At 31.5% G+C, this 55,055-nt stretch overlaps 2 protein-coding genes across 2 annotated transcripts; both read right to left on the bottom strand.

Moving 5' to 3' along the window:
* Nucleotides 1-6,263: 6,263 nt before the first annotated feature.
* Nucleotides 6,264-19,987, bottom strand: LOC121126355 (hemocytin-like). The gene is given in 37 exon segments (XM_071893857.1): nt 6,264-6,760; nt 6,827-6,979; nt 7,058-7,172; nt 7,233-7,505; nt 7,568-7,827; nt 7,894-8,097; nt 8,171-9,257; nt 9,317-9,549; nt 9,603-9,794; nt 9,867-10,072; nt 10,141-10,291; nt 10,293-10,595; nt 10,656-10,939; nt 11,003-11,098; nt 11,168-11,487; nt 11,544-11,866; nt 11,924-12,074; nt 12,152-12,462; nt 12,521-12,866; nt 12,869-13,656; nt 13,715-13,818; nt 13,876-13,919; nt 13,991-14,313; nt 14,371-14,601; nt 14,673-14,871; nt 14,928-15,466; nt 15,532-15,872; nt 15,946-16,116; nt 16,171-16,301; nt 16,359-16,539; nt 16,602-16,879; nt 16,882-16,986; nt 17,050-18,157; nt 18,211-18,505; nt 18,564-19,157; nt 19,218-19,643; nt 19,710-19,987. Coding segments are annotated over 37 exon segments (11,388 nt in total). The 5' UTR covers nt 19,810-19,987; the 3' UTR covers nt 6,264-6,338.
* A 26,544-nt stretch (nt 19,988-46,531) lies between these two features.
* Nucleotides 46,532-47,737, bottom strand: LOC121126085 (cathepsin L). Its single transcript, XM_040721383.2, has 4 exons — nt 47,483-47,737; nt 47,254-47,433; nt 46,839-47,196; nt 46,532-46,772 (listed from the first exon to the last, which is right to left on the bottom strand). Exons 1-4 carry the CDS (start codon nt 47,708-47,710, stop codon nt 46,561-46,563), a joined length of 978 nt encoding a protein of 325 aa, XP_040577317.1. The 5' UTR covers nt 47,711-47,737; the 3' UTR covers nt 46,532-46,560.
* Nucleotides 47,738-55,055: the final 7,318 nt, after the last annotated feature.

Genomic DNA, 55,055 nt, shown 5'->3' with positions numbered 1-55,055 from the left:
TGTAATCCCACGTTGGTTGCTTCTCGAGTCTTCAGCTTTTGCTATTTAAACAAAAGAAAATATATACCAAACTCGTACATTGTCCAATGCGAAATTATGTATCTGTTAACCAAAAGCAAGTGAATATTTATATTTCCCAATTGTCTTTACATAATTATATTATCACAGCTGTTATAATATAATGGATATACCGGGTAATTTTTCTATGATTACTTTAAATAATTGTGTTTCTTTAAGTCCCCTCATATTCTATCTTACCAAAACTTCATCCAAGGAATTTGTTGACAGCTTTTGCATAACATTTCTTTAGACTTTGGTGACAAATACACCTTTGACTAAACTCAGGTTCGCGTATCTAATACAAACACACAACATACGACGTACAAATACATAATTCACAAATTATTTTTTTAATTTTTGTATTCTTCCTCCTTATTGACTAGTTCAAAGAAAGGCTCAATTCATTCGTCATAAGTTTTTTCATTTTAAATTTTGATGAGATGTATTGATTTGATAGCTGTATTATTTGAATCCTTTCTACTATTTTCTGTAGTGTATAAATTATGTGTATTGTAAAACTGCTTGTAACACAAAATTAAAGGAATAGTTTAAATCATGGAAAACTTTGACTTGATATGTTAGGGTAAGAAGAATTCAATACTGATACAAATATTACCCGGAAATCATAGAAAATTACATATTTAAAAATATATATCATTTATTACTAAAGAGACTTGAGGAGTTGCGTGTTTATTCATGTTACGTTTTATGATGTTGAAGATGTTTTTCCAAATAACGCAATCTATAGGCATTGGTTATTTTTTAACCATTTTGTTTACCTACTATTAAATATGGTCAATTTGTGTCAACGACATCGACTGTTTTTTATTGCAAATTTTGCTTAAATTAAATCAAATTTGCCCCGTATGTAATTTAAAACAAAAAAATTAAATTTTTTTTTTTACTATAGACAATGAAGACTTAAGTAATTACAATCCAAGTAAAAATATCAATAATTTTAAAGTAAAAGTGCCAAAATAATCGCTCAAATAAATAGAATCAAATTATATTTTCAATGATTGAAAAGCAAACAGTGAGATATTAATAATATACAACACCGAAGATCAATAAACGATAAGTCTTCAATCAAAATAGCATGATAAATCCAAAGTCTATCATAAGAACGTAACCACAAAAATTGTTGCCAAATTCCTTTACATATCCGATTTTCTTTGTTCAACTTACATGGATGATTTAAGTATGTATTTCTTAATAATTTTATCATAACAGGTTTTATTTGTTTGAATAAATATCTCCTTAAATGTAATACTTGATAATGAAATATTCTAGCATTATCTTGTATGTATCATATTTTTGATCTATCGTCAATGTAAACTCCTAATTTATCATTTACTTGCTGAATTGTTTCTTCTTTTTAGTGGCTGAGGGGGGGATAGTTCTTTATTAGCTTTTGAGTTACAAGCAAATTCTGAAATTAATTTCGAGGTTTTAATGAATATTTTTTATGCATTCTTATTATTCATCTGCTCCAACAATTATTGAAATACAAATCATTTTATTTGCATGTAACATAGCATCCATAAGAAAAATGAGTTAAATTGCGTAAAAACACAGAAAAAATACGGCTGCCAATTTGCAAACTGAGAGCTTAAACTATTTTTTGGTATTAGAGGAGTTCCTTGGATGCATTGGCGGTGGTTTTTAAGATCCAGGAGTACCCTCAAATACCCTGCGTAACCTGAGGGCTTGGAATTATTTTTTGATATTAGAGGTGTTCCTTGGATGAATGTGATGCTTTGAAGATGGTTTTTAACTAATCCACACTACCCCGGTAAATATCAGCTCTTTGAACTAGTTTTCGGGATCAGAAGGGTTCCTTGGATGAATTGGTGGTGTTTTTTAACAATCCCACAGTACCCCCGGGACACTGGCCAATCTGAGGGTGGATAGTATTCAACCATATTTTAAGAGGCCCTAAGTTATTTATTGCCCACCCCACCCTCCTCTTCCTATATGGTAATAATATTACTCACACTTTAAAGTACTTCCTTGGGGGATGGAACAAATGTTATGAATATGTTTAGAAATTTGTCATAAATAATATTTATAATGTGTTATTATTCTTCATGAAGCTTGGATAAAATACGGGCAGTTTTCTCTCTGGCAATTTTCCTAACTGAAATTTTTCTCCATGGCAATTTTCCTAACTGAAATTTTTCTCCATGGCAATTTTCTCCAGGGCAATTTTCCATGGTTAATTTTTCACATGACAGTTTTCATAGTATCACTGTGGCCATAGAGATAAAATACATAGAGTAATGATGTAAAAAGTGGTTGATACCGGAAAATAAAACGAAATAGTTGACAAAATCATTGGAGTTGTAATAGTTTGCCAGTTTAAGAATCAGGGATATCCACAAAATAGAGAAATTTAAAAAAAATTAGTTCTATGGAGAAAAAATTACCCCTCCCCCAAAAAAAAAAAAAAAAAAAAAAAAAATAAAGGATTTGTTTTCTAAAAAAATAAAAGTCGTCATGTAGTAGTAGTTGTTTTTAAGTAATGCACTCATTAGTACAGTACACTCAAAATTGAAGACTAATGAACTGTAATTGAAGGAGAAATGTATCAGTAACTGAATTAGATATGCAGACATCAAATAAAAGTTTTAAAATACTTTTTCTTTATAAATATTGTTTTTTTGTTCAGACATAATTGAGTTTACCCTGGACAAGATAGTGTCATTCAATATTAAATTGCCTTAATTCAAAATTGCATTGTGCTCAATTTATGTTTGTAGTACATATTTAAATATGATCTATTTCAAGACTACACTTAGAAATACCACTATTGTCTTAATAATGATTATTGCAATAATATTAAAAGAAAATGTATTGAAACAAAAGGCAATGCAGTAGATGCCAAGAATATTTACTTAATTATAACAAAATAGCTTCATCTGTACATATACATACATATTATATATCTTGTACAATATATTCACTCTATCTATCAATAGTTATCAAGCTCTGTCAAGTTGGTTTCTTCCTAACACAGGAGAACTACATCACAAATTAGAATCTGCACAGCCTCAAACTGTTATATAAAACGGGAACATTGCATCTACTCCCTCCCAGAGTCCTGTTACCCTAGTAGAAGTATAGTTAGTAAACGATAGAGGGCCAAAGTCATACATGAATATTATGGTTGTTAAGAGTGAGTTCGAATGAGAAAGTAATTAGTTTTTAAATGACGCAAAAGTGATCAATAAATATTTTCATGTAAAGGTGAATCAGTCGTCCCAGAGTCTGAGATACACCTTTTGTTAGAGAGGCTCAGGCAAAATATATAATCCTCGAGTCTTGGGGGACCACTTTTCTATTAAATTCTTTTGCTAAGAGAAGTAGTGAGCATTTCTATTTAATTAAGTCATGAACAATCAAGGTTTTGGGTATCAATCAAATCTACCTTGTCTCTTTACCTCTTATTTAAAAAAAATGAGATAATATATGAGGTATACTGAAATCTTTGAATACCTCTCAGGATAGCCTACACTCTGTCTGTTACAATTATCTCTACAAAGACGAGCTTTTCCATGCTCAAATAGTTTAAAACAAGAAGAAAAATGGGGTTTGAAAAATATCATTAAAAAATAATAATGATATTGCTTATAGGATGAATAGTTATTGGAAGCTTTACAGATCCTAGATAAAATAATAATAAAGTTTGAATAAATTGCAGTGTCAAGCTATGACATTAAGAGAAGTCACTAATACCCTACGTAATTAAGTTAAATTAATAATTACGTGTGTATGGTTGCTTTGAAAGATGGAACGTTTCGTTGTATATTTGCTATTTATTGTAATAGATAGTGAATTGTTGCAGGATCGATGGTTCAGGAGGTGGATGGCTCCGGGAGTTAAATCCTTGGAGGTAAAAGGACGGAGGTTACTCGCTTTGAGGTCAAATGATGGGGGAGGAGGTAGTCATCCAGAGGGAGAGGGTAAGAACCCTTGATCCTCATAAAATATGACCTGCCGGTATGCTAAAAAAGAAATCAAAGATCAACATGGTAATCTTGACAGTTTGAAGAATGTTATGGAGGATAGGAACTTAGCTGTCATTGCATTCATTAAAGCAGCAGCTAAAAGATAAAGCAAATAAACACAAAGTTTGTTTCAGTGGATGGGCTTTTCGTGGGATTTGGATGTATCCCTTAAGTGTAGGATGGGACAACAAAATTTTAGGAACCATACAACCCTATTACTTTATGAGTTAAATGTAATAGTAATTGCTTTATACGGATATCGCTAGAGGTGTTATGTATATCATCTGCCGTTATGTTAAAAAAATAAACATCGGCCACTAATGTACTTACCCTGTCAACGTGAAGAATATTTAAGATGAGGGCATCTAAGCTGTCATGATGTTTCTTTAGTTTCTCTGCAAGCAGTATGTGAGAATTCAAATAAATGAGGACCTTGGCAGGAATTATTCCGATGTCGATCCTTAATTCGACTCTGAGTCCAACAAGGGCTCCTTTTGTCATTTATAACTCTGCAACAAAAAAGAAAGAAAAAGAAGACTGTTCATGTTGGAATTAAAAAACGTCTCGCACTCATATAAGGTCATATTTTTTACAATTCTATGAATTGGTGAGCTGTGTTTTAAAATTTCGAAATATATTTGCAGCAAAAATGTCCAAAAGGAAAATTAATGTTATCAAACTTAAGAAAATATAAAAAAATCATTCAAAATTTTGCAGAATATTCTGTCAAAAAAGATTCGTCAAATGTTTTCGTCAGTTTTGTTAAAAAATGTTAAATTTTGAGAAATAAATACAAATTCTGAGCTATTCAAAGAAAAATTCTAACTCCAAAATTTCAAGTTTTTTTTCTTTTTCTTGAGGTAACATTTTATAATTATTTTGATTGCGGAGGAACTCAGACATTATGTATTTTTATAAAAACACTAACAATAGGTATACAGTTTCTTTTAAAGTATAAGATAAAATTTTAACATTTTAGAAGGTTTAAAAGATTAATAGCAATAATTTCAAAATATCAAAAGCTTAAAGAATATCTGAAAATTAATGGACCTATATAAAAACGAAGGTACAACTCTTATGACGAAAAATAAAACTATAGAGCTTAGGTTAGTCGAAATACAAGGTTAGACCATCATGTAATCAGGCTTGCTAGAATATTCAATCTGATGTATTGTACCGACTACTTGGCAAGACAGGCAGATTTTGACAAAACAAGCAACCACTCATAGTCTATTACGTCACTATTGCTATAATTTTCAATTTAATGTATCTTACCGAATGTTGGACAGGAAAAATAGATCTTGACAAAGCACACAACCACTCATCTACTATGACGTAAATATTAAAAGCGTGGTGGAGTCAAACATCAGTAGAACACGCGTTGTGGTATCATCTTGTAGCTCTATTAACCTTGTATACAGCGTTATCAATGATGTCATAAATTGCATTATAATTTATATACAGATATATATATATTTGCATGGATTTTGAAATCTTTCAGCAATATTGAATTATTTTTCAAAGAACATAAATATTTTATTTCTTCTCTAATGTTCATAAACATTTTCCATTATTATCCATTGTCCAACTATGTGTACATTTGTTTTTGGCACTCCAGTTAGCCGTAATTTCTATTACTTTAGCCACTTACAATAAAATTGAAGAATGATCTCTGATACTTATTTGATTTAATTTGGAGGGTAGTAAAGTAGTTTTCAAAATATAAATACTCATCTTACAAATTGCATATATTTATTTCGGAGATGTATTTAAACGATTTAAATTCGACAATGAACAGTAAAGGGATTCTAATGATTGCACCAGATATCTAAAAGACAGAGGAAATTCAAAAAAATATTTGTACATTCAATTCCAGCAAGGGATTTATCAGTTAGGGAAATTGGAGTTCAACTGTTCAACTAAACAATAATTGCTCCTAAAACCGCAACACTCTAATGTGGGACATCAAATTTTAAAAGACTTTAAATAAATATGTTCCACTCAAAAATGGCTGATTATATTTGATTATCTTTTGTACATTAATTAATATAAAACTTTATATGAATAAAAATAAGTTAGAACAAAAATATAGTAAATGTTTATGTATAATTACTATAATTTATTCCATAAGAGTACAAACAGCGCAGGTAACTATATGTATTAGTAATTCTGAATGTTGAATAAATAACAAAAAAGTGGATTGTGCATGTTAATTTATTGACATTACATTATGTCTATCTATTTGTGACTAACAAAGATCATTTATTTTATTTAGTTATCATTTCCAAAAATATGTTCGTTATTGCTCTCATATTTAGGATTCACCCCGGGATTTGCTTGAGTGTAATTTGTTGTGAGTGGCAAGTTCTTCAAATTTTTGAAGGCACTTATGGCATCATACGCTTCATTACTTTCTGGATTGTTTTGATAAACATAGGCGTTTTCATTGTAATTGTCCATATTTTCATCAAAGGATATCACATCAACATCATCATTAATTTCTTCATAATTGCTGTTTGAGTTTGCAATATGACTGAACTCTGCTTTTGCTCCACACTGTGTACAGCCGCAATTCTCAGGTACGTTGATGGTTTTAGTATAGGCTTGCCCATTTTCACACGTCAATGTTACATCAATGGCCTTTTGTTTTAAAGTCTGGCAACATTTACAATCACTACTATGAGATTCGAGTGCTGTAAGGAAAACAAAAGATAATTAATTTTGTTTAATTTGGCTTAAGTTTAAACAAATTCTATTACGTGACAAATAAACTGTTTTTGATTCACAATATCCAGAGCATTGACGGTATTCAGGAATTGAATTAAGGTTCTTACATGTACCCTTAATAAGATCAAATTCTTTTACCAGCCCAATTGTTTTCTTAGGGTCAAATGTAATTTCTTCACATGATCCTTAAAATAAGATAGCAATGATATATTTAGTATTATAATGAAAAGCTTTAATTAAGTTGAGGTATATTTCGTGCTTACCCTTCTCCATTGTTTGATTGCAAATTTTACAACAGTTGTATTCGTCATCAATTAAGAATTTTGCTGGACAATCCTCGATATTAGGACAATCCTTTGTCTTTTCTGATAAAATGAGCTAAAACAATCCTCATTATCATAATGAGTTAGAGAGTATTATGAACTATGTAATACTTACTTCCTCATGATCTTTGTAACATTTTCGAGTAAAGCATCCATCAACATAGTCTTTTCCAACTTCATATGTTTGATTACCTGCAGAACATGCATATGGAACACATTTTCCACAACATTGATCACTAACTGAAGTGGTATAATTAGACCCACGTGGACATTCAGTATTACATTTTTCAACAAGCTCCAATGATTTCTTGACACCTCCAAGTAATGTATTCTGACATTCATAAATCTTGCAACTATCACCTTTGAGTTCTTTTTTTAACTCTCCAGGCTATAGTTGATAATTATACATGTAAGTTGTATTGTATAAATATTTGCTTAGATTTTGTATACCTTCATTTTTTCACCTTGATGGAGACAAACAATGGGTTGACTGATTGGACAGCATTCTTTATCAACATTTACTTTCTTGTACAAGTAATTTTCATCCTCCAATGATAGAGAGGGACAAGATTCTACTGAACAAGTTGTAACTGGTTTGACACCCATATTTGCTTGAACACATGTACAGTTTTTGCAATGTCCTTCCTTCCATGATTCACCAATTTGGTGAAGATTTCCATGAAAGTCATCAATACAAGCATTTGGAGATTCTAAAAAGAAATAGTGCAATCAAATATATATTAATAAATATCCTAAATCATAGGTAACTGACTGACCACAAATATAATTGGGACAGCATTTCTCATCAATTTTTTTGAGCTCATGGAAAGTTGGACAAATTGGAGGTTCTGGACAAGCTTTTGGATCACAGACCTTTTTACGGTGCAAGCAACATCCTGTATCTTTCATTGTGGACTTCTCTCCTGGTTCTAGCTCTTCTTCAGGCTCTAATTCTGGACACTGTTCTCTAGGTATACATTCTATAAATATAAGAAAACCAATCTTATTGATATATGTGCGCCAATATAAAACAATAATGAGCTATAATCGTACCACAAACATAAGTTGGGCAGTCTGCATTGTCAAGTTGGATTTCTTTCACTTGATAATCGGATTCACACTCTGGAGGTTTGGTGAAGGTGCAGTTTTTAGTAGCAGGAACACAAGTTTGTTTGGGACAACATTCACCCTCCGTGTAATGTTCAATTACTTTTTGTCCAACTGGGCAAGGTAATTTAACACATTTATCAATGACACATGAAATTCCTAACTCTGTACAGCTGCATGTCTCACAAGAACTTGGATGCCATTCTTCGGTCAAGTGATACTCGGTTCCATTGGCTTCTTTGCAGGTATGACATAAATTTTCGCTTACACATTTCCGTTCCTTATTAAATACTTTTCCTTCTGGACAATAACAACCCTCTGGTTCTCCCATGTCACATCCATCATTACCGAATGTTTTCTGTGCATTGTAAGAGATATCCACGAGTGAACTAATGACATCTTCACACGTCTTTTCACATGCATCATTAGCACACTCCTTATATTCCAATCCTAGTGGACAAGTTAATGACCTTTGACAATGCTCTTTTTCTCTCCATGATATGCAAAGACCTCCTTTCTCGAAGCAAGTCTCAGAGTATTCTTCAAAAGCTTTACATGTAGTATAGTTCTCTCGCTTACAAAATGACTTTTTACAATGATTCACATATTGGTCAACGGGAATTATAGGATGACATGCTACAAAGGTTTCTCCTCTTAATTTCTCACATTGATCATTGTCTTCATTGATACAAGTTTCAACATCAGGTAAATCAATAATATTAGCACTGCTGCAGGATTTGGATGTCCAACTACTTATAAAGTCATCCATGTCCTCTGAGGGGGACTTATCGCGCTTGGCAAAATCATCATCAGGATTTTGGTTACAATTCCCACAAAGGCCATCTGTCTGGCTTCCATGTGAATATGAAGCATATTTAACGGTAAAACCGGAATTTTGAATTTTATACACGATTTCAATATCAAATTTGAAAAGAGTGAGGAAAACGTTTCCAGCAGCTGATAAACGAGATTTATACCAATCTGTTATATGATGTACTGTTTTAATCAGATTATTTCTTTCATACATGGAAACCTTAATTAAAGGGGATAATAATATTTCCAATTTCCTTCATATTAAAAAGGAGAACTTACCCCTTCTTTACTTTTAGGATCTTTCTCGATTCTTAGACTATTGTCTGCTGTGTTCACAATGACAGCCTTAACGCATGAAGAATGAATGTCATCTGGACATTGTTCGTTCTCAATTTGTATTTCAAAGTCTCCATGATCATGCCTCACTGCAACATAGCTACAATTACCAGGAACTTCATATTTTATGTCATCAAAGTTCTTAAATTGTGAATGACCAGATCCCTCACAGACGCCTAGATAAAAAAAATTAAATAGGAAATATTGAATATATTATTTTGTTATTCACAATCTTTGCATGACTTCTTGGGAATACAAGTAATCCCATCGGAACTCAGAACTTCATCATCAGAGCAAAAACATCCAGAAAAGCAAATTGCTTCAGAATCTCGACTACATTTCTCTTCCTTATCTCCACATTTAGTTTGACATGAGGGATCATAACAATCTCTCATTACCTTTCCTTCTGGACATTTGGCGGCTAGATAGAGAAAGGTATAAGAAAAAGAAGGTAAATAAAATTATTTTTTCAAAGAGTAAAGTCATCATTTACGGCAAAAATGGTCAACCCTCCATCTGCTCAAATCTAAATTTCTATCGACTTGTAAGCACTGGTTCACGAATTTAGTTTGGGCTTCACATCTGCAGGTCCTGATATCATCATCTGATTTTTCGAGACAAGTGCAAGTGTCTTCAACACAATGTTCTGTAACTGATTTCATATCTAAGACATCCTTACAGTTATTGAAAGGAGGATATCTAGATATAATCACAAATCATTTTTTTAAATTATTTTTATTTTATCCTCAATTAACCAATTTACTTACTTGAATGTTCGACAAAGTTCTAACGCTCTGCGTTGTCTATCGAGAGGACACTCTGTCTTCATACATGATTGATCTCCTGTTTCCCAAGATTCTATAAATTCCTCCACATTCTCCGTTACCTGTCCATTTGATTTCATCAAATCATCGCTTTTTTCCATTAAATTTTCCACAAAGACCCACAACCTTATTATGATTTGTGCTATCTGTTCGTACCTCAACTTTTCCAAATTTAGACCAGCTGACTCGAAGAGGATACTTTTTGGACTCAAATATAATGTTTGAATCTCCAAGAATTCGTATTTTGATATCTTGAAAATCAGACATCTTTGAAACTTGACTTGCTGCGTAATGAACGTCATGATAATCGATACTAAAGTCAAGATTCAAAGTTATAGACTCTTCTCCATGTTTGATTATGAGAGACTTTTGGCATCCTATTTTACACGTCTTGACCACTGAAACATGTCACAATATAATATCACAATTATAATGGATCTTGTTATGTATAGCACTACCTGAAATATTCCAACTATCATGTTCATTTGCAGCCAACACAAAATGGCAACTTGAGAGCTTATATTTGGATTTGTCAAAGGTTAGTACATTTGGTCCATCAACTATACATTCTGCTTTTGTAGGTGGAGGAATGCACTTAAACTTAGGACAAATTAAGGTTTCATGGATATTTAAATCTTCATTTTCTTTATTATCACTGGAATAGAATGGTTGTGCTCCGTATGAATCTTGAAATTCAAACTTCATAGGTTTAGAAGATTTTTCAAAGCTGTTGGTATTGTTCCTAAAAATTAATAATGTTGGTAGAGTTAAAATGGATTTTTCATGGAATTAGATAATTATTTACTCTTCAAATTGAATTAACAATCCATCTGCACAAACTGGTTCCAGGCATTCACATTTACTCAGAGGACATCCAATAGGACTCTCAATTTCAGTTTGTCTAAATTTAACAAAAAATTGAAATGATTAGTTTACAATGTATGAAAATAAGTTAAAACTATTGAGTTGCCTTAATCGAGCACCAGAGGGACATTGCGGCTCTGGAGGACAATATGAGATGGGAGAAGAATCTGTAGTTGTTGGTCTATCATATTGAGATTCTGTAGTTGTCGTTCTTTCATACTGAGACTTTGTAGTTGTTGTTTTGTCATATTTAGACCCAATATTATCTTCAGAACAGTCTGTTTCATCATCTGCACAATCGGTTACCCCGTCACACCATTTTTCAGCTTTGATGCATACCTTTGATGTTTTGCAATATCTTTCCTCTTTGGTACAAGTTTTACAAATGCATGCACAACGTGGGGTAATGTAAGAAAATTCATTTTCCTATAATATATAATGTTTATAGGTCTCTATTTACATTTGTTTGTTTCTATACTTACTCCATAGCATTTGGGACATGTTTTGGGTGAGCAATGAACAGTTCCATTTTTAAGGCAAAAGCAGCTTTCACAGTCTTGATTTAAGAATATGTCACCAGCTTTATGCTTTATGAATCCATCGTAGCATTCACACTGACTTTCATGGACACAATCTGTTCCATTCCATTTCTGATGATCCAAACAGATATGACATTCAGAACTATAACCATAGTTGGGTAAATTAGGACACGGATCAGCACATTTACCAGACTTTGTAGTCTTGCCAATACTAATCCCTGGTGTGGGTAAGGGCGTTGTGAATATTGATGAGTCTTTTCCGATAACTAAAAAATAAAAGTATTGAACACACAATTGAATACATTATGTATATTCATTATTACTGAATGGTTTGAAGCATCCAATAAGCTCCAACTTTAAAGCAGCTCCAAGTCTTGCCCATGACACAGGAATCAATTTAAAATATCTCATACGAATGACCTGTTTAAATTGTCTTTCAGAAATTGTTTGGTCATCATAGTTTCCATGAAATATCTACATAAATGTTTGAAAAAACGAGATTAAGTTAACTTTTTTTGTAACCTTTTGAAAAAAAAAAAATATCATCCTACAAATTCTTTTCCTTGCTCATCTCGAATGTTTTCCCATTTATGATTATCGTTAGAGTATACAACACGGAAAGACTTGATAAATTTTCTAGAGTCTCCTTTAAGAATCACACCACTGACCAACCTTTCATCTCCAAAATCAATAGTTACGAAAGGTTGTCTATCGTTCTTTTCGGGTTGCCACGAACCTCCATTTGAGAGTCTTAATCTTTCCTTTCCATAACTGTATTGATCTCCATTTTTGACTGATGAAACAAGGATTTGCTTTGTTGAGAGATTTCCATTTGTAATCCCCATTTCATCAATACAGTCCTCTGGAACAAATATATAAAGTATTGTATTAAGAGTATGATATTATATTTAGTTTCCTACGCTTGGGAGTTTTAGGGATATTTGTCACTTGTACTGGAATATATGGCTTAGATGTAGCTATTATATCTTCTTCCTCTATATCTCCGCAGCCAATAAGATCGACTTTCAAACAAATTTCCTTATTCCAAGATAAAGGAATAATGCGAACAACCTGAGCAGGAACTGCAGGATTCAAAAATGAAGTCTGAGGTTTGAGGCCATTCGAATTTCCTTTGAAAACCTTTTTGATTCCATAATTATCTTCAATATAGGATAAAGAGTCCTCAGAGTCCCCAATGAGTACATTATAACTAGTAACAAATTCATCCCCTTTTCCTCCTTGAGTTTTATTCCGTACACCTTTGTTTTCTCATCAAATTTGAATTCAACATAAGGTGTTCCATCATTTTCATGAGGTTTCCAACAATCATCGGTGCCCTTGGGAGCTTTTTCTGTGGGTGTACATGCAAAGCTTTGTTGATCGTTATTTGTTAAATAATTTTTGACGTCACACTTGTAAATAGGTTCATTTTTACTAATAAGCTCTACGTCCTCCAAGGTGTTAATTCCTGGGCCATTATACTCAACTTTTATCTCTGGAGCTACTTCATTCAGTTTGATATTTTTGCATTCTTCATTTGAAGTATCCAAAGTTTCTTTTTGATTTGCTAAGTCATGGATATACTCTAATTCACAGCAGTTACCATTATCACATATTTTAATAGTGTATTCTTCAGGTCGATATGAGCTGCTCTGATCACTAGGCTCTTCAGAATGTTTCAAAACAATTTTATCAAGAATAGAGTCCTTTTTTTCATCGTTTGTATCCTCACAACTATAATCACGGGTTACTTTACCATCAAAAACTTCTTGAACATTACAAAAAACAACGTTGTTTTTATTATCTGTTAGTTTGATTTGGTTTAATACTCCTAAACTGTCATCAAGATGAGTTAATTTGATGTGAGGATCTGTAGATCCTAAATCAAAGTTTTTGCATTCATGAAGCTCTTCACCTTCCAGTTTGTCGGCATTTGTCAATTTTTCAATGGAACAGCATTCCTTAGAATTACACAAATCTATTGAGAAAAGACTCTCTGAGGGCCTCTCTTCACTATTTCCTTCCTGAACTGCTTCCAATGATTTGACGACAAAGTCTATTTGAAAAGACGAATATTATCTTAGTTGTATACTAAAAATGCTGTCAATACTTACTTTCTTCTGGTTCAATCTTTACATTACTGATATCTGAATCGGGATCCACAGATGAAACTTTGATATTGATATTCCCCTCTGAATTATCCAACAATGAATGTGTACTATATTTATAAAATTTAAAATCAGAATCCAAAGTAAAAAATGATAAAACTACTTACTTATTCTTCAGACAAGCAGTCTTATCCTCAAGGATATCTGTAATCTATTAATATAGGGGAAAAGAACATAGTAAATACTAAATAACTTCTATGATTCTTATGCATATATACTAACCAAAGGAATAATACTACTTGTTGTTGAATAACTTTGTGTAGGAATAGGTGTGTCCCTTGTTTTGCATTCTGGTCGATGTGGATAAACGTTGTATGGGGAGTCACAAATATGGGTCTCCGTATTAAATATAGAATTATGTCCGCATGATTTAAGCTCAGCCTTCCTATGAATTGTTGCTTGATTCGATTCATACTGAAGTTTTTGATTATCCTCGAAGCAGTGATAAAATAATGAACAATCTGTTTCATGGGCTACATTTTGCTCATAAGGGAATGAGTCACAAATCGTTGTGTTAGAAGAAGCACTAGGACTTGGTTCACCCACTAGATCATAAGCAAAGGATAAACGGTCTCAAACGTATGTTCTATTCAAAAAATTACCTTGACAATCTGATCGAATATGAATAACATTATCGGGCCAATCACATGTTATATCCCTTGGATTATAAAATAGACCATTGTCACACGATTTAATTTGAAATTTTGGTAAAGGATCTGAGGAATCTTGAACACACTCCTTATATAGATTACATTGTTCCTTAATCAACAGAGGTGGTGTGTCAGGATCACAGGTCTCAACATCAACTGTACCTTTAATCTCTGATGAAACACCTATTTATGGATAATTTTTTAGAATCAAAAACGAAGTAGGTATTTAAAACGCTCATTAATGTGTAACTCACATTCACAGTTTATTCTATATTCAAAGTCATCACATAAGCTTGTAGAATATTCAGGATTATTGACTTGACAAGTCAATCCTTTTTTAGTGTCACATTCGATGGTGTAATCATTGGTTGAGTAAGCTGGTCCACTGGAACCCACTGCCCGACATTCGATATCCACTATATGATAAGGACTACAATATCCTTGACTCACATCCTAGAGATAATCTCAGTATAACAACTATACGTACATGGCAAATATCAAATACTCACATAAGAGTTATTTAAAAATTTATGGATATCTTCTACATCATTGGGTTCAAGAATAGTTGGAGTATTCGTGTTCATCCAATTTGACCAACCATGATTACAAGACAGATATGTCAGATTTGTGTTATTAATAATAGTGATGGGTGAAGATGTCGAAAGATCAAGTTTTGGAAATATTGTGGTGCCCAAATAATCGGATTCACATTCAGGTAAACTGGAGTAATAGCACAACTTTTGGCCTCTTGAACAAGTGCAGTTATGACATTCGTCACTTTCCATAACATCTCCTTCATAAAAAAGTTTATTGTTTTCCACAATACATTTGGGTTTTTCACACTGATCGGGGTCAATACAAGTATAGTCGTTGTCAGATAGGTATACTAAATGTTCTTTAGGACAAGAGTCTGGACGACAACCTTCAACACAATATTCGTCAGCACATGATAAAGAGCTAGCTTTTTCGACAATGAGAGCTTTGCATGTTTTCACTGGACATGTATTTACACAAGATTCGTAGCTGCTGTGATGTGGACATTGCATGGCTGTAGAAAAATGATACCATATTTTGAATTTTCAGTTTAATTGTTGGACCTAAATATGTACTTACGACAAAGATTCTGTTTTCTCCATGATATAGGTACACCTGCACGAGTGCATTCATGGGCATACGCAGAAATAGCAGTGCATAGACACTCACAATCTCCACCCACATTACAACCGCAAGCATCTGATAGACACTTTTTGTACCAAGGTTCCCAATCTATTTCAGAATGGCAGGGCTCAAAAACTTCAGAATGTAAAACTGAACATTTATTTGTGGACCAGGTTCTGCGCTCAGGATTCAATTCACATTCATCTTCAACTTCAGTTGCAACAGGGCAATACTTGTGAACCCTCCAACTATCTCCAAAAGTGGTTGGAAAGGTCTCCGTTATTCCAGATGGACCTCTGAAAGTATCAAAGTTGTTTCCGTATTATACATTTTTTCATATCCCTTTATAATCATTATCAGAATGTATACCTAAAATCGTCTTCCTCATCTTCATTTGCATTTCCACACAATCCCTGAACCAATCCTTTCAAGAAGGGTTTGATTTTCAAGTAGACTCTATTGCTTCCATCCCATTGTATAGTAAAGCCTAAATCATAGACATCCACAAATGTAAAAAGTCCAGCTTTTCGAATGTTAATCCTAAAATCGCCAAATGATTGTTAGTTGTTATAAATACTAGATATCCCAACTTACCGTTTGTGAAAGTCATTGGAAAGGTCTTCTAAATTCTGATTCAAAATGATTTTTTCTTGGAATTGTTTACTTCCAATTTTGATTGTTATTCTTTTTGAGCATGTAACATTGGATGTTCCACAAGGTATATTCTATTAATGTTTTAAATAAAAATATAAGTATTTAAATTGTCAAAAGATACTCCTTACTTGGATCAAGATTGAAAAAGAGTCTTTACTCGACCCTTTGTATTGTGCCATAACATATTCACATTTTCCCTTAAAGTCAAACATTTTTCCATCAAAGGATATATAGTGAGAGTCACCCCAAGCAGTACAAATGGCTGGACAAACTCTTTTTGTACATGTCCATTTCCCAGAATTACATATACTAAAGATATAAAAAGTTATAGGTACAAAACTGTTGAGGTCATTTCAAATCCAATGGCTTACCATGTATTACAATCTTGCTTTATCCGGTTTCCTTCTTCATAGGACTTTCCTCCATGATGGCAGGGACATTTTTTCTCTGGAATACATGATTTCGAATCCTTTGTTAGAAGAATAAAACCTTCTTTACAGACACATCCACCAAAGTCACAAGATGTTGAGTTGGAAACAGGTATATTTTTATCAAGATTTTTGCATGTTGCCTGTGGTTTATCTAAACTGACACATTCCTTGTATACGAGATTATCTTTCTTATCACACGTAACCAGGGATTTCTTCATGTTTTCCTTTCTTCCTCATTCTTTAATTCACGGCAGTTCCATATTCCATTTTTGCATGTGCAATGTTCTTTCCCTCTTGCCTTTGCATTATATCTTACTTCGCCAGCCTAATTACATTGATACATTATAGTTTAAAAAAGTCAAAAATATTAGAGAATGAGTGTACGTACATTGACATTATCTCCCGTTAAGAAATGAGTACAGGGACACTGTGAGATTAGAACACAAATGTTTTGATCGTTCAAGACTTGTCCTTCAGGACATGCACAACCTTCCACACAAATATGATTGCTTTCACATGTTTTGTTTCGTCTTGTGACATCTGAGCACGTTCTATAACAGTCCTTGTGGCAGACTGAGAATTTCTGACCACTACTGCAGCTTATTGAGCAGGGTTTGACGGATTGTCTCCACGATTCTAAGTAGATTCCTTTTGAGGAACAAACTTGTGCATAATGACTAAGAATGGGACAAAGGCAATTAAATGCCTCATTTTGATCATTGCAATGACAGATATCTACCAGACAGTCTTTGTAAAACGCATCAGGATCGACAGCCCAATGACATTTTTCGAAAATACTTGTTTTGAGGAGTGCACAGTAATTTGAATATTCCTTCTTTTTCTCGCTGGATAAACTGCATGAAGTCAGTCTTGAGAGGCTATCAGGTTTTGTGGAAGATTTTTGACAGGACTTTGTTTGCCAACTCAAGACAAATGCTTCATTGACAGACTCAATTTCTCCTTCGGGCGTTACAAAGTCATCCCTTTGAATCTTATTGTAGTTTCCACAAAGACCTTTTACCTGTCCAAATGCCGAAGGAGGAACATGTACATAGATTCGACTATGCCCATTCCATTTTATATTGAATCCGTTTGAAAAGGAGAGACCAATGAAAAGGGATGTGTCCTTTGTGATGAAAATTATATTTCCATTTGATGTTGTAAATGTGTAAGGTAATTCAGGAATAAAGGCTCCATTGAAGGATAGTTGAAAATTGTCATTTAATAAAATCTCTTGTCCAAAGGCCTTGATGGTTATAAAGGAAACGTGATAATTGTCTTGGAGGTAAGTAGAAGAGCTTGAAGATATACTCTGAGGATTTTTGCACGTATTGACTGAAACAGATATGTCCTCATCTTTAACTAATAAAAAAGATCCAAGCGACCGGAAAGAAAAATCTTTTCCATCAAATGTTGTGATGTGATTATGTCCATAGTAAGAACATGAGCGTCCACACAGTTTTTCGGAACAGAGCCAGTTTCCAGCTTCACATTGACTATATCAATTTTTTGTTTTAATCTATGTCAATGTATATTTATATGTACGTACCATTGATTACATTCCTGATAAATTGTCTTTCCCGAGGGGAATTCAATTCCATTGAAAGTACAAGGGCACTCTTTCCTCTGAATACATTGTCCATTATGCATAAACATTCCTTTTGGGCAATAACAACCTTCAATACAGTATTCATTATCGCTTGGAAAACCTGAGTAGGTTACAATGTTTGTAGGAGGAACTGTCGGCTTAAATTCTTCCTGCTTTATATTGGCTGCATCTTCGCACGATAAACTGTCTCCAGATCCACAAATTGAATACTCTAATCCAACATCACATTCAAATGCTTTAAAATAAATTTAAACTTGTTATGTATTCAAGTAAATTTTCTTAATGTTACTCACGACAAAAGTCTGGGGATCTCCATCCCTCCGAAAAGTCAATGCTTCCATAGTCTTGGCACCAAGAGACGAAAAGTTCGACAGACTGGCAGGCTCTATCTATATTTCCAGCACAATAGTCCCATCTGCATGTTTGATAAAACGAGTATCCATTAATTACATGATGACAACGCTCTAATTGAGGTGATGTCAATATCTTTCCACAAAATTGAATTGCCTTATCATTATTTTCAGCTGCGGTAGAACATGGATTGGCAATAAAACCACCTGAACCAAATCGAGGAGACATTCCATCCAGAGACCAACTATCAAAAAGTTCATCAACTTTTGTAGCAATATTTCCATCCTGTAGTTGAAAGTCTGTTAAAGGATTTCCATCAAAATTTCCACAGATACCACTCAGTGTTTTATTCCAGAGATTTTCATTGGCTTCAATAATGAATTGATCATTCGTGTTCCATTTAATTTTAATACCAATTCCAGGTATGTTGATAAAAACTATTTTGTCTCCTACATGCTCCAAAATCATTCCATTTATGACTCCTGGTATAGGATGTGTTTCGTTCCCTTGTCTTAATATTGGCTCATTTGTATTCCCTTTAAATAGATTAATTTCATATTTGATTGTAAGAAAATAACTTTTTATAATTATCTTACTGTTGAATGTCAAGACAAAAGGCTCTTCAATTGAACTTTTTTCAGTAAAGGATAGTTGATCATCTTCATTCATCCAGAGTTTGAATCCATTGACATTGTTGGTTTGCATCAAAATATGATTCGTTAAACGTAATGTGAAGGTTATCCCGTCAAATGTCCTTAAATGAGAACCACTCCAAATGATGCATGAAGACTTTTTTGGAGAGTTATATAATGACACTTGTGTGCTCCCTTTGGCGATTTCTTCTTCCAAAAATGACAAATCCCCATTTTCGATGGAGAAGTATCCGGTTATATTCTTACTTATTTCATGTTTTTCTCCAAGTAACTTAATTCGATTTAATTGGACATCAGACTGTAATAAATTTCCTGTATCAAAATCAGAGTCACTTTGTGCTGATCTGCGCACAATTCTTGGTAGAGACTCTGTTGTATACATAGACACATAAATTATTCAAAAGTAATAAATAAATATATGCATTTGTGCCTTACCTTCCCCGTGTGATTTGATATTGTATCCAAAAATGTTATTTGAATTCAATAATAGTAATATTAATATACTACGCGGTACACACATTAGCTGTTGTACCATTGTTGTTGAATATTTTGACTTTATTTTCATGCAAATAATAATTATAAACTGTTAACGTCCTCTTTTTCTAATAATATGAAATACTGTATAAACAAAGGAAGGAATATACCGAGCTGTTTGCTTTTGAAACAGCCAGCTAACACTGATTCAATTTTTTCGAATCCTGTCATATATAAACATTTCAAAGGTCTTATCAAGTTAAGTTCATTTTTTTGGGGAATTTTAAGTTTTTGCAATTAATTATCTCTGAATTGGTGTCATATATATTTGTAGGGGGAAAAAATATGTCAGTGGTTGTTCTCTCATAATATAACAATTTGGCTTTTTTTTTGCAAGGGTATCATCAGAAATAAGATTGAGTAATTTACTGAAGAGAACTGGAGCAAAATAAAGGCCTTAATTACTAAATACAATAAATACATTCTTAATCCTAATTAAAGAACGTATGTTAACATAAAAAAATATTGAACAAAAATCAAGAAGTTGGCGAAAATCACAATATATGTATATTTTAATTCACCTACCAATATATTGTTGTGTCCATCCTTGTTTAAGACTCTCAACTACATTCCTTTCAAGTTAAGTGCTAGATATTAATCCTGCAATTTATAGAGTTGGATGTTTCACACAACTTTATTTCTTCTTTTTTATTCAGGTCTAGTACTGATAGTCCGAAGGAATGAAGCTCCTAAGGACAGGTACCAAGGGCTTATAGGACCTGTCTTAAGACTGGACTCGACCAAATAAATAAGGACTGAGATAAAACTACACTTATAATTGGAGGAAAATATTTCAAAGACATATTTGAGCCAAAATAAGCTTTTTATTCAAATATTTGGAATAAGATCAGATACCAAATAATTTATGCTATAGTTTAGAATCTTTATTTTATTTCAGATACTTATATTGTCCCTGTCATACCCTTTTAAATCAAATCTATGAATTTATCATTCTTCTTTTATTCTAACGAGTCATTTTGACTACTTGGAGTGCAATTTCTAGCACTTTCAAATGTTTATACTAATTTGTTGATGGAAATATTCGATATTTTGTTGTAGAATACAAAAGTAATCAAACTTAATTTGGAGAAAATTCCTTATAAATAAGTTTTTGTGTTAATGGGACACATTTGTATCATTTATGATGTCATTTCATATAGAAATTTGCATGCCATGCAATGCCGACTTCAGATAATAAACTTTATATCTATTTTTAGTTATTTTTTCCCAAAAACTGATTTCATAAGGGTGAATGAACATAGATATTGACGAGTTTCGTACATGTTCTTTATCAAACGTTTCACGTCACTCTTTCTATGAAAGTAAATCAATTTTACCAAAATTGTTTCACACTAAAAAATGTTCCCTTTTCAATGAACATTTTAATATTGCATTGACTACCCAATAAAAAAATTACTCTAGTCTTCAATTTTTCAATTTGAGACTCACTCATAATATTTAAATGATTGCTCTTATGAGATTTTATAATACCTGTACTATTTGTACTAGATGCAGAGTAATAAGGCATGAGGATTGAATATTTCCTTTCCAAAGTTGCATTATGCAATTGATTAGAAATTTTGTATAACCATTTCTTTCTGAAACTGTGAAAAAAAAAAAAAATTTAATAATTGTTAGTTCTTTTAAAACATTTGATAAATTCTTTAATTCACAAGTTAAATATGTCATAATTTAAATACCAAGGTGCGGTTTTACAATTAAGATTTTTTTTAAACCAAGGTTTCTTGAGAACCCTTAGTCGTACAGCTATAAAAACCAGTTTATCAGATTCAACAGACAATTCAGCATAAGTTAGGTTTACAATGCGTTGAAAATGTCCTACGAGTACGACCGTTGTGTAGCGATCATTGTTACCTTCCGTGCAGCCCGTGCGCCCAAAGAGATCATCGACTTTCTCAAGTTGTCCTGTACCACCGTGTACAAAGCCGCAAAGGAGTTCAATGAGTCTGGAGGGATAGGAAGAAGGAAGATCGATCTACTTACAAAATTTACTTTCGGACAATTCGGAGATATTGCGATCTAAGAAAATGTGGCCCCCTAGCTTCCTGGAATGCAATTCTGAGGACTATTTCGTGTGGAGTGTCTGGAAAGGGAGTCCAACAAGCGTGCTGGCATTAATTTGGCTTCTCTGAGAGCCTCCATTATTGAGGCTGAGAACAATATGAATAAATATTACCTAATCAAGGCGTGCAGTAGGTTCTGCGCCAGGTTGGAGGCCGTGGTTAAGGCTGAGGGTGGTTGGATTGAATGATTAGGTTCATGGAGGGGCCCTACATTGTATATCAATAGATTTGTAAACATATCTACTACTTTAAGAAATAAAAAGGTTTATGTCCTGGTCTCCGGATTAGATTGAAATAAGTTGATTCGTTCATATGTTAAATATCAGTCATCATTTTTTGGCCTGCTATATGCCCAGATGTTAATAACTTATTTTGGTTCCATTGGAATTTTTTTTATCTTAAGTGTAAGCAAGGCAGTGAATAAGGCTTTGATGTTTAATGCATTTGGCAAGGGCATAGGAAGGTAGGAAAACTAGTCGCTTAATTTTGTTATCAATTTGTTGTAGTCCGAAATACTAGACCATTTGTTTATGAAACCTAATACTTCTTTTATATTTACAAAATAAATCACTGTTTAGATATACCTAATATTAATACATCCCTCAAATATTTATATTAAATGCACCAAAGTAAAAACTTTAAAATACAATTGTTTGTACACAGTGGCGGTTTAAAGGCTATATTCGGAATACCTCTGAAAAAATCATAGGACACCTTGTACTACGTAGTGCATAGTCGTTTATAGTCGTACTGCATAGAGAATGCATGTTGCAAATTGTCAAACAATACTTTGGACCTCTGCAGTGAATTTGAAATTGAATTCATCTTCCTCATGTTCTACTTCCCTAGGCATATGGTCATAAATATAGACAAACCGGTGAGTAAATTCAATGCTCGTTGAAATTCAATAAAGGTTTACAGAATCAATATCCTCTAGATTTTAATGATTTTATTAGTTTTATAAGCACATGATAGACTGATATTATTACACTTCACTGATTTATCAACTCAAGCCAGTAAACTATAAAGTTATAAATAGTACAAAGATAACTTTAAAAATTTCTAATCAGATGAGCACCTCTAAAACAAAACAAAAAAAAAACACAGATGTTACCAAGCTTCAACTATATTATTATATACAATTATATTAAATGTAGTGCGTCAACATCAAAAAAATCTCGTAAAAAATGAAGAATAGTAGAAAATCCCAATTTATTTTCTAAAGTTTAAGTATATTTACAGCCTAATAATTTAATAGATACATGAGTCAAACATAGGGTTTTTATTCCATGTTGTGAGAACAGTTAGGATAATTAAGAATGTTAGTTATAGTAGAAAACCTTTTTTTGATTAAGGAACTTTGATACCTCCAAAGGGTAAATAAGAATAATTTATTCATAACAATTGACGATAATTCGTCACAAAGTACAAAAGTAATCCACACTCAATTTTGAGAAAAATCATTCTAAATTGTTTTTGTGTTGATGGGCTCCATATTTCTCATATTATTATAAGATATTATAATTTATTCAATAAATGAGCAGAATTATAGTATTACACGTAACATCTATTGTGTGTCTCAGTCCTTATTTAGGACAAAAGACTACAATCCCGTCAGTTTAGTCTCAGGGCAGTCTAGTTCAGTCTTGCATATCAATCCTAAAACTTAAATGATGACGTCACTCAATATTATTTCTTCTTATTTTAATCCTTTTTAGTACTCAAAGTCCGAAGGATAGATGGTCTTAAGGACCAGGTCTAAGGTCAAATAAGACTCGTCCTGAGACTGGAGTGGACAGAATAAATAAGGAATTATACAAAACTATGAATACCGAGTGGTAAATTAAAATCTCAACACTTTCGATTTTAGATTTCAACAAGATATAATTTATTAATTAACTATATAATTTCAACAAAATTAACCCTATAAATAGACGTATGTCTGAGATCTCTTAATGTAGTGGCCCTAAATGGTAATGATGGTTTTCAGGTGGTGATGTGAGTACTCGCACCATCTACGGATGTATTCCACTGTTATAGTGTCTCAGTGCTGGCTGACAGTGGTTTTGAAGGCCTTGTTGTTTCGATGACGGACAGTGGATGCCTTCCCCCTCGATATACACCCAAAAGGTGTAGTTGAGTGGGTTAGCATCAGGTATGTAAAGGGGCCAAAAGTATCAAAAAATAGTTTAAAAGACTTATTTAAAAGTGTCTTACAACGGAAGAGATGTATTTTTTTTCATTGTGGGTGTCAAAAGTAATTTCTCAACCCTTACAAAGACTCATTTTTTTTATTGTTTTCTTGACAGTATGTTTTAAAATCCCCAATATTTCTTGCATGGCCACTCATGGACATGGAGTGGGTGGAATGGCCTGGGCTGTTTTCAGTCCTCTTTGGATTTTTTGACAGAGGCTTTCTTCCATTCCAACGTTTCAGACTTACTGATGGCGTAGATGGTCGTCCTGAAGACGCCCAACTGCTTGGAGTGCACGAATGGAATTTCCTACATCACGTTCATTTGTCATTTTCTCGACTTATACGTAAGCTAGAGAACTCAAATTTGTTTTGTTTTAAAACTAATTGCTTATGCTATAATATATCGAAACATGAACTAATTTAAATAACTCAACCTTCATTAAGTATTCAATTTGGCAAATGTTCAGATTTCATGTAAGTAATATAATAAAGAAAACTGAAATAGTGGTGACCTGGCTCCACTTTCTTATTTGGCCATGTGTAAATACTGCCGCTTGTATACTGCACAATTACAGAATTTGCCCTTTTCCACATTTTTAATATATTTAATTTGATTAGTTTTGATATGATCTTTAATCTTAATTTGTGCGCAAGTTTTGTTTTTTCTTTTGTAGTTGACAACCTAAGCAGCGTTTCTTGTCATTATTCTCTAATTTTTAAGGTGAGAAAATCATATTTTTCTACTTTTGAAAATCTATCAAAATTACAGATTTTTGACTGTTTTTTAAAGGACTTCCTCTTCTGAATGATGTTTCTAAAATACAGTAGAATTTTTATTTTCAATAAAATTAGATTTCAAATTTTTCAAACAACACTGAATTTTGACACTTTTTGTATGACGCAATAGATCCAACAATTGTAAGTCATAAATAAAATAATTAAAAATTTTCTTTCTATTGAATCTATGAAGTTCTTGAGCCCACAAAATTAATATATTCAAACTAACTAAAATTGAAAGTTAAAACATTTTTTTCCGAATTTGAAAAGCTTCTCTTATGAAATGATTTTTTTTTCGTAAAAATGAATCTCTAAGTCTTCAAATCTGCACATATACTCTTTTTTTGTTACTTAACCATTAAGTATAAAACTGCAAAAGTTATACCTAAAAAATTTGCAGAAGAAACTCTTTCAACTATTGTCCCAAGAATTAAAAAATTGATAAAGCACCCTCATATCGAAATTATTTTTTTAAATGAAAAATATATTTACGGGTCTCAACATTTCTATATTGTTTTCTTCTAATGTATCATATAAAATTAAAAAAAAAGTATGTCTAAAATGTATATGACGTTCCAATTGTGAGGGCCCCTGTTTTTGAACTTACTCATAAATAAATAAAAAATGTACATTATTTCTGTCAATTAATTCATTAATTATATGTTTGTAATCGAATCCATGAAGTTTTTGAGCCTACAATATCAATAAAATTAACATGAAGCTCTCGTATTTAAAGTGTCAATAGGGATAATTGAAAGAGCTAAGGCATAATAATTTAAGACAAAAAAAAAAAAAGAATGTTAATCATGTTTAAGATGTGAAAATTATGAAAAATCATATTTTTATTATTTCTCTCTATCTTATTAGTTCAAACGTATTTGAGAGCACTTATGTTATAATGTTAATCTCTAGAATTGTGTTAGTCCTTATTGGGGACTGCAGACTACAGTCCCGTCCATTTCAGTCTGGGTCTGGCCAGTTCAGTCCTCCATATCAACTATAAAAACTTATAAAGTTTTATATTTATTGACGTCACTCATCTTTATCTATTCGTAAGGAACGGTCCCAAAAACTAATAGGACCAGTCCTACGAATGGACTGGACCGAATAAATAAAACAGATGCCTCACTATTGACTATCTGTACACAGATATGACGTCTTTTAAAGTTATCAACATCTATTTTAATTTTGGATTTACAATCACGAATATTTAGACAATTTCAACATCTCTATTAACGTTATTTTTGTACTCTTATGAATCTCAATTTTAGAGTAACTTGATCGCAATTCATTGCAAATGTTTTTAGAGTATTATTCATGTTTTTTATTGTTGTTGTTTTTATTTCAAACAACATTTTATATCCATGATTTATCCCTTCTACTTGCATTGCAATAGGGAATTATATCAAATTAATGGTTCTAAAATAATTTACCAAAGGAATATTCCACTCCCTAAAATTCGAAAAATTGCCATTTGTGGAATGTTGTCTCTAGAATATTATATACAGGGTGATCCATAAGTCTTAGAACAACTTCAACAGCGAAAAAAGCGTTCAAATATTCATTTCAGAAACATATTTTTGCTCCCTTCCAATCAACGTGCAAATTACTTCAAAATGAGTAACAGTTCATTCCACATGGCCACCATTTGCGACATTTAAGGGTCTCAGACCCTTCAAAAGTACTTTACACGCTGTGCAGATGGTCTCCTCCGACAAGTTGTCCCATGCAGACAGTATGACGACCTTCAAGTTGTTGAACTGACCTCCCTCTCCGGAATTTACTATATGTAGAAGTTCATTACGTTGACTACCGATGAAGAAGGGGCCACATGTCCTTGCTCCAAAAGAGCTCAAAAGTGATGGGATACCACCATGGAACAGACTTTGCAGTGTTTGATGGTTCTGCGTCCTGTTAGTAGCACTTTTTTTCGGTTAATCTTCGACCTCGTTCTTTTGATGAATCTGGGTATAATCATGGATCTTGAACGACCACTCCTGGGTCTTTCATTAACACCCCCGGTGTTTTTTTGTAGAGCTTGATCTTGTAGTAGACCCATGACTTGGACACATTGAGGTCCTTCAGGACCTTGGTAATTCCCCTACGGCTCGTCTCTTCGAAATGAAGCTAAATAATGTCGCACATTGGGTTCATGATGTCGTCGTTAGAGGCTCAAAAGCACGTATGAGAAAAAGTTTGTTTAACAAAAAAAAACAAAAAAACACGATGGATTGTGTGAATCATGTTTAACAAATAAAATTAAAAATTTCTTACTGAAACATTGAGTTGAGATTGTCTTCCTAAGAGTTATGGGTCACCCTGTATATACAGTGATTCATTTACAAATCTGTTCCATCTATATATCGAAGTTGCCACTGTAAAAAGTATTTTGACATTAGGAGGGGTTCTTTATAGTTCTTGAGCAGTATTTTTAATAGGTCTCAGGACCTCAAGTTTTACTACACAAGCCACTGACCTGGAGTATAGACAACTCAACAAGTATAGATAAATTAAATATTGTTGAAGCAAAAATTTAAGTTGTGTTTTTGATCCATGAAAAAAGAGATGATATGGCTTTCCCAAAATTTGGACGTCCCGTCCTTAATCCCATGCACATCATAATCGAACGTAAAAGTCTTATTATATGTCCTTGCTATATGACGTTGTTATCAATCAATCTAAACCATCAAGGCTCCACTTATTACCACCACTAAAATATATCACAACCTTCTATTAAAAAAACAGAAAAATACACAATATCAGTTCCTAGCTTTTAGTCTTATCAATAAATTATTCATATTCAACCAACTCACGTTCAGAACTCAATAAAAAGAAACAATTCATACAAATTAACAGCTGACAACGAAATACAGTGTACATTGTTAGTCTAGTGAGGTAACTATGGTTCATAAGAATAATGCAAACTTGAATTATACCTAAACTAAGAATAGTTGTAAACCATTATATTACAAGAAAGATACTTAAAGTGGATTGCCTCATCCTTCATACATATAAAACTAATACGAAAATTGGTAATTTATTATTTATAAAAACTTTTCATTTTATAATTTTCAATGCTGAACAATTCTAACATACAATATAAAGAGCTTATGTAACTTAAAATTATTTTTGTTTGAAGGAGTAAAAATACAATTACATTTTCGAGCCACAAAAAAATACTACCGTTGAATTTCCTTTTCCCAAAACAAGAAAACTTTCATGTCATAGATTTTATTTATTTTGACACTGAGAGTTGTTGAGGGTTGCGGTCTTCTTAGAAATAAATTACTGGTCCATACATGATTGATAACTAATGATGAAAATCCAGTGTAAAATGAGTATGATAAACAAAAAAAACACACACACACAAAATCAACATGATAACCATAACAATTTGAAGAATGTTTTGGAGGAGAGAAAGAATAATGCTCATGACGTTTCATTAAATCAGCTACAATCAGCTGTGATAAGGGAGGAAGGAAAAAAGATATAAACAAGGACATTTGCTAGAATTACTGCGATGTTGATCCCCAATTCTACTCTGAGTCCAACAAGGACTTACAATTATGATTCTGCAACAAATCCTACGGGTTACGTTCCATCCTTTATGAGCACAGAGCCATGTTCAATTAGGTTTTGAATATAATTAAATATGTTTAGGAAAGGATGTTCACTACTTAGGAATTAAATAATAATGACAACTGCTAAGGAAAGGAAAATTCAAATTAACGGGCCAGAAAAAAATACACCGGATTTACATCAATATTGATCACACACCTTTAAGCTTAATTATATTAATTAATTGTTAGAGTGAAGAAATTTTTTATTTGTATTATCAAAAATGATGCTTGGTTCATGTGGCTCTAAAATTTGATTGGTTTTTTAACCAAAAAGAAAGACAAGACAAGACAAGATGTCGATGAAACTGATTAAAAGTCATATTGGAAGAATGGTTATCCCTTTATTTAAAACTGGTAAAGTGTTACTCGGCATTGCTCTGGCCATAGAGGGTAAGCAATGGTAAATATTATTAATTATTTTTGTTTAGACCCCTTCGGTGTGGACGAGTGTAATAATATATATATATATATATATCACAATTTATATTAAAAAAACTTTGTTATAAACTTCAAATAACATGTCACATATATGCATGAAAAATTGACAAATCAATATTTGGATAGAAAGTTGAAAAAAACCCTCTAATTTTGCCAAAAAAGAATTAAATAGCATTTCTTGGCACCCTAAATAGGATCCCGAACCTACTTAGATTTTTTTTCCTTAATGCAAAAGCTAAAAAGTTATGGAAAATAATGGCGTTAAAGAAATAACCCTCAATGACAGGGGCATTTTTGAAAATATTGCAAAAATCAAGTATAAAATGTTCTGGAAATTGAAAATATTTTTCATTATGTTAGAAATTAAAATTTATATCCTTAAATGCATCACCATTTTGTGGCATTTAAAAAAAAATGAAATTTGACCTTTGATACCAAAAAAAAAACAAAAAACAAATACATATAAATATGCAAACGAATTATCAGACAAATTTCTACAAACTTTATTTTCTCTACGAATCCAATATACTATTGGAAGTTTATTTTGTTGCACCTGAAAAAAATAAAAGTCAAATTATTACTGATTTTTTTTTTGTCCATAACTTTTTTGATTTTGAATAAATTTAGAAAAACGTTGCTATTCGTATAATTGTTTTTTTTAAACACAAGTCACTTTTTGATATAAAACTCAACCCCTATTTAGTATCTTCGAGATAACAAAAAAAAAAAAAAAAAAAAACTTTTGCGTTTTGTGTATAGAAAAATCCCTCTTCATATGCACCTTCGAAAATGAGCACCCCCGTCTTAATCTGACCAGGTGCAAACCAAGCACCCATGCAAAAGAACTTCCTTTACTAGCTGTCAGAGCTTCAGGTGTAAGATGTGTGCGTTCTGGAGTTGTCTTGATCAAACACGATTCATGTCGTACAAAGCTGGCAGATTTTGTTGAATCTCCAAGTTGAAACGGTTGAATTTTCCGTTGAATTAGAGGGCAGAATTAAGTGTTTGACCATAAGGGAGAAGCTCATAGTAGATAACCCCTGCCAATTCCACAAAACACACAAAAACATCTTCCTGGAAGACAATCCTGGCGAGCCACGGCGTACACCCTTCATTGGCTTTTGACCATGTTATATTTCGCTTTCACGCTGATATTTACATTGACTTAAGTAATCCATTTTTTTATTGGCAGTCACCCTACGCTTAACAAATGACGAGTTTTTCCCTTCAGATAGAAAAAATATAAAATATGGTGAATTTCTCCCTTTGAGACCTCCTTACTCGACGCACAATAATTTAAGACTGAACTAGCCAAGCGCTATTCTGTAAAAAAAGTGTTTGTAGTATACACCTACACCTTTACAACGCTCTATTGTATTATTCGATGTGACCAATACTGAACATGATATACTTTGTTTTTTTGTTTTTGTTTTGATAACGTAAAAAAAGAAATATGAAATTACTTTTTTCCCCAACCTAAATGATTGAAATAGTTGTCAGTAAATAATTCTTTAATCCAGCCAAGTTTGGAACAAGCAAAATAATCATATATATTCATCCTAAATATTTATTTATTCATGAAACTGTTAAAAGAAAAAGAAAAATATTTTGAATAAAATAATAGCAATGTAGCATATAAGAGACAATAAATCACATTATAATATTTCAAGGTTGGCGGAGTCTAATTATAAACATACCTACTTAATAATTACTTTCTCGCATAAAAGCAGTGTAAAGTATAATTGTTAAAACGTATTTATGTACATATTTTTGTATAATTGAAGTTTAATGTTACAAACTGTAAATTATGATTATTTAAAACAAAGCGTAATTAGTGAGGAGTGTAATTAAATCGAAGTTAGTCAACTAAATTTTCCCTTCTTGTTTGTTCAACTCTATCATTCATGTTTTTTTTTGCAAGACTAATGAAAGTTGTTGACATGTTTAGAGCGTTTAATTTTGATAAGTAGGACTTAATATTTAAAAAAAGAACTTGATACCATGAGTCAAATAAAAAACAGAGTAAATTAATTCCGAATATGATGCGCAGAAAAATAAAAGTAATTCACCGTCGTTTTTTTTACTTTTTTTTTGATAAGGGGTATTTTAAGTTATTTTAAATGACGGAAACGTCAAAGGGATCTTTTGAACAAAAGTAAATAAATTATGAATATCAAGGATATAAAAGTAGATCATAGCATACTACTAATTTGACGAATTAAGCTCTATTTTAATACTAGATTGCCGGTCAAGTACTCTGCAATGTCAATAATTAAACGTTTTGATATTTTTAGGCACTGATATTTATATATATATGACCTCTCGACATAAAATATACATATATTTATTTCCAAATTGAGTGTAGATTACATATGTATATAGCAATTTCTATCTTCAAACCATTTGTGTAAACCCTCTGTAAACGCCATAAATGGTAATTAGTTAAACTAGCGAATATGGATCGTCAAAGTTAAAGAATGATAAATTGATGCATTTTGTTTGAAATACCATAACGGGCCTATATAAGTCTATTGAATCAAATAAAGATTCTAAACTACAGCTAAAAAATTTGTGTATCTTAAATTATTCTGCAAATTTGAATAATAAGCCCATAATTTATGACTCAAATATTGTGCCATATCTATGGTATATATAAACTAAAAGAACATATATTAAATTTTTTTTTTAACTTTCTTATATATTGTTTAATGTATGAAGTATTTATTTATTATTTACTCCCAAATTATGACTATATCTCCCACTTTATTCAGTATTGGGATAGAAAAAAAACCTGCGTGATATCAGTCATATAATTTATATTTTAACTTGAAGATAACGCAGTGACATTAAATGAAATGGAAATGAGTACATTTTCAAAAATGAAAATACAAAAAAAGAAACCCAAAAGTAATGATTTTTATAGATGAGACTTAATCATAGTTTTTAAAATCCTACCTTTCACAATGAGGAAAAATCCAAAATACACAAGACGTAGGAGTTATTGACTACAAGTTTAATATTATTTCTCTAATAAACTGTACTAAAACAAATGAAATAAGATTGCAATTATGATTAAAAGAGTAAAGTCGAAAAATGTTAGTTTATATACAAAGTTAACCTTCTTTGCGTTTAAGTTATTTCTGCGGAGAAGTTTATTTATACTTGCCATTAAAAATTGAAATCCAATATTTCTTTCTCCTGTTTTATTAGTTATCGACCTTGGGTAATTGAGTATTTATACATAACATCGTCTCATTATACAACATATAGGTATATATGAGTAATTACTGATCAATAAAATATAAATATTTTCATTATAAATTTAGTAGGCATTTATTACATGTTTAATAAGCTTGTTTCACCAGACTCCTAATTAAATCAATCATATTCCATAAAAAAATATTTTTGTAATGAATGATTTCAGCATTGATGCCATGATTATTTATAAAATCATTCTTCTTTTTTCTTTAGAATTTGTAGGTTGACTAAAAACTTTTGATTCCAAATATGACCCTAACTTTTCTCTCTCTCCCTTTCTTTTCCTAGCGCTGCCACGCAAATATATGGCTTGTCTTAGTACTTCCATTCAAAAATGAGAATTATCTTATCTCAAATTGATAACAAGGTTTTTTAAGATGATTCTTTTTTCTTTTTTTTACTATCAAATCATGTACTTTTAAACTTTTTGAAGTAATTCTTGCTCAAGTTATGAGCCTCTAATAAAAAAGCACCTATTTTCAACTTTAAACAAAGATAATTTGAGTTATAAAGATGATTAAAACACTTTCAATATGCTTTTGGAATATTTTTAACATTAGGTTTTGAAATATTTTTCCATAATTGATCCTTATCCTTAATGGGAACAGGCCACCAACCCCCAACAAACTACCCACCGGCTTCTAACTTAAAACCACCTACCCAGCGTCCTTTAACTCCCAACCAACTACTTCCCCTCCAACTACCCCAATCCTTTAACCCCCCCCATCCTTCTCTATTTTTATTATTGAGCAGTACACTCTCTAAAGGATAGAGAGCCAAAGATAACAATGAATGTTATGGTTCTTTGGAGTAGTTGTTGAGCAATAAAACTTTCAATTTCGAATCTGAAAGTAATTATGAGTTCTATAAACTATCAACATATTAAAATTAAAATAAATAAAAATTTCTATTAAAATAAATACTTTGTCTGATAGTTTAAGCATAGGCATTATACATAAGACACAATCAATATTTATAAAAATGCCTAATCTAATTTTCCTAATCCCATGACAAAAAGTTGGTAAACCAACTGAGTTGTATTAGTTTATTTATGCGATAAATTTGGCTATTGATTATATTGAACCAGTATACCCATGATGTTATAATAAATGTCTGAGAAGGATTTTCGGATAACCCCCTTAAATTCGGTCAAATAGACTAATGTATTTCCAAAATAAATAGGTTAATTATATCTAATTTTTAATATATGTGTTTCAATATCACAAAAATCAAATAGAATAATCCAAAATCGTCTCAAGTAATATCAACGGCATATTTGTAATAGAAAGATTCAAAATTCTAACTTAGATGCAAACAATTATTATCTCATATTTGATGAGAAATATGCATTAATAATAATACGTATCACTAGTATTTACGTCTTTAAGTTAAATCAAGGACTCCTTGGTTAAATTAATAATTACGTTTGTATGGATGTGAAAAGATGGAATGTTTGGTCGTATAGTAACTATTTATTGTAATTGGGGGTAAAAAGTCAAAGTTGTATGAAAACGCTAAAATAACTGTAGGATCATATTTTAATGTCGCACTGGGACGCTATTACGTCGTGCCAGTGGTTTCAGTACTTTATAAGTGAGTCCAAAAGCTTCACTTCTCTCATTTTTTTATCTCTACTGCACCCTAGACAGTACCTCTTCAGGGCCGTTGGAATTGTCATCTCTGAGGGGAGTTTCGATCTCCCGGATGAGGAAATAATCGTTCAGGCTTAGGTCTGGGTTATGTAAGGCTACTTTATATTCTGGACGCCTCTACTTAACAGGAATTTTTATGTATGCCTCACGTTATTACCTTATAACAGAAAATGTATTTTGCTGTGAGCTGTTTCACTTACTTAATTCATGGCTACTTTGCAAATTATTATCTTTGATATATATAAACAAAGTAATAAATTTTACTATAGATATGATCCGTTTCGAAAAGGGGAGAAGTACAATTTCTTGTTAATTGGAAGTCGTAACTAGATATATATTGACCATTTAATTATTTTTGACTTATTTATATGATACAGAAATACTCATTTATTGCTAAACTTTTATTAAATATCACAAAACAATAAGCAGTTTTAATATTATGAAATATATATGTATACATTTTATTCATTTTAAAAATTATGGAGAAATAATATGACAATGATTTTCTTGGAGTACTTAAGTGATCAGTCTCAATTGGCATGATTGTCTCCTTTTGCTAACTACAAACTAATTTTTTTTTAGGTGAAAGGTTGCATGATACAATAAAGGAAACAGCGTGCACTCTATTTCTTTTGTTCTTCTCCAACAATTTGTGGGGTATCAAGATACTCAAGACTTATTTGTACTCTAAATAGTCTCTCGAAATCCAATAAACGTTTTTTTGGGATAGATACCACGTCTGCTGTAATTTGTCGAGTGGTATACAGTGGATTGTAGTCAATCAGGTTACGAACATAGGTTATGTTGTCGAGGCTACTTGTCTACTGGATACATCCTAGGCAACCCTGATTCCCTAAACCCTAAGCTTGAAATTAGTATCCTGCTTGGCTTTAGTCCAAATTTAAAAAAAGTTATATAATAGTTTTTTACACTTTTTATTCCAAATATAGCTCATCCAGAATGATGGCTTTAATACGGGGACAAAAAGAAGTAGAGCTGGCCTTGATTACATCTGAAGACAAGTTTCTCCACTTCTCCGTGATCATGGCATTGCCATTTGGGGGATAAGTCTTTTTCGTCTTGCCCTGCAAGACGTACCAAACAGCGAAGTCCAGGGGATTTACGTCCGGTAAGCACCTATTTTAGAAGTCTACCGGCAGATGTCATCCATGTTCTCCCTACAGAAAAACTGCACCTTCTTGGATATATGTCCCCGGATGCCGTCTTGTGGAGAACGTGCTCTTCAAAAATGACAAGACTTGGTACCTGAAGACCTTGTAGTAGATGTCTGTGCTTACTTTTTCGTTGGCTTTGAAGAACTAGGAAGGCATCTTGCTGCCGTCAGACCCAACGACGCTGAGGATCGCAACCTGAGCTGGATGTGGGTCCTGAAAGTTTCCTCGACCTAAGCTCTTCATTCAGCCGAAAAGCAATCATTTCTATTGTTCAGAGCAGCGTCTACTATGAAGATCTACACATGTCAGAGTTAAACTTGCGTGTGGAAGAGATTGCAAAATGCACACCCTCTGCCGTTTTGCCTGTTGCTCCTACATTTTTGATTGTATGAAAACAAAATAAACATCAAATTGTAGCTTTTTGTTAGCCCTTTTGAATGACGCCAAGTTCTAAATTGTTAGACTTTTAGAACAGAGGCTAGACGCCCTCGAATAGCATTCTAATTTTTGAGTCCTCCTCGTGTATTGTAAAGTATCTCAGCCTACCATTTGAAATAGTTGAGTAAAACTTTAAGTATTTTAAAACCACAACAATATTTACTATCATACTTAATTAATTCTTCCGATTCAAGTATAAATTTGGCTTTTTCAAATGATAGAATATAGATTTATGATGCCGTCAATGGTAGGTATATCAGGTGACGTAATTTATCAAAGATTTTTTTTTAATGGGATAGCTTTTTATTCTGTTCGAACTCGTCCTTAAAATATAGAACAGGACGTCCAAATTTTATGACCGATACTTCCCCAATCTTTACCCTGGACATGTTCTGTTTTTCCATCTTGTCTGGGACTTATACATCCGTAAATTTGTAAAATGTGCGGTTCTATTAAGGATCAAGAGCATGCTGAAATTCAAAATAAAGAAAGCTATAATAAATAAAGATTCAAATCTTAATAAAATTGTAGAAATAATTTTAATAACCCCCATCTTCTAATTTGATTATTATTCTCTTAAAAAAGAACAGATTCATTTGGAAATTTGTATGTGATATCTAAATTATTTTTGAATTTATTAAAATTAATGTTCTTTGAAAGTCCTGGAAAATTAATAAAAGGGTCATTGCAAAAGACAGTTGAACAATAAAATCTGGCACTTTTGATCTATTGAAATTAACATAAAAATGCCATTTCTATAGATCCATTCAAGAAAACAAAAAATGAGCGACAATCATTGAGAAAATAGCTTACTCAATGTAGCTTATGTTGGTTTAATAACAGACTCTTTTGGTTTGTGAACCGCTCACACGCACTTTAAATTAGAGCCTGATCTCAATACTTGCATTTCAGGAATATGGAATCGATCAGACACTTCTTGGTAGTGTAATGACCTCTGTAGACACAAGGTAGGACTGAACAAAATAGTACACCAGATTCAGGTGAGGGAAGCTAGCCCCTGATATCCTTGGTCTCCAATAGAGCATTCTTCTACTCCACAACCCTTTTTCTGACAATAGCTGTCATATTTGAAACTTCATCATTGCTAAAATTCAAATGCTTGTTCACAAAAAACCTAATAACAGCGCACCTGCGTTCTTCCATTATGGAAGTTTATAGTTTTGAAATCCTTTGTTGATGACTCAATGGCGGTGTTTTGTTTGCATGAAACGTTTGTATGCATATTTACCAAAAAATATTGTGCAATTTTGTCTACATATATGCAAAAAAATAATCATGAAAACTGAAAAGGCCGGATATCGCTGTATCCCGAGCAAACCAATTTGATGATGGTGTTCTTCCTTGTAAAAACTTGTTTTGAATTCAAAGTTGAGCAACTTGCTTAATATTAATGCTCAACGTCACACTTTAATTTGGAATAGCCAAATTAAATACTTAAATATAAATTCGTTCTTTATACTACCAATTACAAATTAACAGGCCATCTAAAAAAAAATCCACCGGATTTGGTTACTAACGTCATACGCTTAACTTTTCTACACTAGTTAGTATTTTTTGTAAGGGGTGTAGGCGGAGGGGTCCAGTGGGTAGTCGGCACTGGAGAGTAATGATGACTAGTTATGGATGGAAGACGTATATGAATGAGTTATGGTGTTTATGGATTAGAAATGACGTGGATGATAATCCATTCTCCAGTCTATCACTACTTGTTCAGCTCATATCGACTCATCCATCATGTTCTTCCGTTTTTCACAATTAAATCTATGCAAGTTTGCGCGGACTCCATTCTCCAGGGTCACTTACTCAAGTTGAACTTTGTATTGAATCCTACAACAATCATCATCATTCGACGTACGATCATGCTGAGACTCGTAAAAGATCCTTAAAACATATTCTTCATCCCTTTCTCATCCAATCACAAATGATCAAACTCTAATACGTATTTTCAGAGCATTTGGAAGGAATCACGAAATGCTATTGCTACGGTCCGTTGCAAAGAATAATTGACATTCATATATATTGCCTTTGTTCATCAAAAGGCTATGAAGAGGATTATATTGGAGTTATAGAACTAGATCAAGATAGGGTCATTCCTAATCCGTAAACGCCATAACTCATTCATATATGTCTTCCATCCATAACTAGTCATCACTCCTCTCCAGTGCCGACCGATTTCTAAACTGTATTTTCCTCCAAATTTGATACATCTATGCAATATAGAATGAATTTGAACATTATTGTAATTTTTTTTTACGTTTGTGTATAGCTATGGTAAAAGTCAAGGCCATCGAGGGGATTTAGTGAAAAATTCCAGTGGCTTTTGTGTCCAAAAAAATTAATATCAGCTGAATCCAACTACTCGGGAATTGATAAAGAGACAAAGTTCCCACATTGATGAGGGATAGTTAGTGATGTCACACGGTTAATGTTTCTACACTAGTTAGTTGTTTTTGTGTAGCGCTGTCGAGTACTTCACCTACAGCGCTACACAAAAACAACCAACTAGTGTAGAAACATTAACCGTGTGACATCACTAACTATCCCTCTTCAATGTGGGAATGAACCTTACAGGAAATGAAATTACTAGGAATGCAATTTCTAAGAATGATAAGACAGGGAATGAATTTACAGGGAACACGTTTACTGTGAATTAACCTGCCGGTCACGTTAAAACACATAATCATTTAACAGTTTCCAATAACTACTTATATGTAATAGAAGGACTGTGTAATCGGTAGATAAAATGCCCCACTCCGACTCAAGTATTTTGAAAATCACCGACTCTGACTCCAACACACCATATTTTAATAATATATTTTATAGAATATATAAGTACTACCAATGGTTTACCTGGTGTTGCTCGGATAAAGAAGGGAGAGGGGAAATCACATTGAAAATAGTCAAATTAATTGGGAAAATATTCAGAAAATACTTCTAAAAATATAATACACAATCATACTAATAATTATAATTTCATGCTACATCATTTTGGCCCATAGGCTGAACCCCATATATATTATTGTTATTTAAACCGTAGAACACGAATATGACCATTAAAACTTTTCATGGATATCGGTTTGGTCTTTAAAAAATTAAAAATCAATATTTGAGGGTATAACTTAGATTCAGTTCCATATTTGTACATGAAATAACGATATAAATGAAAATAGATGCAAATATAAATTTGTTCAAATGTTGCAGCAGTTGACAAATGAATTATTCATCACTTTATTGTGATAAAAAAGAATAAAAAATGGATAAAACTACCAAAAAATCGATTAAAATGAAAGACCTTTCTTAAATGCTATTATATTTTTTTTCTTCTCCTGTACTCTTTATCCGAGATGACGTTTTATATATCCATTTAAAAAAACAAAAAAAACTGCCTTAATAAATGTCGATTTTGATTTATTTTTAATCAATTTAGTGCTCAATATCTATTTAGAAATTTAAATATAATAATATGGTTAGGTTGCGTAAATATAAATTACAATAATATTCCGGAAAAAATGAATCACTAATGAGTTCAATTAATCAATTCTTTTGAATAAGAAGCATCTATAAACATTTTTAATCGCTGTAAATATAAATTGTTATTATTTATTTTAATAAAAATCATAACAAACGATTCATTTTTAGTATTATGGTAATCTAAATCACACAACCTACTAAGCTTATTAAATGTATATATAAATATTCAGTTATAAACTTCGAATAACATACAACATAAATAAATAAAAAAAGAAAATGTTATTAGAATACGAAGTCCAATTTTTAAAAATATACGTCAAAAAAAAAGCAAAAATCAAAACTTTTATAAAAATGAAAATAAAAAACAAATTTTTTAAAAAAAAGTTATTAATAGCATTTATTGGCATTTTATATTGGAATGCAAGCCTAACAATATTTTTTTCTTTTCATTTGAAGTTTTCTGCAAAAAAAAAAAACAAAGAAAATGTTATTAAGAATAATTTTTGGAAAAGTGACCCTCAATAACTGTTTCACGGGCACGTATAAAGGACACACACACGTTTTCTTTCATACATATACAGGTTATTGGGTATTGAGTATAGACATATAAATACAGATTTAATTCAGGGTATAGGTAGTTTTTAGTTGTAAATACTAAGTAATTGTGCCCGGTATAAAGAAAATATATATAATTAAAATATTTGATAAGATGAACAAAATATGAAATGGGTCAAAATCTATTGCTAATACATTGTTACAGTATCCATATACCACTCAGTTAATTATTTTTTCTCTTAAAATGATTTAGATTTAATTAGAAATAAGTAATAAAACCTGATTTTTTTTTCTGATAACGACACTAAAATTCAATCCATTTCTTCGCAATATAACCAAAACTTGAAGTTTCCACAAAAAATGACGTCATTTGTACTTTTGTATAGTTAGTTGCCACATCCTATTTCTAGGACATTTAAAAAAATTATATGAACCAGTTTTGCGACTATATAGAGGAGGACTTTTATCTAATCTTAATACTTTACCTTTTCGTAGGTACAAAAAGACATAAAAATGTGGAAATATATTCGTTTTTTAATACAACTGACTGCTATTTGTAACTTTGTAGCTTTAAAGACTGCATTAAAGTCATTTATGATAATTTTTAAACAATTTCTTTAGTTTGGGGACATACATCAATATTTAAATATTAAGCATATTTGTATAACAAATAAACCAAAAATATCATAATATGAATAATTGGTTATAATGTATACAGCATGAAATCATCATATGAAAAATAAAAACATGCAATAATTGTCACAATAATATATATACAGTCATTATTTTTCTAACAGAACCAAATATGACGCCTTGAATAAACCACTTTTAAGTGAATATTTTTTATGATACTCGGGAAGTCAAATTCTCTAAAGCAACCCTACATTCATATAGCTTGAACAGTTTGTAAAACAGGCTTATATAATTAATAGATACACAACTGAAAATAGGGAATCCTTCGAAGGCTCAACTCACTTGATTTAAATGTCAAGAAAAAAAGACCAAAGAGATAAGAAAAGAAAATAAAGGCAAATGGATAAGTATGAAAGTTAAGTTTTGAAATGTATCTTTTTTATCTACTAATTTTAACTTTGTTATAATTTGTCCAATCATTAATAAAAAAATCTAATCTGGCAGCTAAACTCCACATTTGCTATTGTTATATAAACAATAGAACACAAAAAGGACTATTAAAACTTTCCATCGCAGTAGGATAATGCTTAAAGCTTTTTAAAAAAAATAACATTTTGAGTATAATTTCGATTGAGAGCCATATTTTGAAATGAAATAACATTATAAATAAAAGTTTAAGGTATTAACAATGGTAAATTTTTCATTAAGTTAATCTGAATACGATTCCTACAGAATGTGTCTACTCTTAGAAAAATCCAGTAAAATGAAAAATCATACATGTAAGATTATATTTTTTTGAATTGTTTTATACTATAGCTTAAACTAAATAATCAGACTAATATTACAACTTGAAAAGATTTGCCACCAAAAAAAATTTCAATTTTGTTTGATTTTTTCAGTTTAACTTTTTATTTTCTTATAAATTTATTTATTAAATAAGCAATATCAGGGTCCGTTTAAATTATAAATTTAAAAAAAAGAAAAAAAAAAGAAAACATACAATTTTTTGTAGAAAATTTTTCACAAATCTACAAATATTCATGGAATTTTTTTTTTAAATCAAAGATTTAATTTAATTAAAGAAAAAAATTAAAGAAGACCACAGTTAGTCACAAAAAAATAAATTTTTTGAAAAGAAAATGTAAACATTTATATTTCATATATATACTTTAACAAAATATATATTCAATTTTTTGTAGAAAAATTACAAAAATCATTACTTATTTACAGAAAATAAATTTTTGGAAAAAAAATTGAAAATTAAATTAAATTTCTAATATTACTTAAAAAAAAATCAAATATTAAATATTCTAGCAAAAAAATTCATAGTTTGGACGGGATACAGCTCTACACACCCTGCGGAAACTCCTGATAGCATATACAAAATTAAAATGTCACTATTGGCTTTTTTTAGAAGGCCGACTTCAGGCAGTTGACGGACACAGAGGTTTCCTGCCTGCTCCTGGAGGAGAGTATCTGAGTTACTCCACAACCTTAAGCCGCATGAAGACAATGTAAATCATCGTCTTCCAAGTCTTAATCTGTTTCCAGATTTCTTTCTGGGCCAACCCTGCGCGGAACAGCACCGCAATTTCAATCCTCTTCTCGTACTGTGTGCTGATGTTGGCGACTAGGAAAATATTTTTCTTTGCAATCAACCTCTAATTATGTGCTCTACAATATTGCAAAATCGGAAGAAAGAACTAATCTTAACCTTTCAATATTTGATTTATAGAGACGAGTAAAAAATAAAATTTGGGGCGATAGTGATATACCAATACAATAAAAAAAAGGGAATATGTTCTGGAGGATCATTGTATAAAATAAATAAATCTTGCAGGTGTTTAGTTCAACTCCAATTTAAAAAAAAATACTTTACATACAATTATAAAAAAAAGATAATGCTACTTTTGATAAGTTTTAGCGACGAGCTAAATCATATTTTTTCTTTTAATTTCTTAAGCTGTTATTATTTTTGAGAAGAGAACATCTAAGTATTGAGCAAGAGTAACACCACTAACTTGTTAGGAAGTCATCTTCTATATTATTCAAGTAAAAAATTTGTATGCTTGTTGACGCATAATAACCTTGGACAACACCAATTACAACTAATTCATGCTTGAAAAAACGTTTACTCCTCTTCTGTACAGCATGTAAGAATCCATTTCAATAGTCTCTTGCTTATCAGAGTCGCCAACAAGTTATTTTACTTTTACATAGGACATTGAGTAACTAATTCGTTCTACTTGGCCTAATTCTCTAACGAAAAACAACCTAATATTGCAAAAAAAAAAAAAAAAAAAAATCAAACATGTTAACTAAACAATAAGAGACATGTCAAAGTAATTTAATACTTTCTAGCATAAGGTTTCTTCAATCGTTTTGCTATGTACTGGAATGAGTCATTGACTTTGAGGTTGGACACTTGTGATGTGTTCTACTATTATTTATACAAAAATATGTCAAATGAGTACTAAAACAATTTTTCTAAAGGTATCTATAATATAAAAATATACAAAGAGTAAAAATTGTACCTTTGGGTCGATTATTAATCATTTTAGAAGCAATGACTGTGACGATTAATAGCGAACAATAAAATATAACTCTAACGACTAGTGTTAGATTATTCCGGAAATATATTTCCGAATGAGTCATTCCCCTTTCCCCTTTCAGTCCTTCTTTTTAGTTAGTAATCTTCTTCATCCTTCAACGGTCCGGCGGACCGATAAGGACTTTTCCTAGATTCTTACAAATTTGATTAGGACCTAATCGATGGGACATTAGTATTTTAGAATGTTACAACAGTACTTATGACAAGTTTTTTTCATTTTATAATAATTATGTTTGGTGTTCCATTTTGGTACAGAGTTCACGGAATCTGAGAAATAATGGGGCGAATGGAAAAACAATTAGTGTAAATATATAATTCAAATGGAGAATAATCTTATTGGAGAAAAGTATAGTATGACAATTTGAACATGATGAGTAAACATCGATACTTATTTTGATGAAAATATCAGATAATTCTATATGTTGTACCCATCATTGGAGATGGAAGGGGACCTCCTGATTGGAAGATGAAGTGAAGTAGTGAACTTTTGACTTTAACTCCGTCCTACAGACCACAATCTATTGAATTACTAGAGAGAAGGCATGGACAACAAAAGGCCATTAATTAGAGCACACGATGCTAAATGGAATGAAAATCTTCAATTATGCTTGTTACAAATAAGAAGCAATCAAATGGCTGATGGCAAAGGAGTTTATGCTGGCAAAAATGGTATATGAGAAAAATATACGAATCTCTGGCGAACCCTAGGGAGAATCTTGTATAGATTCAACAACAAATACAATTTGCAAAATTGTTCTAGCTATACTATATCCTTGAACTAATCATCAAGGGATTATTTAATTGGAAAGCTAAAGCTGTTAGTTAGCTCCGAATAACGGTCTGGCTAGATACAACTCAAGCTTCCGAGAGAAAAAATAATAGGCCCTCTAGAAATATTCCCTATCAACCGACTGAAAACAGTATTGAGCACATCTGAATTAAAATAATTGTTATTGTCTCTGTGTGTGTGTTTCTTTTTTTTTTAAATTTATAACTTTGTGCGGTTTTTGTTTATTGATGCTTGTTTTTTGAAAAGGAGGAAGTTTAGATAGGGGTTTGAGACAGGGCATGGCTTTATCTTGCTGAAACAACAATACCCTATGTACTTTGTTGTCAGCTGTCGATTCCCTCTTCTCCCTTGATACGTCATGGCTATTTCAAAATGTAATCTTTTTTATAAATACACGAAATAATAACTTATTCAGATACACATATACTCTGTTTCCAAAAGAATAGGAATACAAATTCTTGTTGATCCCGCGTAGAATAAATTATCATAATTACTCTTTTAATCAAATATTGTCCAGCAATATTATAATACAGTATCGAATAAAATACTTTGTAGATTTAAATAATATGTAATATATTTTAAAAATGCTGAAGAAATAGTATGATAGTGATAGTCTGTGAATAAATAGCGGTTGGTACGACTCACTTATTTGGTTAACTACCAGATGATTTTGGCCATATTTTCTGTATCGTTCTAGGAGATAGGTTGCGTGATACAATAACAACGTGATGAAAGGTGTCACAGCTGATTGGAAGAAGGACTTGAGGTAGTGAATAAAATAAAATAGAGAATAACTAATTATGTTGACCTTAATTTCATATACCATGTATCGGAAAGACCCGACTGGTCACCACAAACATATAAAAAAATATTCTCTAAATAATGTTTTTAAATAGGCAAAAAGAAAAATAGAACAGATTAGCTACTTCATCTAATTTTTTTTTTTTATTTTCCTTTCCCTTTTGACTTTCGAGGTTAAGAGTGGATAAAACAGCTAGTCGTGAACATAGACAAGTTGCTATTTGCGTCTTCAGTAACCAACAGACTTCCCAGTGACTATGTGTCCCTTACCCAGCTCAAAGCCTGACAAAAGCCCTGCCAAATTTACTAACAGATAGATGTACATATTACGGGAAATAAAATATTATTTTTTTACTCCAATCAGTGGAAGCACACATGTGTATAGTTAAACTTACCACAGGCACGTCTAACAAATAATATATACTGACAATATTTACCCTCTATATATGTTACAGAATTCGATTAAATGTCACATGACACACATATGACAATAGAAATGCATTATAGAACCAATCAACAGGTAGGATTTGGAGTTAGGATATGGATGACCGTTTTTAGCTTAACAAAACAGACTAATAGTTATAAAGGTGCAATGATTGTTGGTTCTTTGGGGTAAATCTCCATGGGTCGAATGCCACAGCTTCAACAGTTATGCATTATGTGGCGAAAAGTAGGGATCAACAAAAAATTGTATTCCTGTCCTTTTAGAAATGGAGCTTAAGAATAAAACAACTTTTACTTTGTTTATTTGATAAAAATAATGCACTATGAAATAACCATAATATATCAAGCAAGATGAGGCAATTGTTAAGTGACAACAAATTACATATTGTATTTTTGTGTAATCAGGTAACGCTGAGAATAGGAAGATAATTCAAAAACACTATACACAGTGCCAAAAAAATATTTAAACAAAAATATCTTCCAATGGTTAGAAAAGGTTTTAATATTGATTCTGGATTAAAAAATTAAGTATTTATCGTAGCGCCAGAAAATAGTGTTTTAGTGTGATAAAGGTAGGTTTCATTAGTATGACTAAATTATTACTTTTTTACTCAAAAGTGACTTATTTTTTATTTACATACAAATAGACTTTGTTTTCATATTAACAATAATACCCACCGACTGTTGTTCTAACCCCTTATGAGTTTGCATTATTTGAGGAAAGACAACCTGAATATTTTCATTTATTCTCATAAAAGAGCAACGTTGTTTCAAAAAGTGTTTCTTTATTTCTTGGTAATCACTTAAAGGGGTTTACTTAGATATGGTATTCCTTCCCCGCTTATACAGTTCCACTTGGACATGAATATTTGTGTAGTCGTGCCCACTCAATTGGGCGCACTATTTTTGACGTACATCTTTTGAGCGGGCCTCTTTTCACAGCAGATCATTTCAGTTTGCGTCTATTTGGCGTGGTATCATTTTGGCGTATCATATATACATTATTTGATCAAAAGTAAAGGAGGGTATCGTCACTAAATAGTCGAATAACTACAATAAATATCAAAAAATTAAAACTAAGCAGTATGCACTTTTAATTTCTATTTTTGATGGGATATGGTATCCATTTTGCTAGCTTTGTGTAAACAGTATGACTGCTCTAAGCCTTGAAATAAACTCTCATAGTACGTCGGAGGAGTCTCACATCTCAAGCAACGCAATGATGACAAACGGGGGATTATCTCTTAGTGGTTTTAATGAAGAGGTTAGGAACTACTTATTACAAACCAACTTGTTGGAAAATCGGAAAAACTCTTGCAATATACTTGTTTACTCTCCCTAACGCTAACAATGTTTTATCGGTTCGAGGGGAAGATTCTGTTCTAGTTATAATCTGGCGCGGAAAATTTCGATTACTGTTTGACAGTACTATGGATGCAAGCTGAGGATTTCGAAGAACAAGTCCTACTTAACATGAAAATAGTGCGAGTGGGAGTCCTATATTTTATTCTGTAATACTAAGGAAAAGGTTTTTTTTTTTTTATTTACAAAACCATCTTCAGCTAACATTTTCTGCGTTTTCAAAAATTTAGTATTTACAGTCTATATTAATAATTGAAAACTCATTTAAACAATTTTAAAATGTTTAGCTTAACATGGGAATCTGTTCGAAGAACGGATTATTCGGCAAGTTCTTAAAACACTTTGCATTATTTATATTTCAAGTTTTTTAAATAAATAAAAAATGTAGAGAAGAAGTTATATTAAAAATGAATCAGTTTATTTAGTTAAATGAGGGGATATGAAGCCAGTGTTGCAATGCCACACATGTTTTTATGATTCCTGGCCATTTTGATGTATCCTTGGTCTCCCCAAGAAGTACCCCATGAGTTTTTGACAAGCCAATAATCCAGTCCCGATGCCTTATCCGTACCATACCCAACAACCAAAACAGCAAGATCCACATTAGTAGAACTACAATAATTGTCTATGTAAATGCCTATCGATAAAATATTACAATCAATTAGCCTAAAATTTAAACAAATATGATCTAAACATAATTCACCTTTTTCATAAAATATAAAAGAAAGAGATGATGTATCAACGGCTGCAGAAATAGGACCGATTTGGGCAACCGCCAATTTTAATTGGTCTTCACTTCCAGGTTTAACGTCATTGAAAGAGCTAATTTGTCCTACTGCCATTGTTTTATTGTATTTACAATTGTCTTCTTCATCTAAATATGGATATTTTTTCTCTGTAGCTATACCTTTATTATCAATGAGATATTTGAAAGCATTATCCATCAATCCACCATTACATCCCTTATTTCCATACTGTGTGGAACAATCAATCAATTGTTGCTCACTGAAGGAAAGAAGCTTCTTGTTTTTGATGAAATATTGTCCCTCTACAGAGCCAGTCTGAAATTTAAAGATACACATATTCATAGATTCCAGATTTTTTGTTTAAATACATACAGTCGAAAATGCCCAACATGATCCACAATATGTACTTTTTTTGACTGCTGTAACTGCTCCATTTTTCGTCCAATTAACATAAGAAGGAACCGGCACGCTGTTGTCTAAAATAACAGTGTTCTCACCTGAAAAGAATCCTTGGGCCAATCCAGTATATCCTTGAAGAAATTCACTTTGAAGCTGTAAATGTAAATAAAATATTTTTTAATCAATGGAGAATGTGGTTTACTAAATCTCCAAATTGGTTCATTGCCAATGTATAAGTGTGAAGTCCATTTTGGGCTTCTGCATTATGCTTTTGGATTTTGATTCTGTTTTCTTCGAAAATTTTGAATCTTAGTTCTTCGATTTGGAAAGAGCCATATCTTTTTCCGTGAAGTTTCTTCCATAGAGTCCATTCACTGGAGAATTCTCCAACCACAACTCCAAGGGATACAAAAATAAAAAATAGTTTCATAGTTTTAGATGTACAGAACTCAGAATGGTTCATTAAATATACCTTTTATTGGCGTAAGTTATCTTATCGGTACGTCCGTATCTTTCTCAAGATATGAAAATATATTTGATTGATAAAAAGTAATCAAAATTAAACAGAAGATAAAATTATTTCACCTGGAAAATATTGTTGAAATGTATATTCATCTACTTGACATGTGGTCCATCACTACATAAGCATGTTAAAATAATTTTTGCAAGAATTGAATTGGTTTTTTTTCCTACGAATTATCTTTCCTTTTTATATACACACTTTTCAGTATTATCCCCTCGAGGCCTCACAACTTGTACATAAGTAGTAAAAATGCATTGTCACACTGAAATAATTAGAAACTGATGTATTTAATTTGGAAAGTCAAATTGTAGCTAATTTAAGTCTTATAAATCAATGGCTTTAATTTGTAGTAGACAATTTGTGTATATCAATTTATTCCAGAAATTTGAATATAAAACATACCCATATATATACCCATTTCCTTTTCATGATTTGATAAATCCTTCTGGTTAATAACAGATTTGAAATAAAAATATAATTATTTTTAGTAATACTTGTAGTATATGTAAAACCACCAAAGCTTTGATTAACAATTTTCATCCGATAGGAATTTTAAAATGTTCTAGTAAGAATTGATTCCTTGCTAAACTTTTGTTACTTTTCCATCAATCATAAAGAGAATAATTAAAATTGGGGATTTTTAAACATCATAACACAAAAAAAATCATTTTGTTACAATAAAAAAAAACTTGCTTACAAGATATTCGAGATCAATAAATTTGAGTTAATAAATAGTATGTGCATTTGTCGACTCTTAATCTTTGGTGTAAAAATGTAATATAGTAACATCGAGCAAATAAGAACATTACTTGTATAATAGTCTTAATCATAACCACATGGAAAGGTTTTGGAGCAAAACGCAAAGGTTTATCCGTCTTTGGCTTGCGTTCACAAAGGCCGGTGTTGCATCTCACCTCAAACGAAATTTGTAGAGAAGGACTTCTTGCGTGGAAGAATCTGACAACGCCGTTTATAGACGACATAAATTGTACAATATTCCTATACATAAGGATCTTAGACTCCTTAAAAATGTTTTTTTTTTCAACTTTCTTTCATATTTTTTTACCCAAAACCCAAGAAAAGGAAAGAAGTTGTTTTCAATATGCATTATATACCGGATGGTCTATTGAAATCTGAACACTTACTAATTCATCAATTCTGGAAGGTTAAGTGATTGAAATTAGTTCCTATTTTGCTATATTATAATTACAAAAAAAACTGTGCTCTCTAACTTACGTACAAATCGAGAAAATGAAACTTGAACTTTCTATTCGCGCAAAAAAGTTTAAAAGGCTAAACTGGACCTGGAAGAGTTACAAAAAAAAGACAGAATAACCCCCTCAAGTCCATGAGGGTCCATGCAAGAGATCTCTATACTTGATTGCAGTCTGTTCAGAGAGCTATCAAAAAGTTTATTAAAATAGCGTTGTGAGGGTAGAGAGACCACTTTTGACAGCAAAAATGAAGGAAACCAGTCCTTTCCGTTGCATGTCTCTTTTAAATGAATCTTTTGAGTTGTTTTGAACTCTTTTCTGGCACTTTGGCTCCCATCAACCCTGATACCAAACACCTTCACTAAATCTTTTCGATGCATGTCGAGGGGAAGGCTTGCAGTGTCCATCATCCAGGCACTGAGATCTTCAAAGCCACCGTCAGACAGTACTGAGACACCATGAGAGATGATTACATCTGAATCGGCTGCAAGGCCATCCACTGCCACCCGGAAGCCATCATTGCCACTACATCTATAGTGTCTACATCAATGATTAAAAGAGCTAAGAAGTATATTTATTTATAGTATTTATTTTGTTGAAATTATATAGTTAAATAATAATTTATATCTTGTTGAAGTTAAAAATTCAAAAGTATATATATTTTAATGGACCGCTCGGTATTAATATTAATAAAGCAAGAGCTATCTGTTTGTATGTAATCCATACAGTCAGTTTTGAAGAAATAACAATCCAATCCAGTTTGTACGTCGTACTAAAAACGAAAAAAGTTTATGTATTTGACTAGTGCAGAAGTGTTGTTATTTGTTCTTTCGTGATTATCATTGTGCAGGGTTTAAAGACTTTTTTTTGTCAAAAAAATACATCAGTGTGTTCGTTAGACTTATCTTTTATCTTGCTTATTGATATTATTCTTACAAATCTTACTTATTCCGTCGAAAACCTTATTTGTTTTTATCACAGAGCATGTAAAGGGATTTATTCCTTTTTTTTTTTTTAACCTAGTCTACAATAATACCTGTTTATAATCCCGGGAGTTCTTCCTCAGTGTTGTAATTCACCTTTAAATTGTTCTTTTTCTTTTTGTCTATTTTTGACGTCCGGCGAAAGGAAAAAAGGGAGATCCAACTGGGCTCTCCTTTTGAGAACCTTATCCAATGTAAATAGATTAACATTTAGACTCCGTTGCTTCCAAGAACTCGTTTTTTCTTCAAGTTAATAGTACCTATCCTATTAAAAAGAATAAGGATACAGTTACCTTGGAATCTTCATCAATAATTTCTGACCTCTATATGGGAACGTCCAATACACCAAAATCAATGTCATATAGGAGAGTTGAGAACTCGAATTTAAACAGAGATTCCATCCTTTTGTTTATATATGTGTCGGATGGCACCGTCAATTACTTGATGGGTTCAAAAAATTAATGTTTATTTTCACAAAAATTGACAAACTATGAGTAAAAGTCAAATGCATCTTGGAAATCTTGCTTTAATTGCTACGGATATTTTACAAAAATATCCCAAACGAGGTTGACAGTATTAATTGGGATAGACCTCATAGCCCTCTTACAATAACTCAAAATAAAATTCATTGGGAGAGAATCATGTGTCTTGCAATTGAAGTTGACTTGAAAGATGATGACAATAATTCTTTCAAAGCTTTCATAGATTGTCGTAAATTCATGCTAGCTGGAGATGGCGATCGCGTGTTGGATTTGACTTTAAAATTTGATCATGAATACATTTGTAAGAAAGCATTAAAATATCTGCTCGAATCTTGCAACAAAGTCAACTCCTTTCGTATAGGGAACACTTCTTTAATTTCAAAAATCTCTTTTAAAAAAATTGCTATTTTTAAATATACAAGTTATCAAAATTAGGACACAAAGGGTTACCATATATCCTAGAAATATGCCTTCACTGATTCCATAAGGAGATGAAATTGAAACAATTCAGTTTATTAGCCCATTTGGACAGTGCGAAAACTGTTTTATGTTTGGTCACTTTATGTCTTTCTGTTGTGAAAAATCTAAATCGGTTAATTTTTACAAGTCTTGGAGATCTTTAGGGTTAAGAAAAGACATAGCGCAGAAAAAGTACATTCTCTAAAGAACAGGGGCTGTTTCAAATGGGGGAAAAAATGAAAGACGAGTAGAAGATTGTAAAGCACAAGAACCTAACGGGGCTGAGTTGATGGATTCAAATCAAGCATTAACTATTTATTCAGAGAGCAATCAAATTTTATAAAAGTATAAAGAGATGAACAAGTCCAAAAATGTATCTGACCAATCAACTCCTGCACATAATTAAATCAGTCTGTTTTTATCGTATTTAGATATTATTTTTAAATAAGATAATGCGCTCAAACACAAGTCGAACTAAATTTACTATATAATTATTTTGCTCAACCAATGTGTTGCGTAAATAAGCAAGTATTTGATAAAACTAATTCTAGCTTAGGAACTAATTGAATAATTTCTTTCAAAAAATGAAGAGGAAGAGGTATACTATTCCTACATTCACTAATGAAAACATGCTGTCTTTCCAGCCTGGGATTTTATGCCTACGTTAAATCAAGGAATCTCTTTGTGTAGTTGTTCATGAAGTTTTTAACTTTCTTTCTGGCTTTATGTTATCCAGAGGGGTATTAACATTTATTTGAAGAAAAATTGAGAATCCTGAATTTCTAAAAGATTACATAGGTTCATATGTGTGGCATAAAGTTTTAATTTTTTTTTTCTAATTAATGCTTATGATCCCAATCAAAAGTTATTGCAGTTTTTTCAAGGAATTATAAACGACCAAGGAAAAGATATAACCCCACTCTTGTTCATGGGACATATCAATGTCGATCTTGATACATCAAGATACTATGCAAATAAACATATTCTGCAAAAGTTATTCTTAAAACTTGATTTGGTGGATATAATAAGGATTCACAACTCTAACAGTCGTTTTTCTTGGAGAAGGGGAGAACAACCTTCTAGGACTGATTTACCACTTGTATCTCCAAAACTATATTCTGAAAATAGAACAGAGTCCATACTGATCCAGCCTCAGATCATATGAGTATTGATCTTGAATAATGTAATATCGAGTAAAGATTATAAGATACTAAAATGGGCTTTGGAGGAAGATGAATTTAAAGAACTTTTTCGTTATAGACTCGGGAGTCAATATTCATTGTTGCTAAACAAATAGAACCAATATTGAATATGAAAATAGCTTCCCATCAAAAGGGTTTTCTTAAGCATAGAAAATATTGGATGTTTCAAGAAATATGCCTTTAAATGACTTAGTAGAAGGACTTGTTCTCTTCCGATCGATTCTTCCAAAATTTATAATTGATCTTTCATCTAAAGCTGAAAAAAGTTGTCTCTGATTCACCTGTTTATGAGTTAGTAATGTCGGGTTTTAATATCTCTAATTGTTTTTGAATCACTTCCTCCTATATGGGCTGCAGAACAGATGGTAGTTTGGAATGGTCAGCCTAAGTATGACTCAAGTACGGCAGTGGATATAATTAGTAATAATAGCAGGAAAAAGTATTATTTTAAAAACTCCCAAATAGATTTAATTATTTTTATGATCATTTTTATTTATCTCCTCCAAAACATTCTACAAATTGTAAGGGTTACTATGTTTCATTTTTTAACATGCTCATTGTACACAGGAATTTTATCAATATATTTACATTATTATATCAATTCATAATCATATCCCCTCAATAATGATAAAAGTGTAGAAAAAAATAATATGTTAGTATGACTGATGAGTACTTAGACTTAACCCTTTACCACCTGAATTTTATCTAATGAATTAAAAAGAAAAATGATTATTTGCATCATCTTTTATAGGCAGCTGGATATATATTATTAAATGACAATATTAATATAATCATCATTAGCATAATGATTAATTGTTTTATGTGTTTACTTGCTGAATTCAAGTGTTTGTTTCGATATCAGCCATATAAATTTAAATAATTTACCAAATTGTAGTGTTTATGTACAGGTCATTGTAGTTCAACAATAAATTCTTACACTTTAAGAAACTTTATCAATAGAGTAAAGAGGAATGTGCTTTATTGTATTAAATACTTATTATAATTTATAGAAAACATAAATAAAAATTCACCTATATGTTATCTAAATTTTTATTGTGGTTTTGTAGAATAATACGTTATCTTAAATTTAAATAAGGAATATTTTTTAACATTTATTTTTTGGGAAATATATGAATACCTAGAAAAAAAATATTAAATAGTTGATTAACAAAAGTTACAGCTCATACATAAACTACAAAGATATTTAAATAATTATCCGTAGTTATAGACAAATAATAATAATTATTTTTAATTACAAAAGTTACTATTATCATGATTGTGAACATATATGCAATTGAGGAGTAAATAACACAAATATGGTTAGTGCCAGCTTTATGAAACTTTATAAATGATGGATTTTACCTTAAATATCTTACAATATTTAACTGTACGGAGTCATAAAAACCTTGGAATATTTATACCCCATCATGGATAGATCTAAAAATTTAAATTTAAGAAATGTTGAGCTGCAATGCTCACAATTTTTTTCTTTTAGACTAAAGACATCGTATAAAATTTTAAAACAGTTTTACAAAATGTTTAGAGGTAGCTCCTTATAATGGACAACAAAACCTTTATATATCTTATAATATCTTTGTTCAACATCAGGAATGTCATGTGTATTAAGTCCATTTTTATTTATATGATAAAATAAATATCAAGATTAGTTATCCTTTTCTAAATAAATCATTTACCATTTTCTACAATCACTCCCATAAAATCAAGAAATACTGTTATCTAAACAAATTATCATCTTCAGACCTTATACTGTGACATACAATAAACACTTTAACAAAAGGTACAATGTTTGAACCAACAGCATGACATATTCGTTGTATCAATTTAAACTTTAATATACATACATAAGTAAATATCAATATCTTCAACAATCGTCTTACCACAAGGATGCTAAAGAAGAACGAAGACCAACTTATTTTCTATATTCGACGACATAAAACTAATGGATGAACCAAAATGTCTAATAATTTCTATAGCCATGAAAAAAATATTTACTCCGACCATTCTAAGGTTACTCTAATATTGAATAAAAGATAGTCCATAACCTAATGCATCATTGATAAATATATATTTATATATATAAACTACACCTAAATAAATTATTCCAATATCAAATCCTTTACATTCTGATTGTAATAAAGATTATCTTCACGATAGTTTTCTTGGATGCAGTCATGTGTTTGATTCACTTTCAAATACGGAAATTTAAGCAATTTCCCAAATTTTATTACTTAATGATCCAATGATTCAGTCAATTCATACAGGAATAAATGTAAAATATATTTAAATAATTTTTGTAATTATGTATGTATAAAACTAGCTGTGTTCAGAGATTTTTTCTCGGTTTTAAATATAATAAGGTATTATTGATTTACTTATTGATCAAAATTTGACTATTAAGAATTTTTGGATCAAGTAAATGTCAGAAAAAGGTCACCTTCTTTTTAATGAGTATTTCTTAATACTCAATTACAAATTATGGATATAAATGCATTTAGATTATAAAGTATTTCTATTCTAAAAAGATCAGAAACAGGTCAAATTTATTCTAACCTAACCTGATATTTCTGTTTAGAGTAATAGTCTAGCAATTGGTAAGAATTTTGGTCACTCAAAATGTAAAATTTATATCACTTCTTTTAACTATCATCAGATGGACATCAAGCAAAAATGCAAGCTATGAAAAAAAAACTTTATTGAAGATACTGTGACATATTTTCGACAGCAAATTTATTTAATTAAATTTCTTGTATTTATTTCGACCAGCGGCGATTAATAAAGCTTAGAAAGGACGACTTATTTTATAAAATATAAAAATTATCATTTTTAATCAAATTGATGCATTTATAATACAAATATTAAAATATAAAAGACAAAAACACAAATAAGTTAAT

Source organism: Lepeophtheirus salmonis, unplaced genomic scaffold, assembly GCF_016086655.4.
Source record: "Lepeophtheirus salmonis unplaced genomic scaffold, UVic_Lsal_1.4 unplaced_contig_10631_pilon, whole genome shotgun sequence".
Taxonomy (NCBI): Eukaryota; Metazoa; Arthropoda; class Copepoda; order Siphonostomatoida; family Caligidae; genus Lepeophtheirus; species Lepeophtheirus salmonis.
This window is presented reverse-complemented; position numbering and strand designations above follow the sequence as displayed.

Bases quoted from the DNA above. Each gene is read 5' to 3' on its own strand.
- LOC121126085 (XM_040721383.2), bottom strand. From the start codon at position 47,710: ATGAAACTATTTTTTATTTTTGTATCCCTTGGAGTTGTGGTTGGAGAA. The intron at 47,197-47,253 runs GTATGTATTTAA...TTTAAATTTCAG, and splicing joins CATGTTGGGCATTTTCGACT to ACTGGCTCTGTAGAGGGACA. The intron at 46,773-46,838 runs GTGAATTATGTT...TTTTATCGATAG, and splicing joins TTTTATATTTTATGAAAAAG to GCATTTACATAGACAATTAT.